Here is a 72,089-nt window from a genome sequence, read left to right on the forward strand (position 1 = left end):
TGTTTGTGTGCCTTTTGTCATTCCATGCAGTGAGTGAGTGAGTTTGATTTTACGCCACTTTTAACAATATTCCAGCAATATCACAGTGGGGGACACCAGAAATGGACTTCACACATTGTACCCATGTTGGGAATCGAACCCGGGTCTTCGGCGTGACTAGCGAACGCTTTAACCACTAGGCTACCCGACCGCCCCTCATTCTCTTGCAGGGAGACTTTGTAACAATAACAAAACAAGTTTTCAGATAATACTGAGGTTTATTTCATCTGATGCGCAGTGACATATGCAGCACACCAATCACTCAAGCAGGAAAAGAACTTGCTGCACAGGCTGCTGCGGCAACAACTCCGACCACAGGGCCATCTCAAACAGGAAGCAACTGCATAAAAGTCTCAAAACCAGAAGCAAACTTACAAGTTATTATTGTCAAAATTCTCAAAACATTTCATTTCAAAGAATTTTGAAATTCCAACAAACAACGTAAATCTGAAATTTGACATTTATTATGCAAACCCTGTACATCAATGACAGACAATATACTTCACATTTGGTTCGAGACTATCTACAGAGCAGGGCATGGAGTGTACTTGAGCATTTGAAAAATAATAAGTGTCCAGACACGCTGACCGATTCACTGTAGCTGCCATACATAACAAAAAGGAAATCCATCCATTTGAATTTTCAAACACACCATCAAACAAATAGATTCACAAACATATCACAACTGCCATCCAGTGATGATACATTTCATATCGTGATTCTCTAAAAATTGGCACACCTCCACAAGCTTGCTCACTCCAATTACCCAAATCCTAAATCTTTGGCAGTTAATTTTAACAAAACATTAAAAAATGTTTAATGTTTATTTTTACAAGAATGCCAAAAATAATTTATATGCAGCATTTTTTTTGTAGATCTCTATATACAAGTGAAAAATCAAAACCGTAACTGTATTTAAAAGGAGAAAATTTAGCACTATGTACAACTCATAAACTGAAAGTCTCATTACCCACATGCCATGAAGCCTGTACCCCCCTCCCCCTAGAGCAACAACAAAGGGGAAACGTCAGTATCACTTCATATCTCATCTATAAAACCTTTCCTGAGGTCAAAATGTTGATCTTTGCCAAACCTTTTGAGAAACAGCACAAATGTCAACTGACGGAACACGAAGTGCTAAGTCCATACATTTCAATCAGATAATAACACAAATCAAGAGATGATTGGCTTTAATTTCTTTACAAACCTGTGGCAGTCCACTTATTATGGATCCTCAGAAGCTGAGCCTTATGCAAGCCTTTATATCTATAAGCAATTTACAAGAAGCTTAGCCTTAGCAGTTTAAACAAAGGTGAAAAAAAAACTGTAAAGACGTAAATAAATTATTTATTAGTTTTATACAAGTAAATATCTCTTGGCAATATATAAAATATTCTAATTTTAACACAACTCATAATTCCTCTTCATATGAAGGAAATAGATTTGACCACGTACAACATTCTGCACATACCATACTGAATCACACTTTTATTTCTCAACATGAAACCATGTATGATAATAATCCAAAGTATTAACACATTGTGTAAGCCTGTCATGAATTTGTTTAAAAACAAAGTATTTTACAACAACTTCTTGTCAATATCCGAAATATGTCAAAAGCGGTCAAAATGTAGCACATATACTTCCTTGATACAATGAAACATTCATACAGATACAATATCAGTGCAAATTGAATGACTGCGTCTAACATCATAAACTCACCAAACTAGGATTTGCTTGTGTTTGTCCCCTTTGGGACACTGCACTACCTGAACGTGTAAATGGAAACATTACACAATATGGCAAGCTTTACAAGATGTGAAGACAATAACTCAGGATTAACAGTCGTTCACACCTGTTTCTGTATTAGTTATTTAACCCTGCATTCAGCAATATTTCAGCTGGCCATTCCGGCGGCATCTTAATAATAGAGTCTGGGCCAGACAATTCAGTGATTGTTTGTTTGTTGTTTAAATAATGTGCTCAGCAATATTCCAGCTGTATGACTGCAGTCAGTAAATAATCGAGTCTGGACTAGACAATCCAGTGATTGACATCATGAGCTTCGATCCTCGCAATTGGAATACAATGACATGCATCAATTAAGTCAGCGAGCCTGACCACCCGATCTCATTAATCATCTCTTACGACAAGCATAGTCGCCTTTTACGGCAAACATGGGTTGCTGAAAACCTATTCTAACCCGGATCTTGCAGTGACTGATAGTGAATGATCAACACCATTGGGTTACAACGATGACAGTATCAATCAAGTCCGCGAGCCTGACCATGTCGCCTCTCACGACAAGCAAGGTTGCTGGGCATGTGTGACTTTAATTTACTTTGCAAGGTTGAAAAGACACATTTGAAAACTGGTGATTGCTTGTGTCTCGTGAGTATTCATATCAACCTATAACTTTACTTGCAGCTTCTTGATTTGGCATCCAAGTGTCTTTAGTAAACACTTTTTGTGTAATATGAGTGAGTGAGTGAGTATGGTTTTACGCCGCTTTTAGCAATATTCCAGCAATATCAAGGCGGGGGAACACCAGAAATGGGCTTCACACATTGTACCCATGTCGGGAATCGAACCCGGGTCTTCGGCGTGACGAGCGAACGCTTTAACCACTAGGCAACCCGACCGCCCCTTGTGTAATATGAAATATGTTGTGTTGTCATGATAGCCTTGTTGACTTAAACATCGTGGAATTTTGAATCATTCACCGGTGAACTTTTACATAATTGACTATTGTCATGACTTCATATATGTTCATATTGTACACCACCTGGTCAATCCAAAATGCAGAATCAAGCTTGTTCTTGATGTTTGTTTTCTGAGGCCACAAATATCATTAGACCTTTCATACGGTTAAGGAGCATTCACACATAAATCATATCCCAAAAATCTATAGCTCATTCACACATCAATCATGTCAATCCTTTTGCAACACAATCAAAAGCAAAAAACAAAATAGAAGTTTGCATCACCTGATCATTTCAATATTATGTGCTTCACTTTCAGTGAACAATCCTGATTTAAACTACTTCAAATTCAATCCGAGGATACACTCAAGCACGCTGAGAAAAAGATCTTTCGAGGATTTTCACACAAAGAAGTCATATTTGTTCAATACAAAACGGATGCATGTTACGCATCTACAAAAGGGTGATAATCAAATTTAATAATTGTAAATACAAAACGGATGCATGTTACGCATCTACAAAAGGGCAATAATCAAATTTAATAATTGTAAACACGATAAGATTTGGAGATTGTTTTTCTCGAAATATTTACACTCTTGTAAAATTGGTCTGAATGATAATGGTGTATGTTAGCATTTTATCATCATTCTCAAGGTCGTATTCATCATTCCCGCACTCCCTTTCATCTTTGTTTAAATCAGAGCCAGTTCCTGGATTCAAAATAGATTTCCACCAAAACGTTTCTTCAAATCCTGATCCCTGCATGATCAAACGGATGTCATAAAGCCCTTCTTATTGCAGGTAATGAACAGTGGATAGAGTTATGTCCCTTTGACTACATGTGGACACATCAAACAGGAGTCCCCACTGAATCGGGGTTTCGGTGCTTCAGGATATGTAAAATGCGTATAAGTCCTCAAATGAAGGAGGTAATCATGGATTACAGAAAAACAAAAGAAAATTCTGAAGAAAATCCAATTACATCCAAACCAAACACGAGACTCTAAGCACACAAAAATAAAAGCACCGTCCAGGGCCCAATTCCACAACGTGATCTTCACTACAGTTGTCTTATGGATCGGGTCCCTATGGTGGTGGTCATCCATGTCTCATACAATAGGGCTACATGTATGCAGGTTATATATATATATAACTTGGTGAAGAAGGAACTATGTCAAGTATGAGAGAGATATACCTTACAGACAGACCAATATTTTCCCCTTTTAGTTACAAATGAATGTGCCTGAATTGTGGTGGAAAAAAAATAAAATAAAATAATAATAATAATATTTGAGCATCTTTTTGATTGTATTTTTGTTAATAATAATAATTCAATAGTTCTTTTAAGAAACATTCTCAACATGATACTATATACTACACAACATTTGCTAAGGATTAAAAGTCATATTCAGTCAAAGGGGTGCTCCTCAGCAAATATTAAGTAGTATACATAATTTTTTTAATATGTTTTTACCCGTTAATACCATGAAAATTCTGTAAAACATAGCAAAACACCTTGGTCTGACCTCAGCGCGAGATGCAACTATCCAAGACACTTTTAGTGTCTTGGTAAGATAGAGATATAAAATGCTAGATGCCAGCAATAGCTTGTTATTCTCCACCCAGTTAGGTCAAACAAACCGTGATAATGTCACAACAGACAACCCTGCTACTGTGAATCAATGGTTGCCGCTTGCAACATACCTGGCTAAAGAACTGGAGAAATCCTGTATTTTATTGGAATCAGGTGCAGGAGGCAAGAGACGTCACTTAGTGACGATGTTATCTGTTGCCTGGCTGAGTGACGTCCCTTGTAGGAGTGCAGGAAATGTGGATGATGTATCAGGGATATGTACACGGTTACTACTGATCAATCACGATTTGTACTAGGAGTTTACTCCTACTTCAGTCCCAAACTTTGATGCTAAGGAGCGAGACACGTAGCTCCAGTATTCCCGCCGGATGGTATCATACTCCTCTGCTAAGGAATTACATAACTGGAAGAGAATGAAAAAACAAGTTAAAGCACAAGCCAAGACAAGAAAAAGAATCATTTAACTGAAATTAAAACTAGTGTGAAAACTAAAAATCAATGTCAGCAATGGTTTTGGTTTGGTTGGCTTGTTGTTTAACGCCGCACTCAGCAATATTCCAGCTATATGACGGCGGTCTGAAAATAATCGAGTCTGGACCAGACAATCCAGTGATTGACAACATGAGCATCGATCCACGTAATTGGGACCGATGACATGCATCAACCAAGTCAGCGAGCCTGACCACCCGATCCCGTTAGTCGCCCCTTACGACAAGCATAGTCACCTTTTACGGCAAGCATGGGTTGCTGAAGACCTATTCTACCCCGGAATCTTCACGGGCCTGGTCATTAGTCTTTGTCAAAAATAAAATATTTATTACAGCAGAAAAGTACCCAGGGCCCCATTAACTTCTAACACAAAACTATCAATGTCACCAAGCTCACAAAATAGACATTTATTTTTGTTTTAATTAAAAACTAAAGGAAGGTAATGTATGTTGTTTAGTGTTGCTGTATAACTGGAACATAGGTTTTTGGACATACGTTTTCGGATGGCCATGTTTATTGCGATTACTTGCGTTATAACAAGGGGTGTCGCGTCACACAGTCATTGTAAATACTCAGATGATGACCTGTCATCAAGTCGTCTTTATAAGTGAGTGAGACGTTTTACAGTTGTTCTTGGGATTAACAAGAAAATTATCTTAAGCGTCCGAAGAATCATAACACGGTGATAATATTTTAGCTGTATGATGGAGACAGGTAAATATAATCCAACCAATCATCCCATTCACTGGGTGTGAAACCAAACCTCGGTACACTAAACAACAACACATTAACAACCAGGTCCCATACACTTACTACCAGTCTCATGACTGGTTGGTTGGTTGGTTTGTTGTTTAACACCACACTCAGCAATATTCCAGCTATATGACGGCAGTCTGTAAATAATCAAGTCTGGACCAGACAATCCAGGGATTAACATCATGAGCATCAATCCACGCAATTGGGATCGATGACATGCATCAACCAAGTCAGCGAGCCTGACCACCTGATCCCATTAGTCGCCTCTGATGAGGAGCAAAGTCGCCTTTTACGGCAAGCAAGGGTTGCTGAAGACCTATTCTACCCCGGATCTTCACAGGTCAGTCTCATAACTCCACTCTAAAGCATGGGGTGCTGTAGCTGTGGTAACTTATCGCTGTGCTGCTCACAATAAACAATATTGATACTGGCTTGTTGCTACACAGATCTAGGGGCTGTGCATCAATTGAAATCCCAAGAAGAATGGACACGATTACCTTCCCAGAACACGTGCCTTAAAAAAGTGCACTATTTTTTTCGATCATGCAACTTTCTATGTACTTATTGGGTTGGAATCATCAACAGTGAATGGATAAAAAATGTGGAGTCCAGTCTCCATATATTGCACATTCTAAGATATAAGGCAAGTGTCTAAGGAAGTGAATCATCTTGCATGCACTTTACTAAAGCATGTTAAGTGTGATGCAGATTTGAATTGGTGATCAATTAGGAAAAACATGGAGGAGCTCTCTGTAGCGACAAGTCAATATCAAAATCGTTTACACAGGCAGCACAGAGATATGGTTGGGGTGGCAGTTGGGGTGGATGTTGGGGTAGGTGTAGTAGTTGGGGTGGGTGTAGGTGTGGTAGTTGGGGTGGATGTTTGGGTGTTAGTTGGGGTGGGTGTTGTCATGGTTGTTGTGGTGGTAGTTGTGGTGGTAGTTGTGCCGGTAGTTGTGGTGGATGTTGTGGTGGATGTTGTGGTGGGTGTAGGTGTGGTAGTTGGGGTGGATGTTTGGGTGTTAGTTGGGGTGGGTGTAGTCATGGTTGTTTGTTGGGGTAGGTGTAGTAGTTGGGGTTGGTGTAGGTGTGGTAGTTGGGGTGGGTGTAGGTGTGGTAGTTGGGGTGGGTGTAGGTGTGGTAGTTGGGGTGGGTGTAGGTGTGGTAGTTGGGGTGGGTGTAGGTGTGGTAGTTGGGGTGGGTGTTGGGGTGGGTGTAGGTGTAGTCGTTGGGGTGGGTGTTGGGGTTGGTGTAGTCGTCCGGGTGGGTGTAGGTGTGGTAGTTGGGGTGGGTGTAGGTGTGGTAGTTGGGGTGGGTGTTGGGGTAGGTGTAGTAGTTGGGGTGGGTGAAGGCGTGGTAGTTGGGGTGGGTGAAGGCGTGGTAGTTGGGGTGTATTGTCACCTCAAGGGCCTTCTGCAGCACAGACTCCTTCTCCTCACAGCCCAGCTCCAACATCTCCTCGTACGTGTCCACCATGCAGGCGATGAGGTAGGGAGAGCGGTACCGGTTGTCGTACAGTTCCGTACAGAACTCCATCAGCCCTGGGTACTTGCTCAACTCCCGGTCCAGGAGAACCCTGCAAGCAGAGGCCGAAATATTACAGCGTGGATGGTTGTGTAGGAGGATAGCAATAGAAATAGAAACTAACAGTTCATTCATGCTTAAAACCTGAACTGTACAGGACCTGGCAAGCTATTAAGTACATTACTGCAACCCCCACCACCCCCCCAAACACACACAACTGCTGACAAGTCACATTCTGTCTTCATTGCTGAGTGAGATACATATTTCAATTGTGTGCTCAGCATTGGACATGTTTATACATGCATGTAATTTGTCATAGTGTACCTGCAAATGCATGTTCCAGTGGTAGAAACTAGTCCACTAGTCCTCAGGATGATAACATATAGCAAAACCCTTAAAAATGGCAAATATCTACTAGTCTTTATGATACCTTAACTATTGGGCACTTTGGCAAGGACTATAGGACTAGTGCCAATTTTTAACGCTGGAGGATACATCCATCGGGAGACATGTTTTATGTTGGTCATCACACGTTTTTTAGTTTACCTGTTGTTTAACATGACACTCATGAATATATATAAGCAATATCACTGCTTTAATTAATCAAGGCTGAACCAGACAATCCAGTAATTGATATTGTGAATACCGATCCAAACTGTCAGGGTAGGTGATACCCCATCAAACAAGTCAGTGATGACCACCGATCTATTTGTTCACCTCTTACGACCAGCATAGATTGCTGGGGATCAATTCTAACTCGGAATCCACATGGGGATGCGAGAGCATGGATGGTGGTGTAATGCTATATCCCTGGTAAGAGGCGTCTTACACTGCATTCATTAATATTAAAGTAACACGTTAATAATCAACCAGCATTGCCAGATTGGCCATAATGCATATCATGAGGCTACAATGTAAGGGGAGATGACAGGGAAAACAGTGAGTGAGTGAGTGAGTGAGTGAGTGAGTGAGTGAGTGAGTGAGTGAGTGAGTGAGTGAGTGAGTGAGTGAGTGAGTGAGTGAGTGAGTGAGTGAGTGAGTGAGTGAGTGAGTGAGTGAGTAGGGTTTAACGCCACTTTTAACAGTATTCCAGTTATATCACAGCGTGTCAGCTTAATGTGGGAGGAAAGCCCGAAGTGATGCAGGTCTTAGACGTTTACCACTTTGGTGAAACCCACGAGCATAGTGCTGACAAACCTAGAAACATAATCGGGGCGAACCGGGATTCAAACCCACAATCATAGGTTTCTGGCGTGCCCAAGGGACGCAACCCTGCACAGCGAATCGCGGTAATCAATGAGAACTGCAAGGTTTTCTTGATAATAACATACAATGATGTGATCATTATTTCTTTAATATGTAAACTAAACAGTTCATATAGTTGGTAGTCGGAAGAAATTTGACCATTAGTTACAAGCCTGAATCGAAGGAAATTCCACATTAAGAATACTCTTGACAGTGATGTTAAAGTACAAGTGGGAGAGTGAGTTTGGTTAAAGCTGCTTTGAACAGTATTTCAGTTATATCATGGCATGATGTGGGTCTTAAAAGTTTACTTCTATGGGGAAATTCACGAGCACAGAGGTGCTGACAAACCTAGAAACACATCCGGGTGAATCTCAGAATCGAAGCCAGGCTGATGCCTAAGGGAGACAATTCTGCACAGCAAATTGCTCAAAAGACGAATGGGTTTGGCCAAAGTTTAACAGAACATACAGTCAAACACCGTTGTGTCAAAGTTGAAGGGACCAATGTAAATACTTCCGAGTTATCTAAGGTTCAACACAACCGAAAATGATGAATAAAGAAGGAATACGTAGGGACCTTTTACTTTGAGACAATTGCAAGTTCGACACATCATAGTTCTACACAACAGTGTTTGACTGTATCTTCAGCAAATGAAAACCTTACAATCACAGCCTAAATAAACTGGGCTATGAAACTCCAGCCAAGTTCGGCAAGGGTGGAAACTGGAAACTTTTATAGTGTCCCTTGCCTCAGGAAGATGGGAGAATTCCTGGAAATGTTCACTTACCCTTTCATGTAATTCCACGCACTTTCGTTGTTTGGAGCTTTCTTGATGAAATCTTGAGTATATCTGAAACAAAAAGTCATGGAATACACATGCTAAAATATACTTATAGCTTATAACTTTTCATAAGAATATTCCTATTTTTCCAAAGAGAATCCTAACATTAGTATGAAATATCTCCATATCCCTATCAGAGGTTGAGCAGTATAAGCACGACAGGTGCTGTACAAATTTAACTCCTCAGGTAACCTTTAATTATTTCTATGCAATTATACAAAGATGTTTTCATTCAATTTCGTTAATGTTTCTTCATACCAAATATTCCTGCACACCCATTGCAAACCTGAGTTATCTCCCTTAGACCATTCTACCCATTATCAGTCCTGTGATTATTTTTCACACATTTGATCTCATTCTTTGTTTTCACACAAAATCAAGTCCAGATGTACATCACACAGTTAATCCTGGCTTCTTAAAAGTATTTTTTGTTAATATATGATAAGAATATTCAGGCTACTTAATGTTAGGCTTACAGTGCATGAATTTTGTCAGCAATATTTCAGCTATATCATGGTGACCAATGGAAATTCAAGTTTTACCAGCCAAACCATCAGAACATGAGCAAAGCTTGATGCTATCAGGATGACTGTCAGATCAGCCAAGTCACAGAGTCTGACTACGCAATCAAATTTAATCGCCTCTCAATCTGTTCTATACCTCTCATCTTCCCGAGGCGAGAGAGTTAACTGACTTTAAAAGTCCAGTTTCCACCCTTGCCGAACTAGGCTGGAATTACTGGGCTCGACCGTAGCGTCACCAGTGTCTGTTACAACTTATGTCCCTTCTAAGCCTCTCCTGTGGACCAATCAGATTCCACCTCTCCTATCACTTTTGTTTGCTTCAAACAAAATGGTGGCGCCCAGTCAGGACGATCTGATAGATAATCAAGATCTATAGTGTCATAAAACGGGTCTTATATCGCGAAACGCATCAAATCACATGGGCACCTTGATTAAAAACATGAAAAGATTTGGAAAATATCTGCTGACAACGAGCTGGCGGTGCACATACTTTGCAATCAACCGAAATCTGGACGACAGTTTACGAACCGGATTTCAATTTCAGTGCACGATTTTGACTGGACTATGCTTAGACTCGTTAGTCCAGCCAAAATGTAACTCCATAATACCAGCCTAGTTCGGCAAGGGTGGAAACTGGACTTTTATAGTCAGTTAACTCTCTTGCCTCGGGAAGATGATACCTCTGGGTATCAACACATTTAAAGCAAGCTGTGCTCCATCTCCACAACACAGCAGCGCCCCTACCCGACTTCCTTCTCTGTGACGGTGTCGGTGAAGCCGGTGGTGTTCTTGATGACGAAGTAGCGCTGGTTCCAGGCGGAGTTGTTGCGGAGGTCGTCCTTCAACAGCTTGTCCACATAGTCCAGCTCCTTGTCCCAGAGGCCAAATTCCTGAATCACCCACTGCCTGAAATACACATCCACATAATGATCACCAAACCACAAAATATCGATGCATGGAACAATAAAAAAACTCCAGTCTGTTGTATCAGCCATCAAAGATGAGGAATATAGTGTGTATAATGTCCTCAATATAAGGCAGAAAAAGTAATCAGTTGTACACATAATGTATAACAGCCAAAAAAACCCGCGAAAACCATACATGTTGATTTATAAGTGACGAATTACTTATATTCAAGGGATAGTAGATTGATTCAGTGCACAGACGAACATACTGGTATGTTGTGTGAACCAATGTTCATGAACGCATCACATGCGACATCATAGATCCATGACTTGAGATGCATCAGTGTTAGAAATTGGCACTAGTCCTGTTGTCCATGCCAAACTGCCCCAATAGTTAATATATTACAAGGACTAGTAGTAATTTGGCATTATTAAGGGTTTTGCAAAATGTTCTTATAAGGACTAGTGGACTGAAAATGGTAGTTTCTACCGGTGTAAAGCACCATTTGTCTTGTGCAGGATTAGCTTGTGTAAAGTTTTGAAATCACATACAGTATATCATGATAAGAATAAAGACACTGTGGTAACACTTAATTGAATTGACCATTCTATTAAACTGGAACAGACTGGTAGCTATTGTCTAGGATAAGTTTCTGGTAAGAATGCTATCTAGTTTTCAAAGTGCAGTCTTTGTTTTACTTCAGCAGTCAGCTGAGGCTTGACTTGAGTCATCAGGACATTAGAAACTTCAAAAATTTCAATTTCAATTTAAGTAAATTTGGCAATGAAAGATTACATAATTGCATTTGTATTTCGTCTTATGCAAGGCTTTTTCTATATGCAGAAGTTAATATTAACATGCATGATTTTGTGTACACCCAGAAATAGCAGTCAGCTGTTGTGTCTACTGGTGATTCAAGTAAATATACCCATAATTATATCTCAAGAGACCCTGGCCGTAATGATCGGAAGAAACTAAATCTGAGATTATTATCGCACCATGAAGAAATATTCACACTTTAAGTTATTTTAGTTGCTTTTAATATATACATATCAAAAATTTAAAAAATAATCTTCAGTCTAGAACCAGTTAGTTTAAGCATATGGAACAGTCTTATGAGTGACAACGTGAGACGAACCAATCAGAAGTCACTTAACTTTAAACTAGCCTGCAGCGTTGCTAATTGGACGGTAAAATAGTGACTTTCAATAATCAAATAACAACAGCTATGACCTATTTTCTGTTAAGTTATTTCATTCATAATATGTAATAATTATCTGGCAACTCAGGTTCACATCAAGGTAATAATAACAATCACCTGAGTGGGGTCGCTGCAGATGACAATCAGTTTGTGGGATCTGCCGATCAGTTCACAAACAATTTCCCGGAAATTAATATACGCGATATTTAATTATTTTTTTTTAAATAACATGATAAAACGGATCAAAAACAAAAAGACAGAAATACTCTAAAATGTTCTTATTACCAAATAGTTTAAAATCACTACTGCTTGCTTACCATGCTATTTCCAGTGTTATATGCAAGGAGTTATGTGTTCATGTTTGATATGCACTACACACATTATACGAGCATGTGTGTCATAAGTGTCAGATTTCTTGTATTTCCTGAGCGAGAGTGAGGGTAATACGTGAGTTCTTACACAAGTTTTGTAAAATCAGTATTACACACAATTTCTTTATTACCCATTATTTCTTAATCCTTTTGAGCTTCCCTTTAGAAAAATGCACTGATAGCTACCACTGTCCTAGAAAACCACAATTTGTCGAATGACATCACCAATTTTCAGCTACGCCATTTCTAGAATGACATCATTCCGACTTACATCACAATAAAATTCAAATGGCATCGACAATGCTGTTCGGATGACTGAAACAATACACTGGTGCGCGAGATATGATATTTGCACTAGTGCACATAAGTCACATATGATTTTTATGAACTCGGTTATTTCTATCCCAATGGGAAATAAATGCCTGTATTTCTTGGAAGTATGTGTTATACACAAGGAATTACAGTACTCCACAATCAGAGTCCATGTTAATGATCTGAGGAATCAAAATGATACCAACAATATCAGTTAAAGAAACCGACTACAGCAGCATTTAGTTCCTGTTTTCGGTTTATAAACGACAAACAACACAAGGAAAACATTGAGGCCACGCCCACAAGGAAAGAGATAGCAAGAGAAGAAGATAACATTTCAAAATTCCATGAATATCAGTATCTTTAGATAATCCTATCCAGTTCTTCCTATCATCGCCTAGTGTCAGTGTCGGCCTGAAGTGGACTTATCAAGAGTGAGTGAGTGAGTGAGTGAGTGAGTGAGTGAGTGAGTGAGTAGGGTTTAACGCTGCTGTTAACAGTATTCTAGTTATGTCACGGCGTGTCAGCTTAATGTGGGAGGAAAGCCCAAAGTTTACCACTTCGGTGAAACCCACGAGCACGGGTATGGTGCTGATAAACCTAGAAACATAATCGGGGCGAACCGGGATTCGAACCCACAATCATAGGTTTCTGGCGTACCCAAGGGGCGCCACTCTGCACAGCGAATTGCGGTGCCTTAGATGACTGGGTCACCCGTGCCCCCCTTAACACCTGTGACTGGTCTACAGTATGGACACAGTTAGTTTTGTGCACAGTAGAACTTTTTATGTCTCATTGTCATTGATCTTCCCTATACCTGCCGCCAAAAGTAACGCGAACCATAGAAACATAAGAAGAGATGTTTCCAATGTGTACCACTTGATGACAAAACTAACAGTCAGTCAAGTGTTACCACGGTGTCTTGATTTTTATCATGATATGCTGTACGTGATTTCCAAACTTGACACGCTAATCCTGCACGCGACAAACGGTGCATCTCGAGTCATGGATCTATGACATCACATGTGAGGCGTTCATGAGCGTCGGTTCACGCAACACGAGTTTGTTTGTTTGTGCATCGACCCAATCTAATCTCTCTTGAATTTGAGCAACTACATATATTACACATTAGAAATAGGACCTAGCCCTTGCCATCATAAGGATCATTAGAAATTTTCCATGTTTAACTTTAAGGGTTTAGCTATATGTTATCATCATAAGGACTAATGGACTAAACATGTTAGTTTCTGTCAGTGATATCAACCAACAAGTATGGTAATGGCTTTTCTTTTGTCTGTGAGTATGTATCATGTATACAGAGTGTGGTTATTGATCTCTCTAGGCTGAAGCAGTCAGACACTGGAACAATGCTTCCCCGAGTTTATGGTTTAACTTGTCTGGAAGTGTCCCCCCTGCTGCCAACATACCTGTGCTGCCAAGCGTGGTAGTTCTTGGCGTCTTCCCTCAAGATCTTCTCCGTGAAGTGAAGTTCCTGACCCGAGTCTCGGGACCACTCAATCAACACCCGGCGGTGGTGCCTAAATTAAATTATTTGAACACTTTAACATACATTCAATACAACTGGGTGAATTATCCATCATATTTATTAATCAAATCTGTAGTAATGTCACGTTTTACAATTTGAAATGAGTCAGGGAGTATGGTTCAGTTGACACCAGAGATGGGCTTCACACATTGTACCCATGTGAGGAACTGAACCCGGGCCTTCAGTGTGATGAGCTAACGCTTTAACCACTAGGCTTCCCCACCGCCTCTACAAGTTGAAAGCTGAAGGATAGGACAAAATTTGTCAGTCAACTAAATTTTTCGTTCACAATGTGATTGTTACGACTGATCGTGAAATGTGAACCATCTTTACAGTGATGATAGTGTCTCGAGTGTAAAAAACACAGGTAACCACCTTCAATGGTGATGTCATTTGATTGTTATGTCATGATAACTGATGACATCACAATGGTCTGCAAAGCACTGGATTCAATATTGATTGGGTAAGATCAAACGTTATCTCCTGTGGAAGTCAGTTGATAAATTGATGATAAATTGTGGTCCTACCATATAAAGTGTCATGTGTAATCATTAATGTGTACATTGCATGCTTCCACATGTTTCTTCAAAGACCAAAACAACTCATCATCCTACAAACACTACATAAATCTGCACACAAGTAAGTATTTTTCCACCAATCCTCACCACACTTGATAGTTCTTGGGGTTGTCTTCGATCACCTCCGACACATATCTCAGCTCGTCCTTCAAGTCTTTGTTGAGCCCCTTCAGAATCACTCGCCGGTAGTGCCTGCAACATCATGCAACATCTGTGAAACATGCAGCCTCACACTATAGAAAACACATTACTGAACCTCAACACTATTTCCCCAGCAACTGATAATAGCAGCACAAGGACCTCTGATGACTTATCCATTCAACAAACACCACCGTGTAATCTTATCTCACCCCTTTTCCTATTCTGTGCTGAATGTTTTTTAATGTTCCTTTTTTTGCTGTACATGCTGTCTACAGCTGTCTGAACATTCAACCGGACACCAATTGTGCTGATTGTGCAGGTTCTCCTCTGTCCTAGAGAGGTGTCCAGCCTGTGTGCAACTGTGTCAGGAAGTAAACATGATGCCAGGCTGTATTTGCATCAACCTTTTGATAGTTTGTTTTTGATTGCTAGTTGTTTAATGCCACACTCAGCAATATTCCAGCAAAATGATAGCGGTCTGTAAAGATGGTATATAACTGAGTCCAGACAATCCAGTGATTCACACGAACATTGATTTATGCAATCAACCAAGTCAGTGTTAGTTGCTGCTTCCTACTATCATGGGTTGCTGAAAACCAATTCCATCCCTGACCTTCACGAGGAGCAATGTCAAGTTGTGGTGTTTGCGATAAAACCATTTCATTGATGTCAAGTTTGACCTTTAAAATCACTTTAACTAAATTTAGTTATATTAAAAAAGACATACTAACATCCAAAACTGCTGTTTCTTTTGCGAGGGAGTTGAGCCTGCTATAAAAAAAACTAAACTGATTGGTTGATGTGAAGAAATTCACCAAAGTAGCCAAAAACTATTTCCTTTGTATCTGAGCGAGGTGCATGGGGTCCAAAATGTTGAACACAAAATGAAAACATGCCACATCCCAATCTCAGCTCCAGCAGCATTTACCCATCCCATCTCAGCTCCAGCAGCCTTTACCCATCCCATCTCAGCTCCAGCAGCATTTACCCATCCCATCTCAGCTCCAGCAGCCTTTACCCATCCCAATCTCAGCTCCAGCAGCATTTACCCATCCCAATCTCAGCTCCAGCAGCATTTACCCATCCCATCTCAGCCTAAGCAGCCTTTACCCATCCCATCTCAGCTCCAGCAGCCTTTACCCATCCCATCTCAGCTCCAGCAGCCTTTACCCACCTATCTCAGCTCCAGCAGTCTTTACCCATCCCATCTCAGCTCCAGCAGCCTTTACCCATCCCATCTCAGCTCAAGCAGCCTTTACTAAACCCAATCTCAGCTCAAGCAGCCTTTACTAAACCCAATCTCAGCTCCAGCAGCCTTTACTAAATCTAATCTCAGCTCCAGCAGCCTTTACTAAACCTAATCTCAGCTTCAGCAGCCTTTGCCCATCCCAGCTCCAGCAGCCTTCACTCATCCAATCTCAGCTCCAGCAGCCTTTACTAAACCCAATCTCAGCTCAAGCAGCCTTTACTCAACCCAATCTCAGCTCCGGCAGCCTTTACTAAATCTAATCTCAGCTCCAGCAGCCTTTACTAAACCTAATCTCAGCTTCATCAGCCTTTGCCCATCCCAGCTCCAGCAGCCTTCACTCATCCCATCTCAGCCTAAGCAGCCTTTACCCATCCAATCTCAGGTCCAGCAGCCTATACCTATCCCAATCTTAGCTCCAGCAGCCTTTACCCATCCCATCTCAGCCCCAGCAGCCTTTACCCATCCCATCTCAGCTCCAGCAGCATTTACCCATCCCATCTCAGCTCCAGCAGCATTTACCCATCCCATCTCAGCCTAAGCAGCCTTTACCCATCCCATCTCAGCTCCAGCAGCATTTACCCATCCCATCTCAGCCTAAGCAGCCTTTACCCGTCCCATCTCAGCCTAAGCAGCCTTTACCCGTCCCATCTCAGCCTAAGCAGCCTTTACCCATCCCATCTCAGCTCCAGCAGCCTTTACCCGTCCCATCTCAGCCTAAGCAGCCTTTACCCATACCATCTCAGCTCCAGCAGCCTTTACCCATCCCATCTCAGCTCCAGCAGCATTTACCCATCCCATCTCAGCCTAAGCAGCCTTTACCCATCCCATCTCAGCTCCAGCAGCCTTTACCCATCCCATCTCAGCTCCAGCAGCCTTTACCCATCCCATCTCAGCCTAAGCAGCCTTTACCCGTCCCATCTCAGCCTAAGCAGCCTTTACCCGTCCCATCTCAGCCTAAGCAGCCTTTACCCATCCCATCTCAGCTCCAGCAGCATTTACCCATCCCATCTCAGCCTAAGCAGCCTTTACCCATCCCAATCTCAGCTCCAGCAGCATTTACCCATCCCATCTCAGCCTAAGCAGCCTTTACCCATCCCAATCTCAGCTCCAGCAGCATTTACCCATCCCATCTCAGCCTAAGCAGCCTTTACCCATCCCATCTCAGCTCAAGCAGCCTTTACTAAACCCAATCTCAGCTCAAGCAGCCTTTACTAAACCCAATCTCAGCTCCAGCAGCCTTTACTAAATCTAATCTCAGCTCCAGCAGCCTTTACTAAACCTAATCTCAGCTTCAGCAGCCTTTGCCCATCTCAGCTCAAGCAGCTTTTACCCATCCCATCTCAGCTCCAGCAGCCTTAACCCATCCTATCTCAGCTCCAGCAGCCTTTACCCATCCCATCTCAGCTCCAGCAGCCTTTACCCATCCCATCTCAGCTCCAGCAGCCTTTACCCATCCCATCTCAGCCTAAGCAGCCTTTACCCATCCCATCTCAGCCTAAGCAGCCTTTACCCATCCCATCTCAGCTCCAGCAGCCTTTACCCATCCCATCTCAGCTCCAGCAGCCTTTACCTATCCCAATCTCAGCTCCAACAGCCTTTACTCATCCCACCTCAGCTCCAGCAGCATTTACCCATCCCATCTCAGCTCCAGCAGTCTTTACCCATCCCATCTCAGCTCCAGCAGCATTTACCCATCCCATCTCAGCCTAAGCAGCCTTTACCCATCCCATCTCAGCCTAAGCAGCCTTTACCCATCCCATCTCAGCTCCAGCAGCCTTTACTCATCCCATCTCAGCTCCAGCAGCCTTTACCCATCCCATCTCAGCTCCAGCAGTCTTTACTCATCCCATCTCAGCTCAAGCAGCCTTTACTAAACCCAATCTCAGCTCCAGCAGCCTTTACCTATCCCAATCTTAGGTCCAGCAGCCTTTACCCATCCCATCTCAGCTCCAGCAGCCTTTATTCATCCCATCTCAGCTCCAGCAGCCTTTACCCGTCCCATCTCAGCTCCAGCAGCCTTTACCATCCCATCTCAGCTCCAGCAGCCTTTACCCATCCCATCTCAGGTCCAGCAGCCTTTACCCATCCCATCTCAGCTCCAGCAGCCTTTACCCATCCCATCTCAGCTCCAGCAACCTTTACCCATCCCATCTCAGCTCCAGCAGCCTTTATCCATCCCATCTCAGCTCCAGCAGCCTTTACCCGTCCCATCTCAGCTCCAGCAGCCTTTACCTATCCCAATCTTAGGTCCAGCAACCTTTACCCGTCCCATCTCAGCTCCAGCAGCCTTTACCCGTCCCATCTCAGCTCCAGCAGCCTTTACCCATCCCATCTCAGCTCCAGCAACCTTTACCCATCCCATCTCAGCTCCAGCAGCCTTTATCCATCCCATCTCAGCTCCAGCAGCCTTTACCCGTCCCATCTCAGCTCCAGCAGCCTTTACCTATCCCAATCTTAGGTCCAGCAGCCTTTACCCATCCCATCTCAGCTCCAGCAGCCTTTACCCGTCCCATCTCAGCTCCAGCAGCCTTTACCCATCCCATCTCAGCTCCAGCAGCCTTTACCCATCCCATCTCAGCTCAAGCAGCTTTTACCCATCCTATCTCAGCCTAAGCAGCCTTTACCCATCCCATCTCAGCCTAAGCAGCCTTTACCCATCCCATCTCAGCTCCAGCAGCCTTTACCCATCCCATCTCAGCTCCAGCAGTCTTTACTCATCCCATCTCAGCTCAAGCAGCCTTTACTAAACCCAATCTCAGCTCCAGCAGCCTTTACTAAATCTAATCTCAGCTCCAGCAGCCTTTACTAAACCTAATCTCAGCTCCAGCAGCCTTTGCCCATCCCAGCTCCAGCAGCCTTCACTCATCCAATCTCAGCTCCAACAGCCTTCACTCATCCCATCTCAGCTCCAGCAGCCTTTACCTATCCCAATCTTAGGTCCAGCAACCTTTATCCATCCCATCTCAGCTCCAGCAGCCTTTATCCATCCCATCTCAGCTCCAGCAGCCTTTACCCATCCCATCTCAGCTCCAGCAGCCTTCACTCATCCCATCTCAGCTCCAGCAGCCTTTACCCATCCCATCTCAGCTCCAGCAGCTTTTACCCATCCCATCTCAGCTCCAGCAGCCTTTACCCATCCCATCTCAGCTCCAGCAGCCTTTACCCATCCCATCTCAGCTCCAGCAGCCTTTATTCATCCCATCTCAGCTCCAGCAGCCTTTACCCGTCCCATCTCAGCTCCAGCAGCCTTTACCCATCCCATCTCAGGTCCAGCAGCCTTTACCTATCCCAATCTTAGGTCCAGCAACCTTTACCCATCCCATCTCAGCTCCAGCAGCCTTTATCCATCCCATCTCAGCTCCAGCAGCCTTTACCCGTCCCATCTCAGCTCCAGCAGCCTTTACCTATCCCAATCTTAGGTCCAGCAACCTTTACCCGTCCCATCTCAGCTCCAGCAGCCTTTACCCGTCCCATCTCAGCTCCAGCAGCCTTTACCCATCCCATCTCAGCTCCAGCAGCCTTTACCCATCCCATCTCAGCTCCAGCAGCCTTTACCCGTCCCATCTCAGCTCCAGCAGCCTTTACCTATCCCAATCTTAGGTCCAGCAACCTTTACCCGTCCCATCTCAACTCCAGCAGCCTTTACCCATCCCATCTCAGCTCCAGCAGCCTTTACCCGTCCCATCTCAGCTCCAGCAGCCTTTACCTATCCCAATCTTAGGTCCAGCAACCTTTACCCGTCCCATCTCAGCTCCAGCAGCCTTTACCCCTCCCATCTCAGCTCCAGCAGCCTTTACCCCTCCCATCTCAGCTCCAGCAGCCTTTACCCATCCCATCTCAGCTCCAGCAACCTTTACCCATCCCATCTCAGCTCAAGCAGCCTTTACCCGTCCCATCTCAGCTCCAGCAGCCTTTACCCGTCCCCTCTCAGCTCCAGCAGCTTTTACCCATCCCATCTCAGCTCCAGGAGCCTTTACCCATCCCCTCTCATCTCAGCCTGAAATCAAGAGACTTGAAACACAAGGGTTCCCTTACAGAATTAGTTACATCTATCCTTATACCATTGTATAGATAACTCTATTTCAGGGACTAAGCGCTAGTCCAGCCAGTAGCAGTACAAGCATAATGGTAGGAAGTCTACACAAGGTAGCATATCAAACATATCGATCGCCTTTTAGCCTGATACAATTTGTTGGCTTTGCACATTGTGGGTCTCTGCTGACGTATACATCTGTTAACAATACCAGCAAATTGCAAGTAGTAGGCTTGTCATTCTAGTAGCTGTTTATGAATAACTAAACTAATTTTTCGCCACATATGAAATGTTACAAAAGTCCTTTCAGTGACTGCAATATATTGCTTGGCTTGAAAACTGAACATTCTGTCATGAAGGTCTACTGATTCATTTATGTCTGATTAACATAATTTAAAAATCTGTTTATTGGAAATTAATGAAAAATGGAATTAATTCCAGGCTTTTTGAAAAGTCAATTTTCATGATGAGAGGTAGAAGTTTATTATTCCTCATACATTGGTAGTTTAATTTTTAAAGTTTTCCTCAAGAGATAGTTGCCATGGTTACAGATACGATAAAAATTCAACGTCATTTTTTAAATGGTTGGATTTCAATGGTTACAGGAAATAAGCAATACCTTTGACCTTGTGGGTTTTTTTTCAAAACATCCAAGCATTCACTATCTGATAATGGAAAATTTAACCCAAAAAATCATATCAAGGAATTTGAATGTGGAGGAATGACAATGACACCTCATCGGTGTAACACTTAAACAGAATACTGTATTTCCTCTTTACTATGTACTGGGTCTCCAATAAACAGCGGCCTCTAATTGAAGCCAGGTCATACGATCTGTCAAAAAAGAAAAGAAGCCAGTGACACCTCATCGGTGTAACACTTAAACAGAATACTGTATTTCCTCTTTACTATGTACCAGGTCTCCAATAAACAGCGGCCTCTAATTGAAGCCAGGTCATACGATCTGTCAAAAAAGAAAAGAAGCCAGGCCGAGAATTTGGGATTTGCTAAGGTAGTAAGTTTCCAGCATTGACCAGAATAGATGCTGTGCCAATGGTTTGCATGAAGTTAATAGACACCCAGGCGTCTAATAGAGGAAATACAGTATACCGTAATCGACGTAATAAGCGCCCCGCTCTAATAAGCACCCACAGCGATATTTGCTAATATATTGGCTAGTGAACAATCCCAATTGGCACCCTTCCGATTAATCAATGTACACAAGACTTATTTTTATGTGTATAATACGCACTCCTGTGTTATATGCACCCTTAATTATGGGCAATCAAATTCTGGAAAAATATATCTGTCGTACATAAACATTTCAGGCTGTCAGCATAAACCACGAAATTTATCTTTGAACTTTTTTTTCACCAAAATAATATTCTAATAAGAGCCCCCTGTTTCTAATTTTGAGAGCGCCCTGGGCGCTTATTACGCCAAATACGGTATAATGTAGGCTACCTAGCCATCGTATGAGGTCTCACAAAAAGGTATTGCCTTTCTAATTCCACTATCTTTGGTTGATTGTTCATGTTTCACAGAGGGGTTTCAATGACAAATACTATATTAGTTACAGATCTGGAATCTATGCCTGTCTGTACTACTTCCCTAAGCACACAAATGGGTAGACTTGCACAAGTCTCTAAGGCAATAATTATTAGTTTAAAATCATAATTTCTAGATTATGTAAATTATAAGAACAACTTGTCCCCAAATGATACTGTAGTCCTTACTGTCCACATATCTAGACTTGCCTATTAGGAGGATAGAATTACTACACATCCATGGACTTATCTTTCAGTACAGCCTTGGAGTAGGGCTAACAAAGGGGGGACAATCTTGTCTCTGCTGCAGATACTGTCAACTCATGGTGGGATGTACACCGATACATTGTTGGATCGCGATATTTCACTTCTCGATACAAGTATCGATCACAGTCACACACTAAGTAAAAAATATTGATTCATACCTTAAATGTTTACTGTAATGGCTGTTATACCAAGCACTAATTAGTAGTGAAAAGTAAATATTTTTATCAATTGTGCCATACTTGATGCTGTTGTTAGTGTGCCAGGTATTTGGCCATCCTGTCTACGAAAAAGATGGCTTTAGCACCACAGATAAGAGCACATACAGGTATCGTGATACGTATCGGATCGTGAAAAAGGTATCATAATACGTATCGGATCACGAACAAGGTATCATAATACGTATCGGATCGTGAAAAAGGTATCATAATACGTATCGGATCGTGAAAAAGGTAACATGCTACATATGGGATCATGAAAAAGGTATCATAATACGTATGGGATCGTGAAAAAGGTATCATAATACGTATCGGATCATGAACAAGGTATCATAATACGTATTGGATCGTGAAAAAGGTATCATAATACGTATCGGATCGTGAACAAGGTATCATAATACGTATCGGATCGTGAACAAGGTATCATAATCATGATAATACGTATCGGATCATGAAAAACGTAACATGATCGGAAGGCACAGTTAGTGTATCATCCCAGCCTTACTGTCAACTTGGCCTTGTTCCATGCATTGTTGTAGCAGTGGGACTATCACAACTCTATAGTCTAACTGACTCTAACATATACAGCGCTAGAAATATTTCGTCCATCTTGTTTCATCACATGGCTAAGCAATATAGGTTGACTACTGCTAACTGTAAAACAACATTCGTCTGCACATTATAAAAAATGGTCTGGTCTGGTCTGGTCTGGTCTGAATACACATTTCAGAGCTACATAGGTACAATCACTCATCAGCCATATCACATGAAGTAGGTGAGCTGTCATTAAACCTGAACTGTACAGGACCTGGCAAGCTATCAAGTACATTGGCACACCCGGCATCTCCCCCCATTCCCATTCCCCAACTGCTGACATATCACATTCTATCTCCACTCTGTATTCATTCCCCATGCTGGGTGAGATACATATTTCTATTGTGTGCTCAGCATTGGACATGTGTATACATGCATGTAATTTGTCATAGTGTACCTGCAAATGCATGTTCCAGAGGTAGAAACTAACATTTTGGGTCCACTAGTTGAATTTCTACTCGTCCTTATGATACCATACCGATTGGGCTGTTTGGGAAGGACTACAGGACTAGTGCCAGTTTCTAACGCTGATGTTCTACAGAGAAGAGTTTGACAGTAAAGGGGTTAACAGCACGCCATACCAAGGACACCTTTTGACATTCAAACACTGGATATAATGAAACAATCTTAATAATGTCAAGTAACAACAGGGCCATTTTTTGCAAAGTAAGAGATATGCTGTTTTATTTGTGAACTGGAAATGATCAATAATGAAAAACAGTAACATTAGTTACCATGGTTACAGAGAAATATTTTAGCAAAACAAGGATATATATGAGGACCCCTACTTGTCGTGAGTGTCCTCTTCGTGCAGTGTCAATCAATGCACAAGACTGTAGCAATGAATGTGTTAACACTGAACCCTGGTAGAAATTATTGAAGAACCAATAGTCTAATAACCATGGTAACTTGAAAAGCATTATCATTAGTTAAAAAAAAGTACGAAAGTACATCCTTTTCTTGTTTAAATATCCGAATTTGCAGAGTTGCAAATATAAGTTTTGTTTGTTGTAATTGACAAGACAACATGAATACTGTATTCATAATCAATCTATGTACATGTACCAATGGTTTATAATTGGGTTTTTTCTTAATTCCACACTCTACCAGCCATGCAAGCATATGTTGCCATGGATACAGATGGCAATAAGAAAATGACTGTTGACGAAAAATAACCATTTATGTGTGAATTTACAATCAATGAATATAATAAACATTGCCATCTGTGGGTCAAATTGATTATTTGATACAAAGTAATTTGAAAATTCGAAAACTCAAGTTCTTTGACAACAAATGAAACTCCTAATTAAGTCAAAATTTGAAAACAGTTCAAATCTTATGTGCATAATGCATTAATTTTATACATGGTGCACATGGTAAATAATTAGCATAATTAGCATACTCAGTTTACATGGCATACCGATAGGCTTATTTTTGCATGGCACAGAACATGGGAAAATAAATGATACAATGTAAAGGATACAAATACTTCACAGTGCATGTGTGCACAAGTGAGTGAGTGAGTTTTACGCCGCTTTTAGCAATATTCCAGCAATATCAAGGCGGGGGACACCAGAAATGGGCTTCACACATTGTACCCATGTCGGGAATCGAACCTGGGTCTTCGGCGTGACAAGCCAAAGCTTTAACCACTAGGCTACCCGGACGCCCCCGTGCGTAAGTGAGCTGTTGGCAGTCGTGGTATATTAGTCATATTACAGCAGTTGGATCTAGTGTCATCTGGCGCTGGTTATCTTTATCTGGGCTCAGATCATGTTACAAGTCCAAGATTTCCAGGGATGCCACTTGGCACTAGCCAACTGTCCGAGTCAGTCAGTCTTATGTTAAGGTATCCTAAGGGCCAGTAGAACTCCAGGCTTTAGGGGAAGTAAAAGTGGCATCCTTTTATGTCATCATTAGTTGAACTCATGCATGTTTGTTGTTTGTTGTTTAACGCAGCACTTAGCAATATTCCAGCTATATGACCGCGGTCTGTGAATAATCGAGCCTAGACCAGTTGTTGTTTTGTTGTTTAACGCCGAACTCAGCAATATTCTAGCTATACGACGGCGGTCTGTAAATAATTGAGTCTGGACCAGACAATCCAGTGATTAATATCATGAGCATCGATCCACGCAATTGGGATCGATGACATGCATCAACCAAGTCAGCGAGCCTGACCACCCAATCCCGTCAGTCGCCTTTTACGACAAGCATAGTCGCCTCTTACAACAAGCATGGGCTGCTGAAGACCTATTCAACCCCAGATCTTCATGGGTCACTTATACATGTTTCAGGTTAAGTTGCATCCCTGTAATCATAGTTACCCAGAGTGAGTGAGTGAGTGAGTGAGTGAGTGAGTGAGCGAGCGAGCGAGGGAATCCTTCAAACCATGTTTATTGAGAAAACACTGTACATAGTACAAACATACCTGGGGTCCTTGAACATTATTGGATGTAGTAAATTAATCTGAGAACCCATTAAATATTCCCTACTAACCTTGCTGAAAGTCAATGACCCCTTGAAAAGTATATATGTTCAAGGACCCCTTGACTTTCACACAGAATTTTGAACCCTGCTCCTAAAAATGATAGATGACAAATAAACTTTCAGTGGTAGAAACATTTTTAGTTCACTAGTCCTTATAATGATAACATATAGCAAAACCCTTTAAAATTGCAAATTTCTACTCGTCCTTTTGATACCTTAACTATTGGGCAGTTTGGCAAGGACTACAGGATTAGAGCCAATTTCTAACGCTGAAATTTGCCCTTTTTAAGGGTTTTGCTAAATGTTATCATTAAAAGGACTGGTGGACTAAAACTGTTAGTTTCTACCCCTGAGAGGTCTTCAGTACCTATGCTTGTCAAAAGAGGCGACTAATGGGATCGTGTGGTCAGGCTCGCTGACTTGGTTGATGCATGTCATTGTATCCCAATTGTGTGGATTAATGTTCATCATGTCAATCACTGGATTGTCTGGTCCAGATTTGATTATTACAGACCACTGTCATATAGATGGAATATTGCTGAGTGCGGCGTTAAACAACAAACAAACAAACACTGCTTCACAGGTATCTGTGCTCTATGTTCCTCCAACAACAATGAACACAGGGTTAGAAATTGGCACTAGTCCTGTAGTCCTTGCCAAACTTCCCAACAGTTAAGGTATCATAAGGACTAGTAGAAATTTGCCATTTTTAAGGGTTTTACTATATGTTTTCATTATAAGGACTAGTGGACCAAAAAGGTTAGTTTCTACCGCTGTGAACATATAGCCACATTGCATTGCAGTCGCTATTTCTAACTGACACATCAGGCGAGAGCCTGGCAAGGGTTAACCAGTGATGACTATATTCTGACCAATTAACACTCAGGTTATATCGTACAAACGGCAATGTTACTTGCTTGACAGTGTGTAACTTGTGCCATAGCCTGGGGGTCTCTCCTCTACACACTTCTTCAATGTCAGTGGTGCACAAAGTTCATGCACAAAGTAGGGTCTTGTTTGACTTCAGTGAGTTGTACACAGCCCAATTTCAAGAAACTGAGAAGTTGACAGATGACAAAGTGGACACAATTTATGGATAACAACTTCTTTATTTACATAGGTCAAAGTTTTGGTATGGATGCTTATATCGAAACACCGCCTTTACAGCAAATAAAGAAGTTGTTATCCCTAAATTGTGTCTACTGACCCAATATATTCAAAGGTTGGTTGGTTGGTTGGTTTATTGTTTAACGCCGCACTCAGCAATATTCCAGCTATATGACGGCAGTCTGTAAATAATCGAGTTTGGACCAGACAATCCAGTGATTGACATCATGAGCATCAATCCACGCAATTGGGATCGATGACATGTATCAACCAAGTCAGCGAGCCTGACCACCCGATCCCGTTAGTCGCCTTTTACGACAAGCATAGTCGCCTTTTACGGCAAGCGTGGGTTGCTGAAGACCTATTCTACCCCGGAATCTTTATTTACTGTAGGGCAAAGTTTCGGTATAGATGCTTATACCAAACGTCGCCTTTACAGCAAATAAAGAAGTTGTTATCCCTAAATTGTGTCTACTTTGTCAAGTCAAAATAGACATTCATCAGTGACGTCACTACATACCACATTGACCCAATATATTCAAAGGTGATAGAGGAACAAAGTGTGTATGACGTGCCAGGTATTGATGATCATAATCGATGTATGGTGGCTTACACTGTTAAGGTCAACCTAATGATTGATTAGACAGGTGTGACGTCATCTAATGCGCTATTGTTCATGTTGTTGATTCTGAGCCAAGAATTCACTGGCCATTCTGAATTCTTAAACAAGTAAAACTGTCATAACTATAGGTCAGCATGTAAAATTGTAGAGAAATTCTTCATCAACCATAACATGGTGTCTCAGAAATCATTTGAATTTGATTAATCCAGAAGTCGAATCAACAGATTCTCAGAATTTCTCAATCAAATCTCTCCTCTTTAAGCCTATGCTTCCTCACTTGGTGTCCTTGGTGGAAAACAAGTTTTGAAACTAGGCATATGTACAGGAAAAAACTTGTTCAGGACATTTGGCAGTTCAAGTGGAATATTTTCATATGTCATCCTACATATCTTGAAAGTTTCCCTTCTCAAGTCGAGGTGGGGGCACCTCAAGCCAGAACTTACTAGTGACCATGCTTACTGCACAAACAAAACATGACTGAAGTCTTATTTATGTTTTCAAATGTCAGAATTTGATTTAACCATAAGAAACAGTTGGTTGGTGGGTTGGTTTGTTGTTTTACGCCGCACTCAAGGCAGATTTTACTAGTGACCATGCTTACTGATTTAGGGCACAAACAAAACATGAATAATGTCTTATTCATGTTTTCAAATGTCAGGACTTGATTTAACCATAAGAAACAGTTGGTTGGTTGGTTGGTTTGTTGTTTTACGCTGCACTCAAGCTATATGACAGTGGTCTGTAAATAATGGAGTCTGGACCAGACAATCCAGTGATTGACATCATGAGCATCGACCCACACAATTGGGATACAATGACAATGTTTTATTGCAATAGACCATTATGTTTTCTAGAAGCAGACCAGCTGGCTAGGGACCACTATCAGCATTTCCACTGGTTTTTGAAACTGCCAGTCCTGGTGGATAGGCAACTCTAAATATTATCAATCCCCTTAATTTCTGTCAGTCGCAACATTCAACAATAAAAACCCAGATTACATGCCTTTAATTTTTTCAACATCATGTTCAATGCAATGACCTCCTCTCTGAAGTAACTTACTTAGATCTACATGTTCAGACAAGTTCAGTCACAATTTTCTCTCTTTTTTGTTGTTGAAAATTGCTAGACTAAGTCGCTACAAATATATACATAACCTCAAAACAAAGCGAAATGTTATTTCCTTGCACTAAAAAACCCTGATGGTAACAGACAAACTGACTTTTCGAAAGATATACTTATAAATGAGTATCGCCGATGTTTTATTCAACAACAAAGATTTATAAGATACTTTATTTGCCGGTCCACAGGGACTGGCAGTTGCATGAATTACCGGTCCAAGCCTAATTTTGCCGTTTTAAACTGTTAATTTCCAGTAAACGCAACACTGTATTATGACTACGAGTGCAACCTGCTTTAGCCTGGTGCAACATTGTTTTCATGTCAACATGCACTAAAGTACTCACGGAAATGGAAAAAAACTGTTTTTTTTTATCTCAGATTTTAAATAAATGCAGTTAATATACAAAATATATAAATATTCAAACAACTCAAATAGTACTAAATTGGGCCTTGGGACAAATACAGCGTATCAAAGGTTTTTATGTCTTTTTACACGTAAAAGTGTGTAAAAATATGAACAAAACAGACTATTGTGAAACTGAGCATAACCAGGTGTTAGTAGATCAAGGTGAATGTCCATGACCTATGACACCTTGACAACAGGTGAAAATAGGAGCTTGAAACCCACGTACATGTGATTTGTCAGTGGCTAGTGATTTGTGAGTGGCATTGTGGGATAGTGAATCATCGTCAAAATATCAGAACGTAAATGTAACATATTCCCTTCTCAAACAACAACTTACATGTCATTATTATTATGTACATAAACATAGCTGTTATTTTAATTGTTGTTTTGATAACTTTTTCCCAGGCTAATTTGCATAATGCCTATAGCCTGTTTCTGCCATGTCAATTTGGACTTAGTTTTATTTTTGAATTTGAAAGTGCCTACAAATTACCTCCTGTAAAGTACATTTTGTATTGAGCACTGAGATAAAACTAGCAAATTCAGACCAGTACTTTTCCAGTTGTTTTGTTATTTCGTATTTACATCTACGTAATGCTTTGTGTCGATTATTAAATCCAGCAAAATAGTTTTTTTTCATTTCCATGAGTACTTTAGGTGCAAGCTATATCTAGTTCCTTAAATCGAGCCCCGAATGTCCATCCTCGCCGACACAACAGTTCGCTCATCAGGAACATGATAATGTCATGGTTGTTATCAAAGACTGCAGCGTTAGAAACTAACAGTTTTCGTCCACTAGTCCTTATAATGATAACATATAGCAAAACCCTTAAAAATGGCAAATTTCTACTAGTCCTTATGATACCTTTACCATTGGGCAGTTTGGCAAGGACTATAGGACTAGTGCCAATTTCTAACCCTGAAGAGTAAAGGTTTAGGTAAGAAAGTGAAACTTACTCAAGCATAAACATGACAAGTATGACAGTTGTTTTGTTTGGACCCTTCAGCTGAAAACAATACTCAAAATAGAATGTGGATTAACACATGACAGCAAGGAAGGACTCGCACAGAATGGCTGATCAGGCAGATTCATTAATAATTTCCCTTTGTGGTTTACTGTCTAATGAAACACCCTTTTCTAGCACATGCTTTAGCCCTGACTTGTTTAGAGTCATGTGGCATGATCAGTGCTATAAAGTCATGAAACTGAATGCTGCATTCACGTTTATTCTACTTATACAACGTACATTTCTGGTGGGGTAGAATAGGTCTTCAGCAATCCATGCTTGCTGTAAAAGGGGACTATGCTTGTCGTAAGAGGCGACTAATAGGATCAGGTGGTCAGACTCGCTGACTTGATTGATGCATGTTATTGCATCCCAATTGCGAGGATCGATGCTCATGACGTCAATCACTGGATTGTCTGGTCCAGATTCAATTATTTACAGACCGCGGTCATATAGCTGGAATGTTGCTGAGTGCAGCGTTAAACAACAAACAAACAAAACTCACATTTATTCTACTTTTACAACAACATACATTTCTGGTGTCCCCTGCAGTGATATTGCGGGAATATTGCTAAAAGCTGTGTAAAACCAAAGGGCTTAGAGTGCTCTGAGCACAAAAACATATTACCCCCATAAATCCATGTTATAATCAGGGCTTGATTTAAGGAACATAATTTAACAGGCACCAGGTGAATTTGACATGAAAACCTAGTTGCATCCAGGTCACATATATCTATCAAAGGTGAAACACAGATGCATGAACTAGTCAAAATAAATAAAATCTCAAATCTCTGATGACTGTGTCATGATCTTACATAAATTAATGGCGTATTACTGTAAAACATGAGGTTCATATGTTCATAATCTTGCAATACTCAGTGTGATGACTCAAGAAAACATGACAAATTACACACTACACAGTGCGTGAGTGAGTGAGTTGGGTATAACACCGCTTTTATCATTATTCCAGTTATATTGGTCGTGTCAGCTTAATGTGGGAGGAAAGCCAGAAGTGATGCAGGTCTCGGACGTTTACCATGGGTACGGTGCTGACAAACCTAGAAAATTAATCGGGGCGAACCGGGATTCAAACCCACAGGTTTCTGGCGTGCCCAAGGGACGCAACTCTGCGCACCACAGAGAGATTAGAGATGATAGCATGTTACAAGTATTGAGGGTATTCAAAGACTGATATGGTGTGGAAAAGTTAGGGCTAGTCAAACAAATTAAAAATGTCTTTACATGCCCTTGGTGCACAGATATAGATTTCAGGTTGCACTTTTCAATAACAGCAGGCCTCAAAGTTTAATTTTTTACCAAGTAGCCATATGTCTACAAGTATTTTTTTCCAGGTAGCCAATGGTAAAATTAAGAAGACAAGCCAATAGTGCAGGTAGCCAAAAGCATTTGAAATTATCTTTTATCAAATAACTATTATATGTACAAGTCATGGCACCAGTCTTGGATTTGTATATTAGTGGAAACTGTACCTGAGCTTTGTTATTTGTGACTTGAACATGTTGAACAATGATGCGATTTGTGTTACTAGATTATATAGGTATATCCTTGCTTATCCAATAAACTATCAACTAAAATAAAATACTAATTACCGGTACATTATGTATTTTGGTTCATTTTTTACTTTAGGAGGAATTATTTGCGAGTACAATTAGTAGCAGATGTGTTTATTTTTGTGTCTACATATGTGTAGCTATAGAATTTAGTCGCCACAAGATATTTTTCAAGGTAGTCATTTGGCTACCTTTCAGTTTCAGGCAGTAGACAAATTGAAATTTAGGTCGCATTGGCGACCGTTTTAGTTGTGACTTTGAGGCCTGAATAGGTTAACTGGTGCACGTTTTATATAGTTAAATCGAGCCCTGATAACCATGATAACAGAATGTTTACCCTACTGTTTTGCATCATTTTTTTTAACATTTTCCCTTTCTAAGTCAAGATTACTGTTATTTTTTTTTCAAAAGTACATTAATACAAACATTATGAATGTATGTTACTATTTGTGTCTTTCTTCATGCATGTTGATACTTTTTTGATAACAAAAAGGGGGGAAAAATGTAAAAACAGGCCAAACTGAATTTCTACACAGAGTTATGGGAATTGAATTGCCACGTCGGCAAGAGGCCACCCTAACTGATAACAGAATGTTTTTATGTAGTGACACTGCGAAATCTCTTTCGGTGAGAAGTCACTAGAATATGGTAATTGAATGCAATATCAGGTAGCTTGATAGCTAGCAATTTTAGTTGCACATTATAAGCATGATCATCAAAACATGCATAATGTATGCAATAAAACCGTGGAATAATCAAGTCCTGCAAAAGTCCATGACACATAGGCTAACATCTATCTTAATGTGAGCGAGTGAGTTGGGTTTAACGCCGCTTTGAACATTATTCAACATTATCACCGATCACAGCCTGTCAGTGTCAGCTTGATGTCTGAGAAAATCCTCAAGTGACTGACTGACTGACTGAGTATGGTTTTATGCCGCTTTTAGCAATATTCCAGCAATATCACGGCAGGGGACAACAGAAATGGGCTTCACACATTGTACCCATGTCGGGAATTGAACCCGGGTCTTCGGCGTGACGAGCGAACGCTATAACCACTAGGCTACCCGACCGCCCAAATCCTCAAGTGATGCACAACTTACATGTTTACCACTTTGGTGAAAATCACGAGCATGGGTATGGTGCTGAAAAATCTAGAAACATAATCAGTGCGATTTGGAATTCAACCATCATAACCGGTTCCAAGGGAAGTTACTCTGCACATCAAATTGCTGTGCCCTTGATGACCACCCCCCATCCATCTAATAGACAGCAGTATCCAACTTTCCAAGGCTCATACCTCCATGCATAGCCAAGCTTGTGTATATGATGGTGATCTGGTAGATAATCGAGTCTGGACCAGACAATCCAGTGATCATGGTGATTGATATTGTGAACAACGATTTATGCCATCTGGGTATGATGACACAGAACAACAAAAATCATAGAGCCTGAGCTCCTGATCCATTGGTTGACTCTTACGACGATATTGATAATAACTGCCTTTTAACAGTCACATCCACACAATAAACTTATACAGAAAATTACCTCACAAGTTTTATTATCAGTAAATACTTTCGTCAGTGTGACAATCATTTAGCAAACTTCATTTTGGCCAGTAACCAAGGCAAGGAGAAATCTAGATACACCCACCTCACAACAATGATTGGACAATGTCATGATTGCATAAATATAGAATACTAAACGAGCTCCCGTGTAATACCAATTTTATGAAACGAGTGAATAGTTGTGGTATCTGACGAGCGAAAGCAAGTCAGATACCACAACTATTCACGAGTTTCATTAAATTGGTTTTACACGGGAGCAAGTTTAGTATTTTATTTATTACTGGCCATTTATAACGTTTTTAGAATTATACTGTTGAGTGTGAATAGGCTTACACCTACACGATCCACGGTATAGTCCAACTGAGTTTAACACAGTAATACTTCAAATACGTCAAAAGTTGAAACGTATGAATTTAATACCATCCAACGGTCCACCTTTAGAATTCAGGCGTCCGTTCCACAAAATTATCGTAGCGTTAAGGTTATCGCAACTCATATACTTTAACTTAGACCAACGACTGTTGTTGCGCTACAGTACGATCGCCTTGTGGAACGGGGCCTTGCACCTCAAAGTTTACAATGACGTCACAATACCCGATGACGTAATTTGTGGAATTTTGTTGCAAGATCCTTCGGCGAAACAATGCCATGTGACATCAGCCTAGCAACAAGGTTGCTGGGGTCATCGAGTGTGCATAAGCTCCTCTCAGTGATCTATCATCTCCACACGCAATGTCGTTGAATAAGCCAAGGGATGTTGAGAGCTTTCAATATTTGTTCGTGAAACGTGTTCCGAGAGTACACAAGCACTCGTTTTGGTATTACACAATGTGTAATACAGCTGTATGTTTATTAAACGGGTGATCTCTTCACGGGCAAGTAATAAATAGCATATGAATCACACAGCCTTTTCAAGGCTTTCAACTGTCATTTTCAAAGCTTTTTTAGTTGTGCTGTTAGCCGTAGTCGGTCAATATTTCATCAATTTTTTAGTCCAGCATACTAAATATTAGTTGTAAGACCTAAAATGCAGTACGAACAATTCAACATCATAAATTTTCCAACAATATTTATTTTCACAACCAACAAATGAAATAAATTATGTCAGTCATGAATTCTTTGGCCCACAAATCTGTCACCGTGGTCACACTTCAACTTTTATCAACAAGTACATGACTACATACATGTACATCATGGTATATGTCACGTTGTACAAATTTATGGCTTTTCAAGCTATTTGGGTTATTTTAAAGGCTTTCTGAGGTTCACACTTAAAATAAAAGCTTTACAAGAGGGACCTTAAAATTCAAGGCCTTTCCAAGCCTGTACAAACTCCGAGTAGAAACTGTTATTTCTGTATTGTCCTAGTAGCCATGCTGAAACTACATTTACTCTTAGTCTTATTCCTGCAAATGTAAACAGCCTCAGAGCTCCAGATAAGCTGCGTATCTGCGTAAAATAGGCATCAGAAATGCAGAAATACGCAGTAAAATAATATCCAAGCGTATCAAATACGCATCAAATACGCAATGAACATTAGAGATACGCTACAAAAATAAAACTTGTGCGTACATTCAAAATATTGTGAAGTAACCCTGCGTATTCGATTGGCAAATCAGCAACTTATTTTGAAATTATAAACGGGCATTCCGTCAACCTTGCCAAACTCCACGATGACAGTTACATCATGATCATTTGCCATCACACTTTCTTGTGGAAGTATCGTGGTATTTTTGAGTCCTATAAAGCTCTCGAACCCACACAACACTAGTTTGCAGGGACTAGATGAATAGTGTTTTTAAATATTTAATTTAAATACCCACATGTGTAAAAACTAGTGGGTAACAGAAATTTGAATACCCAGATAGAATAGCTGATACGCAGTGATTTTAAAATGCATGGGTAAAATACCCACAACACCAAAAGCTTATCTGGAGCTCTGAGCCTACAAATGTCTCTCAGAAACAGACAAAAAGGTGGTAAGTAAGGTGGTCTTTCTTCATTCTTTTTTAAGTATTTAGTATGCAATGTTACCACACTGTCAAGGATTGATATTTGTAGAGATGTTTCTGAACTGTGTAGGTAAAACTAGCTACACTAACGATAATATGTGGAAACTGAATTTTTCCGAATGTAAATTATGTATTCTTGAGATTATTTCTTATCTCTTTTTCCTGAGTGAGTGAATGAGTATGGTTTTACGCCGCTTTTAGCAATATTCCAGCAATGTCACGGCGGGGGACACCAGAAATGGGCTTCACACATTGTACTCATGTCGGGAATCGAACCTGAGTCTTTGGCGTAACAAGCAAACGCTTTAACCACTAGGATACCCGACCGCCCCTCTTTTTCCAGAGATGATAAAAACATTTAGGTCTCAAGTGAAACAATGGGTCGTTCAGGTTACCTAAACACAAGTACTCCCTTTTGAGGACCTAAAACAATGAAGGGACTTTAATGCGGTCCATCTTCAGGATGACAATGTGTGGTAAGTGTTTTAATTGAACATAAAGGATTCTAGTTTGATCTGTTTGTTTGTTGTTTAACGCTGCACTCAGCAATATTCCAGCTATATGCTGGCAGTCTGTAAATATTAAGAGTGTGGACCAGACAATCCAGTGATTTATATCGTGAGCATCGATCCATGCAATTGGGATCGATGTCCTGCATCAACGAAGTCAGCGAGCCTGTCAGTCGCCTCTTACGACAAGCATAGTTTGCTGAAGACCTATTCTAACCCGGATCTTCACGGGTCTAAAGGATTCTAGGGAGTGTCCAGACCATGCAGATTACATTGAACATGTTGAATTAAATTCACAGAACTAACAGACCTTAGCTTCAAATTCATATAATTCCAGGGATCTGAAAACACTTGTCAAACTTGTTATGGTTTAGTCTTTCAAATACCACAATCCATTTTTTTTTATGCCAATATACTTTCAAATCCACCGAAACAGTAACCTTGAAATACCCACACAATCCATGCTCACTGACATTAGTATCACTACTCTTTGCGCACTGATCATGTCCCTCAATGATGTAGATTTTGCGCTATATAAATAGCCGTGTTTTTTATTATAACTCAGTGTCTGACCTTGTAAATGACTGGCAAGGTCAACAGAACAACAGCTCATTTCACACCATATTGTAATCCTATGCAACATGTATACTGTATCAGCCCCAGTGAGTCTCGACGTGTTTAATGACTTGAGTTTGTGAGGAGATATACACTATACCATTGATACCTGTGACCTACTGGCAAGGTGAACTAGGACTGAATAAAATATAGGGTAACAGTTTTATTGTGTCTGATCTAAGCATGCTGACTGATTAAGCAAGTTTATGCAGTAGCAAGCTACTTGCTAAAAGGTTGGGGATTTTGAACAGACTTGGTGGCCAGTTTTGGCGGTCCCTCTTTCAGAAGTGACAGCTTGAGACTGTCCTTTTGCCTTTGTGAAATAAATTCATCACAGATCCACATTCTATGACCACTGCTGCAAATCTGTTGTCCCCGACCAGACTGCTGCTGATCTGTTGTCCCCGACCTGACAGCTGGTGAAATGTTGCCCCCCCCCCCCCCTCCGACTGCTGCTGCAATGTTGTCCCCGACCTGACAGCTGCTGAAATGTTGTCCCCTCCACACGACCGCTGCTGATCTACCATCCAACCTCTGAAATCTGCTGATCTGTTGTCCCCCCTCTGATTGCTGCTGATATGTTGTCCCTCCTTCTGACTGCTGCTGATCTGTTGTCCCCCCCCTCTGACTGCTGCTGATCTGTTGTTCCCCTTCTGCTGCTGATCTGTTGTCCCCTTCTGACAGCTGCTGATATGTTGTCCCCCCTTCTGACAGCTGCTGATCTGTTGTTCCCCCCCCCCCCCACCCCCCACCCCACCCCGATTGCTGCTGATATGTTGTCCCTCCTTCTGACTGCTGCTGATATGTTGTCCCTCCTTCTGACTGCTGCTGATCTGTTGTCCCCCCTCTGACAGCTGCTGATATGTTGTTCCCTCCACTGACTGCTGCTGATCTGTTGTCCCCCCTGACTGCTGCTGATCTGTTGTCCCCCCCTGACTGCTGCTGAGCTGTTGTCCCCAACCTGACTGCTGCTGATATGTTGTTCCCCCTCTGACAGCTGCTGATCTGTTGTCCCCCCTGACTGCTGCTGATCTGTTGTCCCCCCCCACTGACTGCTGCTGATCTCTTGTTCCCGACCTGACTGCTGCTGATCTGTTGTCCCCGACCAGACAGCTGCTGATCTGTTGTCTCCCCTCTGAAAGCAGCTACTTACCAGACGGTGTAGTTTGCTGGGTTGAGTTCCGCCGCATCCTTTGTCAGCTCCAGAGCCCGGTCACTTCTCTCCTCTGCGGCGAGGATGGCACGGAAGTAGTCGTACACATCCCGAACTGAAACCAACATTTACTGTCAGGAAAGATTGCTCATTCATCATACTCAGTGTTCGAAATAAGGGGGACCTGTGTGCTCTAGGTTTGCTCCAAGAGTACAATCTAGGGATCTCTTAATATTGAGCTTTAAGTAATAGGGCAATAACAAGGGCTGTCACACCTAATTTCAACTGACACTAATGGACAAGAAAAAAAAGTCACAGTTGTCTGGCAATATCAAACTCAATTATAACATATGACACACAGTATGCAGGATGGAGTATCAGCGTGACACCGTCAGTGTATATAGCATGATCAGTAGTAACATTTAACTGCACATCTGTCTACTAACATGACTAACGTGACTAAATGACTAACCAACCATGATCAACACTTGATTAGATCAACATTATACATGCACTCATCACTTACTAGTGAAGGTGTCCTATATTAATAACACGCATATATCATGTTGAGAGTGAAACACATGTAGCATGAATGTCTGACTGACACCGAAAGGTGATCATTGGCACACATCCACCAAGTATGACAATATACCATCATTAACCCGGATGCAACTCTAGGATAGCAGGGATTTATCTAGACCTGCCCAGAGGCCGATATGCAGCCTCAAGTCTGCAGGAGATGTCATTAAAGGGGCACTAATATCTGGCTTCTTCTCGGCTGTCTATCACTGCCCACTAGGGCTCACTAGCTGCCGTGAGTCGATTTGCTCGCTAACGCAACTGAGCATGATAAGAAATTAGGATACCGTCTGTAAGGACAGCTAAATAAACTTTGAGGCAATATCTGTTTTACGCATTTTTGAACACTGATTGGTTACCTGTGATCTATGAAGATTTCGAAAAAGGGCGCATGTTAATTAATTTCTTCAGCCTAAACAAACAGAACACTGGAAGCTCATTGGTTGTTGTTATTTGGAAATACCCCCGTAGGTTATAGTTTAATAAATAAAAAAAAAGTATCCCTGCAGTGAAAGATTTTCGGATTTCAGATCGCGTGGATAATACGATTACTTCTCCCTTGTTGTCATCCATGTGTCCTGGCAGAACCCTCCACCGGTGTATTTGTCGTCATTCGCTTGAAGCTCAGTCAATTTTAAACAAGGTAAGACTTTTTCCCAATTTGCCTGCCAGGGGCACTTAGTTTAGAATCCTAGATAAATCCCTGGAAAGAAATTAACCAAGAGAGTCTACCAGCCAAAATAGTGATAACAAATAGCAATAACCCCCAAAATATTGGAAATTCAACGAGCACTTCGGATACACTTAACACTAACAACGCCAGTCCAGGCTAGCGGGCTAGTGCTGATTTCTACCCCTGCTGAACTTAACATATACCGACACCCTTTGAAAACATACATTCAAGTTTTTGTAGTATTTGACAAAATGGCCACCAGAATCAAATTAATTTGTTCCATGTATATCGACAGAGTTAATCAAACGCAACAATGTCGAATCTCATTTGAAGGGTTTTGAGATGGACTTGAAAACAAAAAAACACACCTTGTCTGATCTGCTGATGCTTGATTACCGTATTTGACGTAATAAGTGCCCAGGGCGCTCTCAAAATCAGAAATAGGGGGCTCTTATTATCATATTATTTTGGTGGGGAAAAAACATAGTTGAAAGATAAATTTCGTGGTTTGTGCTGACAGCCTGAAATGTTTATGTACGACAGATATATTTTTCCAGAATTTAATTGCCCATAGATAAGGGTGCATATAACACGTGTGCGTATTATACCGAATAAATAAGTCTTGTGTACATTGATCAGTCGGATGGGATACTAATTGGGCTTATTCACTAGCCAATATATCAGCAAATATCGCCATGTGCGCTTATTACATCGAATACAGTATGTGTTCTCATTGTGTTTCAGTTCATAACATTTACTTATTATAACCTTGTGAGTCTACTAGCCTCAGGAGGCACGGGTGGCCATGTTGTCTAAGGAACCGCGATTCGCTGTTCAGGGTTGCGTCACATCAAGCTGGCACGCCGTGATATAACTGGAATACTGTTAAAAGCAGCGTTAAACCCAACTCACTCACTCACTCTACTAGCCTCAACTTGGCTCTAAACATCATCTTTTGGTACATTCTAGAAGGGCTGGCTAATGATATAGATCATAGAGATCAATGATCGTTAACTTATTATCAATCAATTATCAATAAATATCATGAAATATAGGAAAGGTAACTTTGAGCAAATTTGAAAAAATGTCTGAAATAATCAACATATTTCATGCAACGTGAGTGGTTACACATTAATGCATGGATTACTTTAAGGGAATTTGAGATATAACAAAAACAGTTGCTTTTGAAATTATTACACCTTCGAAAGAAAATACCGGTATTAAAATGACTGAGCAAAGAAGAGTATTCCTGATAGTTAGGCCACACTTTTACATTTTATGTTTCACAGATTTCTTCCAGCTTTTCCACACAAGGTTGTCGAAACAAAAATACCGTATTCGACGTAATAAGCGCCCAGGGCGCTCTCAAAATTAGAAACAGGGGGCTCTTATAAGAATACTATTTTGGTGGAAAAAACAGATTTGAAAGATAAATTTCGTGGTTTATGCTGACAGACTGAAATGTTTATATACGACAGATATATTTTTTCAGAATTTAATTGCCCATAATTAAGGGTGCATATAACACATGAGTGCGTATTATGCGCGAATAAATAAGTCTTGTGTACATTGATCAATCGGAAGGGGTGCTAATTGGGACTGTTCACTAGCCAATATATGAGCAATTATCGCCGGGGGCGCTTATTACGTCGAATACGGTAATAATACATAGGTCAATCATTTATTTATTCATATGAATGTCATTTTGCCATGCAGTTAGCTTCTTAAATCACTGGAATTCATATGTAAGATTATATTTTATATAAAAGGGTTTATATAACTAGCGGGAGTCATAATAAAACTATTTTTATTTTTAATAAATTTCTTTTCCATTTGTTTTTCAGTAGGGGTGGTGGGCCAGTGAAACAAAAAATAAAACGTGTGGCCCTACCTGTATGCATGGAACAGCAGTGCATAAATCAATCAATTTAGCAAATGAGTATTCATGGAACGCTGGTGCATATCAAATTTATCATTAAGAATTCAGATCATCTGTTGCTGATGTTGTGAGGTTTACAAATGCAGCCTTCAGACTTGACCTGGACTGGAGGCCTTAGCCTTCCACAAACATGTCCATCATTGTTGGTATGTTGAAAACTATATGTTGTTATTATGTCGCAGTACAAGCACACAGAGAATTTGTTTCCATACATTTAGTCACACTCTTCACGTGCTTAGTGACTGCACACTTTCAGTGTGTGAAAAACATTTTGAAAGTACAGAAGTATAGACAATGGGGGTTCTGCCGAAACCCACCCTGGACCAGGTCCACCTCCTGACAAGGCTTTTATGGGGGTCTTAAGTTTGATCAATTATGTGATGTCGATACTACTTGTACTGCTCCAAGCCCAAATTTGTCCCTTGACGTCATTTTCAATAGAATTTTGGGTTAATATACGGACTATTTCTTGCCTAGATTATTCAACCAAACAATAACTTGACTCAGGCTTCGGACAAGCGGTTTAAGTCTTTGTCAACATATTGGTCACCACAGCTATGCTATATATAATAGGGGGCACCCAGGACCTAAGACAATGTGTTGACAAACCAATGATCTCAATCAGAGAAAATATGGTATCACAACCAATGATCTTATAATACTCAAAAGAAGTTGAGGGCCATCCGATACTGAAAATCAGTGTCTAACTGTGACGTAGCTGAGGTATGTTATAAGTTTTGGCAACTTTGGAGATATAAATTTCGAAACAATTTTGCGAGGGCACGAGGCCTAGCCAAGCGGGATCAGTAGCCATATCTGTGCTTGTAGACCTTTGCGGCTTGAAACCTTCTCCACAAATTAAAATAGTTGGATTTGGCCGAAATATGTTTGAATTGTTACCTTGTTTCGTTTTGTCGCTGTGTGTACATCTGACTACACTTCTTAACGTTATGACAGACCGACTGTCAACAACGTCTGACCGTGGCTGTGAAGTCTCATAGACTAGGGTTAGAGTAGCTTCCCTTTGACAAAGGGCAGTTACTCTAACGGACAGACCGATGGATTGCCGTGAAAGGCAAATAAAAACAATTGTTGTTTTGCGTATGTTGCTTCGCCACTGTATAAGAAACAGATTTCAGTTGGAACTATATTGGCTACTGTCACTGTCCGACTGACACATCACTTACCCTGTGACGTAATAAATATTAATGCGCGCATTCCAGGAAAACTCGCAATGTTTCGGTAATGTTTGTGAGAGAGGGAAAGCGATTTTGAAGCACAGAATTAAAGAATGACATTATATGATAAAGAGGTTCTCACGCTTGTGTGCAAGGCTCGCTAAATACAATGTTTATTCCTAATGCAGGATATTTACCATCCCCAAACACATACCCCTATGTAACAAGCTCTGTAGCCAGTAAAAGTCGAGTGGCCCTTAACTTCTTCTGAGTAGTATAAGATCATGGCACGCCTAAGAAACCCTGGACTGCACATCGAATTGCTGCGCATTAGAAAAAGCGGCACTTGTGCACTATACACACACAAACCTACAAGTGGAAACATATACTTGGGTACATAAAATAATAAATTATAACCATCCCAAAGCACAATCGTAACAGCTGATGATTCACACAATGTTAATTTGATGGTTTGTTGTTTAACGCCATACTCTATATTCTAGCTATATGACGGCGGTCTGTAAATAATCGAGTCTGGACCAGACAATCCAGTGATTGATATCATGATCATCGATCCACGCAATTGGGATACAATGACATACGGCAAGCATGGGTTGCTGAAGACCTATTCTACCCCGGATCTTCACGGGTCTGCAATGTTAATACTGTACACGTAGCTTCAACTGTCAAAACTTACATCATCATGATTACTGCAAACTGATGCACTGAACATACTATAATATATTCACCAACAAAAGAAATGTGAATACCATGTATGTTAGTGAATATATGAAGAATGACTCATATTCAAGAGATATTAGATTGGTTTTATACACAAACGAACATACTGGCATACTTGTGTGAACCAATGCACATGAATGCATCACATGTGATGTCAGGGATCCATGACTCAAGATGCACCATTTGTTTCGTGCAGGATTAGCATGAAAAGTTTGGAAAGCATGTGCAGCATATTGTGATAAAAATACAAGACACTCTGTGGTAATTCTTGACTGATTGTTAGTTTTGTTATCAAGTGGTACACATTGGAAACCTCTCTTTTTAACGTACCTACTTCTCTATAGGTTTCTATGGTTTGCGTTTCTTTTGGTGGTGAGTATACAAAAGACTTTTAAAAAACAACAACAACAAAACCAATCAAGTTCTTGCATAATCAACACTGATCATGCTGATAATGTTGATGCCTCGATCAAAGCTGAGTATTTTCCATGACATGGAGTTCCTAAGATTTACCGCTGGGGAACAAGTATCCATATCAATGACAAGTTGCGATCAGTGTTCCCCTGGATTTTGAAACTACCAATTCTACTGGACTGGCAGCTCTTATAATTACCAGTTCCACACTAACTTCTGCAAGTCCAAACTTTTAACAAATAAAAAAATGTATGAAAATAAGCCTAGATGTAACTTAATTAGATCTATACATCATTCACACTAACTTCAGTCACAATTTTCTCCTTTTTTTAAATATTTTGAGACAAGGTCACTACAAATGGATATTTAACCTTGAAGCAAAGCAAAATGTTATTTCCTTGCAATATAAATAGACAAGGGAAACCCTGATGGTAACAGACAAGCTGACTTTGTTCGAAAAATGTACTTTTAAGAATATTGCCTATGTTTTGTTCAACAACAAAGATTTATAAGGTATTTTATTTGCTGGCAGTCGTCTGAATTACCTGTCCAAGCCTAATTTTACCTGTAAAAAACTGGTAATTACCGGTAAACGAGAATAATTTGTGATGTTCATGCAGTTTCAGCTTCAGAATAAGGGTCATTCCCCAAGACCCAAAGACATGGTGATGGGATACCGAGATTACCACAATGATAGCTGGGTGCTGACCCGTGAAGATCCAGGATAGAATAGGACTTCAGTAACCCATGCTTCTTGTAAAAGGCAACTAACGGGATCGGGTGGTCAGGTTCGCTGACTTGGTTGATGCATGTCATCATATACCAACTACATAGGTCAATGCTCACGATGTCAAACACTGGATTGTCTGGTCCAGGCTTGATTATTTACGGACCACCGTCATGTAGCGGGAATACTGCTAGGTGAGGCGTTAAACCTCAAACAAATGTAAGAGGTTATCTGGCCCTAAACAGGTATTATGCACATGTACTGTACAGCATGATACAGATATTGATTCTGATACATGTTCTGTCCTTGCACAAATTGCCTTGATCATTTTAAAAAATGTAGTCTTACTTAATCATGTTGATCAACACTTATCAAATGGTCCAATATGTCAATGTATGCTAGATAAATTCTGCTAGCACAAAAACAAAGAATTGTCTCCATTTTGACATCAAGGACAAATATTTTACGAGTCACAATTTAATAACCTTGGTCTGAAACCTCCCAGATCCATGACATAAATATTTGGAACATCACTGTACGATTAATTTAAAGTTAAATATTGCAGTAAATACTACTATAGGTCTAGTCTACATTTGACATGAATTAGTCATATTATTGGCATGATATTAGCCAAATTATCATTAAAAAAACAAAATAAAATAATCCATAAAGAAAATTAACATGTACAAGATGCAAAAAGTTCAGACATACATGATACCATCATTATAGGAACATTTACACCATGCGTGCATAAAATAATGACCCCAACATATTATTATTATGAATGACGAAACTAGGGCACGGATGTAAACATAAACAACCCATCCATCTCCACATCCCAGTCTCACCGCTTCAGAAACAAAACAACCTCACAACAAACATACCAAAACCATTCCATGGCCTCAAACGTGTGTCAAGGTACATTTTCCGTCAAATACTAAAAATATTTCGATCCAAATTCCGAGAACTCTTCGCGCCAAATATAGAAAAGAGGCATGGCCGTCTTTTCGACCGGGTAAGCGCGGTGACATTGACTACCCTACTCACATTTGTCCGAATAGGCGATCTGGACCACTGGGTGTGGCCCGTCGTCCTGGGGGACAGGCTGTATGTCTTTCCATTCCTGACGGTCCTTGTAGGGGACCCAGGTTTCGGTATAAACCCCTTCACAGTCGGAGCTACCGTCAGACATGTTGCTTGTTGCCAACCACAGCCGAAAGAGGGCGCTTGCGCACGCAAATGTTTATAATAATTTCCTACCGACATTTTCTATGGGGAGTATCGCTCTACTGAACATATTGTATGAATGACAGTTGTCATAACAGGTTACAACAAGATTCGTTGCGTGTGTGGCCAATTGTTGAGGTGCAATCACGTCAACACTCGAAGTTACTCTTATCTCTTACTCAATATGACGTTGAACCAGCATGGCCCACTTAAGACAACGACTGTTTATATTATTAGTATTGCAGACTTATACTAAGCAGCAGAGACCATATAATAGTCTATTATATGGTCTCTGTAAGCAGCCAGTAAAAGTATTCAGTGTTATGTACCAACACCGGTTAAGCAGGGAGTATATGTTTTATACCACCCGGCAAAGGCATTTATAAGCTCTTTATTATGCATAGGTTCTAAATAACAACACCAAATCCATTAAGAAGCACGCACGTGTGTAATAATGTTTTCAGGCGCTAGGTTGTAAGCATTGTTGGCGTTATGCACATACTATTGTTGACGTAATAAATGACGTCATTTGTAATGACGCCACAGTAGTAAGACCTTCATCATTTACGACTCTACCTATGTTCACTGTAGCTTCAAGAGCTTGCATCTTTGCCCCAAGAGCCCGGGTTCGATTCCCAATAATAACATAGCATGGCGTGACATGGAATGGCATGGCATGGCATGGCTGAAGAATGAACATGGTACAGAATATATATAGTTGGTGGATGATTAACAGTAACAACAATTGCATACATGAGGGAGAATAACATGAGCAGGTTAAGTACTGACAACAGGACCCGTGAAGATCCGGGGTAGAAAAGGTCTTCAGCAACCCATGCGTGCCGTAATAGGCGACGACTATGCTTGTCGTAAGAGGCGACTAACGGGATCGGGTGGTCAGGCTCGCTGACTTGGTTGATGCATCTCATCGTATCCCAATTGCGTGGATCGATGCTCATGATATCAATCACTGGTCCAGACTCGATTATTTACAGACCGCCGACATATTGCTGGAATATTGCTGAGTGTGGCGTTAAACAAACAAACATTGCGCGAATCATCAGCTGTCACAATTGTGCTTTGGGTTGGTTAGAATTTCTCACCCTCCCGGGCTGAAATATGTGTAATCCCAACGTGTCCCCCCAATCCCGAGCCCACTACACCCAATCCTCGCCCTACCACTCTCCATCCATTGGGTGGTCAGGCTCGCTGACTTGGTTGATGCATGTCATCGTATCTCAATTGCGTTGATCGATGCTCATGGTGTCAATCACTGGATTGTCTGACCCAGACTCGATAAATTACAGACCGCCGTCTTATAGTTGGAACATTGCTGAGTGCGACGTTAAACAACAAACACACAAACTGACAACACGATAGGCAAAGAACACAAAATGAGGACGTCACGCCGAAGACCCGGGTTCGATTTCCGACATGGGTACAATATGTGAAGCCCATTTCTGGTTTCCCCCGCCGTAATATTGCTGGAATACTGCTAAAAGCGGCGTAAAACCATACTCACTCACTCACTCACTTATGACGAGGAAGCCAATAAGACAGGAGTGAGTGAGTTGGGTTTAACGCCGCTTTTAACAGTATTCCAGTCATATCACGGCGCGTCAGCTTAATGTGGGAGGAAAGCCCGAAGTGATGCAGGTCTCAGACGTTTACCACTTCGGTGAAACCCACGAGCACGGGTATGGTGCTGACAAACCTAGAAACATAATCGTGGCGAACCGGGATTCGAACCCACAATCATAGGTTTCTGGCGTGCCCAAGGGATGCAACTCTGCACAGCGAATCGCGGCGCCCTTAGACGACTGGGCCACCCGTGCCCCCGCACACATAGAGAAGTGAGTGACTTAGTGTATCAGTGATTTGGGTTTATCCCAAGTTCAACAATATGTTAATAGGAGAAGCTTGAATACAGAAATCCCCCCCCCCCCCCCCCCAAATAAGACAGGAAGCCAATTAAACAGGATAAATCATACATAGGTGGGGTGATTATTGCTTTATGAGTTCATAGCAGGCGAATGGGATGAAATAGCCTTGAACTCTGTTGATTGATGGCTTGTGGCGACGAATGTGGACTGCTTCTGTTGGTTTTCTTTTAGTGAAGTCATGGAGGTCGTTGGGGAGGATCTGGACGTTTTCCCAGTTGATGTTGTGAATTGGGGCAGTTGCTTATATGGTCTGAGATGGCTGATTTACTGTCTGATTTGATTGTTGAAGTTTTGTGCTCTTTGATTCTGGTGTTGTTTGGGCGGGATGTTTCACCTACGTTGGATTGTTTACAGTTACAGTTATTTATCATCCAAAACTGGCCTCCACAGGAGATATCGCTTGGATTAGATCAAGCGATATCTACACTATAGATATTGCTGCAATGAAATTACATCACAATGCTTTGCAGACCATTGTCGTCACTGGTTACCATGACGTCACAATCAAATGACATCACTAATGGCTCTGCTACTGAAGCTGTTTTTACACTGAAGCGATGCTGTCTACAAATTGAAAAAGTTGGAAGAATGATGTTGGATGATAAATAAAATCTCACCCTTGTGTCTTTTGATATCAAATATATCCACAATCGTTGATAAAAGTGGCAAAAATCCTCGGCAAGCCTCGGAATTGTTCCACTTTTATCAACTCGTGTTGATATATTTGATATAAAAAGACACTCGGGTGAGATTCTCTATATAAACTACACCTTTAGGTTCATGGCGTTTGCTTGTGTTTCTGCCTTTGGCTCTTAATAGGGTATTGACAGAGATGGATCTGGCGAAGTGGCTTTCAATATTTCAGGAGACAGCTGATAATGTAGGAATTCTTTTCCTATCAATGGGAGGGCGATCCGGAAGTGCGACTTATACAACACGAAAAGCTATATGTTTGTGTAAGAACTGTTTGAATTCACGTTTCATAACGACATGCATTGAAAACAGTAGAGAGACAGTGTGTAATCAGATATATTTAGGTCCTACCATGTTATCGCTATCGAGCAAGCAGTCTTCATTTTTTATATTAAATTGCAAAAGAATGTCTCGCGTCATTCACCAACAATCGAACAAACAGTTTAACAAAAACACGTGAAACTAGATATTTCAAAGGTACGCTTCAAAATTAAAATGCAAATAATTCGTGGATAATGCGTTTGTCACCAAATAAAAAGCCAATCAAAACATTGTATGGTCAATAACATAACTATCATCATAAAGCCGTCTTTATATTACATTGTTTAAGGGATCACCTACCCAAAATTTCACATTTATTGATAAATTTAAAATGAACAAATAGCCGTATCTGACATATCTTAGAAATAACAATTATCGTCATGGGAAGGGAGGTAACTCTTCGACTTGTTCAGACAAAATATGGTCGCACGTTTCTTCCATATAACTCTTTTTATTTGATTTCTGACCGTATCATTTTAAAAGATCAAATGAACGATACATAGTTTACAGGAAAATCGACCAAATGGCGAAAAAACAGTTAAACAAACAATCAAACAACAGGCCTTATGTCAGAATGTAGTCAGACAGGTGGCTTATGCCAGCTGTTAAACCAGCATACATTTGTTAGGTCAGATGGATCTTTATATATATTCAAGGGTGTGTGTGTGTGTGTGTGTGTGTGTGTGTGTGTGTTAGGACTGAAGGTCACAAATGGATGATTTTATATTCAGCACTTTCAAATATTCAACCAAAGCAGTCAAATATGTTGTTTACACAGGACAAACTAATATAAGATAGTCTTTAAAAAGTAATCCTTTACTTTACATCAACTGGGATAACGTCAATCAAAGTAGGTAATAACATGTTGCATATATGTTAATTTTAGTCTTAAATTATTTGATATGATATTTAATAAATGGTATTTTGTGTCATTAAATGACTAAGGACAATTTTGTTAAAAGGTTTTCTTCGACGTTAAAATTTTCGGGGTGGGGTAACATTTGAATCCGTATCTCCGACGCTAGACTAACACTTAGTCAATGAAAACATTTCCTTAAAAAAATTAATTTTGTTCCTTCAAAAAGACCCTTTTCTCTTCTGCTGTTTCCTGTGGAATCAAGGAAACTAGACGTGGTTTAGTTTGATCTAGACTTGCCTAGGCTCTCAGTAAAAAAAACCCAAATATCTATGTATATATAAATTCCACAGATTACTTAGTCACTAGCCATCCTATTTTAATTGATTGAGCAATACTCCAGTTAAATTTTGATACATTGGGGGCTGGAGGTGGGGGTCTTCTTGTTTCATAAAAGTAAAAAATGATGGAAACACCCAGCTTCATATTCGAATTTTCACTGAATCACAAAGAAATGCAACAGAACAAAAGTTAAGCCATATCCAGATCGCCGAGCGTTTTGTTTTGTTTGTTTTGATATCAACAATGACTATCTTATAACCATTGTTTTATAATTATGTATTTGTCTCTTCATGTGTGCATTTCATACCCTCTGGAGAGTTACCACACTTTGCAACGTTACAACGTCGCTAGGGGCCATCAGTTGTGCCCAGCCGGACCGCTGCGTTACATTAGATAAGCTTGTGGGTAGGTGGAGTGGTAGGGGGTGCTGGCCACCTGACTACAACGATAAATGTGCATAACAGGTGCGTCGTGGGTCAGCATGTGTTTAGCTTGCTGCTCAGATCTATTACGTCACGTCGATAATCCGTGTTCGATTCCCCACATGGTGGATTCTGTTCTCGGCGATACCTGTCGCGATGTTTTGATTGTGGAATGTGGGTAAATCCATCATGAAATATGACCCCTCCCAACATCCTTACCCTTTACCACAAGCGTCTTATATAAACACGGGGCACATGCAATTACCTATGTTTAGTTGGTGGTAGTTGAAATCATGTGTTTCAAATCTAAATGATACTAGTAACATATTTGTCTATACTACACTCATTGGATGATTTTGGACTCTAATTTGTGCAGTTTATTGATGGTTTAACACCATCTAAATTTTTAATCATTAATAATATTCATCACCCTTACAAAGCAGTTTATGTTTTATGAATACGTCAGCACGAGTATGGTGCTGACAAACTTGCAGTCTTAGTCAGGCCAAAGGGACGCTCTCTCTCTCTCTCTCTCTCTCTCTCTCTCTCTCTCTCTCTCTCTCTCTCTCTCTCTCTGACAATTTATGAAGTCAAATTCTGGTTTCTCCTGCCTTGACAGTGCGTCAAACTGTACTCAAACTGTACCCCCTCACAAAGCTATCTGTGTCCCACCCACGCTCTATACAATTGCATGATCATCCTGTGATATGTTTTGGGTAGCTTCGTTCCATTAGAGGGGGCACGGGTGGCCATTCGTCTAAGTCGCTGCAATTCGCTGTGCAGAGTTGCGTCCCCTTTGTCACGCTAAAAAACGATAATCGTTGGTTAGAATCCCGGTTAGAATCTAGGTTTAACAGCATCATGCCGAGCTGGTGAACGTCTGAGACCTGCACCACTTCATGCTTTCCACTCACATTAAGCTGACACGCCGTGACATAACTAGAATACTGCTAAAAGCGGCGTTAAACCCAACTAACTCACTCACTCTGTGACATATGTTTTTTTCCCTTGCTAGGTAAAGTTGACACAACTTCAAACACTTAGTTGGGAAGTAAAAGATTACAATTGTCTATCCCAAGCTCTAATACAAACCAATGATAATATAGTGGAATCTATGAAATGTTATTCTTTGCTGAAGTATATATGTAGCCTTGTCCAAACCACGGTGTTTCAGATATTACAACATCATCTATGTCATTTTACTTGAACTCAAGATCCACGCCCCCCTCCCCCTCACTACTGCATGATCCCCACGCACAGAAGTTCCACATTGTGTGACTCTCTTTTTCTTTATTGATTTCGGAAGTGACAATCCCTTGGGGATTCAGAGTTAGATAAGCTCAGTCGTAAAATGTGATTTAATGGATCGGGTGTCCAGGCTCGGTGACTTGATTCATTGCGTGTGATCGTACCCCGTCTGCTTAGGACGTGGCTCGTAATATCAATCACTGGATTGTCTAGTCCATATGAAATATGGCGTTTAACAACAAAGAAAAAATCCAACTTTTAATAATGACAAATACACTGCAACATACATTTCGTCAGTTATCTCCCTTGCCTCGGTTTTTGCCTTTTGCCTTTTGTTTTTGTTTGTTTGTTTGTTTGTTGTTTAATGCCGCACTCAGCAATATTCCAGTTATATGACGGCGGTCTGTAAATAATAGAGTCTGGACTAGACAATCCAGGGATTGACATAATGAGCATCGATCCATGCAATTGGGATACGATGACGTGCACCAACCAAATCACCGAGCCTGACCACCTGGTCCTGTTAGTCGCCTCTTACTACAAGCGTAGTCGCTTTTTACGGCAAGCATGAGTTGGTGAAGACCTATTCTACCCCGGATCTTCACGGGTGCGGGAAGATGTAGTCATCTTGAAGTTTGATATAGATTATGTGTTTCCTTTCTCTATTGGCAGATTATTTCACCACCTCATGGCTGATGGAAGGAAAGTTTAGTATGGATGCTGTAGTCGAGGAGGCAGAAACATAAATTATCAGATGCAACAACGGGCGTAGAATTTCCTTGAGTTAAAACAATTTTCCCCCTTCATTTTCCATATTTCTGCCATTGTCTCCCACCAAGTCTCACACAATAATTAAAAACATTAGGCGATGTGTTTTTTGGAGAGCCTAGGCCGTTACAATTCAGTTGTTTCTAAATGTAATTGTTTCTCATTCACTGTCGCTATATTTGACACTTTCGTAGAAAATCGATTTGTTGTTATTCCATGCAGAAATGTTTCCCATCTGGCAACAAGGCAAAATAATGACAGATGGTCATTGATGGAGTTAATATCACTTCTTGCCGTTTGTTATTCTCTCGAAAATGTTTCGTTATAAACTGTAATTTCTCATTTAACTCATCAATCGAGACTGTTAGTTACTTGACTAGCGTGTATTGAGCGGAGATACGGAGATACGAGAGGCGTTGCCACGAGTGAAAATATCTCCTTTTCCCCCCGTCACGAGATGAGAGAATCATGAGACACGTGAGTGAAATTATCTCTAAATGTATGTTTCCTGAAAATCACGTGTAGCCGAGACTTCACAATGTAGATGACGTCAGAATCACGGTGACATCACAGTCCCGTCACGTGACAATGACGTAATAACAATCACTCCGGACAGTCATTCCTCTTCGATAAAGCGACAAAGATGGGTTGGCTTCCTCGTCTCGCCACCGCAGCCGCGACCGGATCCACGACCTTTCTGAAGTTGTGCCGTTCAGGAGACATCAAGACCATCACGGACGTTGATAGCCACACACTGCGTTTGTCCGTAGGTTCAAGGTATGGTTTAGCGGTTGTGTTCTTAAGAGTGTGATCGCAATATATCATTCATCCGCTATTTTCACGTGAAACAGCATCTTCTCGTGTTCAAGAAGGGCACCAACTGGGCGAATATAGTGTTGAGTGAGTGCTGAAACCTCAACATCAACACAAAACTCAGAGGGGTACACAAAGTACGTGATCTACTTTGTGTGCTAGCGATTAGTTGGCCCACTCTGAGAGTGTGGGTTCGAATCCCAATGGGACACAACCCAAAAAGTACCAGAATTTGTACTTTACTAAGGAAGTGTTATCCCAAATACAACAGTTGTTACATTTGATCACTTTCTAATATTCATATGAAATTTAAGCCTTTAAGAAAATATATCACAGTTATAGGACAGAAGGGATGATACAACTGGGTTATTACTGGTCCAGCTACATATAGTACTGGCCCCTGGATAACGGGAAAGATGCTACCGCGGATACTGAGCACACGTTGTCATGACTACAGAAAGAAATTGTCAACTGTGAGGCGGTCTGGATTTAGCAAGAATGTTCGAGTTATGAAACCCAACCCTTTTATATAAACATCCTTGGTGAAACGACCATTTCGCGTTTGATCGATATAAGTAATCGATTCCTCTTATTTCAGGTCGACAATGGACATTTCTACTGCATTCGGGACATTGGCAAGAAACGCAAAAGGAGGTGATATATTACGTTTCATCAAGACACGAACATATAAGGCAAACATATAATGCAAACTAGAAATAAATATAGAAATAAGTAAACACATGCATAATTATGCATTCGTTCTATTCAGATACAAAGGGCGCAATGTAGAATGACCTTAAAATTCGTTACTTCCAGAGCTGAAGGATGCCATGGTACAGAAGTTGTTGGTGTGTGCCGGTGTTGCTGCTGTCGGGGGCATCTCCTATCTGGCCTGGAGGAAGTGTGGCAAGTCTATCACCAGGTGGCTCTTGCAGAACAAGGGCGATATTCAGGAGAATCACGGGCAGGGGAATCTCATTGATGAAGCAGAGAACCAGAATGGCGATATCTATCATCATGATGTTCGCGATGAAGACAGTGAATACTCTGATGATGATGATGATGATGATGACGACGACGATGGTGATGGTGATGGTGAAGATGATGATGATGATGAAGATGATGATGATGATGATGGCGATGATGATGATGATGATGATGATGATGATGAAGTGTCTGATGAAGAAAGGGACAATGACTACCCTGACCTTGAGACCTATGTGTACGGTTCCTGGGGGAGGGGGGACGCCGCCACGATGTTTTCTGACGAGGAGATTGACGTCCCAGCTGTGCCGGCGTCCGAGAGAAGAGTGCAGCGATCTCGCATGAGGCTCGTCCGTGTCGGGAGAATGCGAGACTACCAAGACTAAGTCTCAGAGGTTCCGGAAGTAGGGTATAGATGTGCCAGGAAGAGTGTGGACAAGGCGTGGTTGGCTGGAAATGGGCATGTACGTGTTTGTGCCCACCTAGACATGATTTGCTTTGGAAGTGGATGTGGATGGGTATTTTGATTTTGATTTTGTAGCACGTGGATGTGGGTGTGGGTGGGTGTGGCCCATGGATGTGGGTGTGGCTGTGTGTGTGGCACATGGATGTTGGTATGGGTGTGGCTCATGGATGTGGATGAGGGTGTGGTTAAGGATGATGATGTGGATTTTATTTTGTTGTGGATGTTAGATGTGACTTCACCACTGAGGTGTGGAATATATGGTATAGAGACAATATATATGTTGAGGATGGACAGTGTATAAGGTATAGCGGTCAATGTGTACAGTCACGTGTCACGTCCAGTGAATGGACGAAGGCAGGGGTCGAAATGGAGTGATGGTATACACCTGAAAATATAGCAAACACTACGGGTCTATTTGAGGCATAGGTCAAATCTCGCACAGAGATATATGCATCTCTGTTCAATAACCACCATTGCCACTGTTTTTGAGGAGGGGGGGGAGCAGATATTGCTGACCTCTGGCCTCAAGGACAAAGGCACAGACTGGAAGCAAGGCGGAGAGAACCGTCTACCTGTCTGCGAGTCACTCAACTGATGAGTCGACTCTGAGTCTTTCTGGATTTCGGGATCACGAATAGATAGTTTTGATTGTGTATTTCAAAGATGAAATGTTTGTTGCGTTCTTTGTGTTAAATTGAAATAAATACACACAAATAAAACCAGATCATATTTTCTTGTTAATGTGCAGCTTTGGGCATAATCTACTGTTCAGTTCAAACATTGATTAGCCTAAAACTCATAGTATTAGACATTTAGAGACATTAAATCCTCAAGTAAAGTCTGTTACCTCCCCTAAGGGAAAGAAATATTCCTCGTTTGTATGTAAAGACTTAATATCGTCACATTCATCAAGGTGATTTTAAATCGCATCTTGTTGGGATTTGGGGTGGTGGGGTAGCCAAGCGGGTTAAGTGTTCGCTTATTACTCCCGAAGACCCGGATTCGGTTCCCATTAAGAGTACGATGTGTTTTATTGGTTTCGGTCCAACTCACACTTGTGCGAAATGAGTTGAGGCCTTTCGACATCACCGACTGTGAGTGGTGAAAGGGAGGTAATTCAATATGGGATATTTTATACCTCTTCTCATATTACGTGAGGTTGGTGAAGTGAGGTGAAATGGAGTTTAACGTCGCGTCCAAGATTATTGCACTTATATGTGCGTGTGTGTGGCTGCTAGTACTAGTCCGGACTGATGCCGGTTTATAGTGCTAGCCCACTGAGATACCATACCGCAGTTTAACCGCAGTTTAACATGAATACCCCACTCAGACACTCGGTCTCATATAATGTCGCTCAAAACTCGTCTTCGGTTGCCCCTCCACCCTCTTTCCCTGTATGTCGAAATAAAAAAAACCAAAACAAATAATTTTGAGACACAAATATGTTCAAAACAAGGTTATTTTGTCTCTTGTTTAACGTCGTACTCAGCAATAACCCGGCTACATGTATATATGTCTGTCAATTACTAAAAACAACATTGACACGTGTAATCAGTTCAGGATAGATGAAAACACATTTTTAATTTACTAAATCAAGTTAGTTTGCCCTTAACAAAATGTGGATAAGATGATCGGATTTGATCCACAGTGAGAAATGGCGGTCGAATAACAACAACACACCAACGACAACAGCAGCAGCAACATCAATAACAGCAACAAAAACAATACTACATTACTGATCCGATGGGGTAATACTAGACTAATATCTAGTCTCTGAAATGAACATATCGTACATAAAAAAACAGTTGTTCAGTTATCTTAATAAAAATATAATAAAAAGGAGCCCAGTGACTCTCTTCATTTTCAGATACTGCAGTGATCTAGACTTGCCAAACATTATAGACTTGCATGGGCTGTATTTGATATATATTTGTATCAGGGTCTGTAAGACAGACTAGGGTAATACAGTAAACTACGGTTATAACGAACACGCTTATAACGAACTGACGGATATAACGAACTTACTTTTTTGGTCCCGACTATTTGGTGTAGTTATGCTGTATATATGCTTATAACGAACTACGGTTATAACGAACTAAAATGAGTACTCCCTTTGAGTTCGTTATAACCGTACTGTATATTAAACATTACCTGTGCCCCACGCTGATCATTAGATAGTGATACTGATTGTACGACTAATTATATGTCACCCCGACGTCTAGTGTGCCTGGATCTTCCTTGATTTCTCTCGGGTCGCCGTCTAGCTGATCATATAAGGAAACATGTGGATCAAGGTTTATTTTTACTGATAATCAACATATCACTTTGTAAGCTTTCTCGATAGTCAAAAGGCTAACATTGAAGCGCACATAAAATACCCTACATCACCCGCAAAGCTGCGTCATTTCGCCCCTTGCATAGAGTGAGTTTGATTTTTACCAGTGGTCCTGTTACATCACGGTGTTGCTTAATGTTGGAGGAAAGCCGGAAGTGATGCAGGTTTCAGACGTTTACCACTTTGGTGAAATCTACGAGCATGGGTATCGTGTTGACAGACTTAGAAACATAATCCGGGTGAATTGGGAGATGAATATTTCGTTTTGTAAGCTTTGCGTGATGTTGTTCTGAAAATTCATTTCAACACGACACCGTTAGGCTCATTCAACAACACTTTTTAACCAATTAGATCAGAGAACATACTACTTTTATGTTACAATCGCGATTCGAACCCACGAGCATAGGTTTCTGGCGTTCTAAGGGACTTTGCAGCGCCTTAGATGACTGGGCTACACGTGAATGTCCCTTTCATAGAATGGGAAGATGCGATTGAGTATATACTATATAAACAATCCTACTCTTCATGTTTTCATTCGAAGTTAACAAAATTATAATCATAAGAACATAGGGTGAGCGATGTTGGTTTATATCTTCACAAATCATTCACTAAATTACAGGGACCTTGCTGCAGTCGATTCCGGACCTGATACACAGTGTTGATGGCATGGTTGATTGGGTGTCTTCGTGAATCGTTGTTCATAATACTAATCACGGGTTTGTCTGGGACAGATTCAGTCAATTACAGACCCTCGCCCTCGGGGTACGATGACATAAAATCAGCCAACCACACATGGTAAGCACCCGGTCCCCATTTCCGTCTCTGTGTTGTTTTAAGCCGCACATTGTTCCATCCATGTGACGGCAGTCTGTAACTGATTGAATCTGTGCCAGACAAACCCGTGATTAGTATTATGAACAAAGATTCACGAAGACACACAATCAACCACAAGTCACCGAGCCTGACCGCCGATCCAGTGGAGCGCTTTGACTCGTTCAGTCCCGAAATCATGTATGGGATTGTGATAAAAAAAACAAAAAACAATAAAAACTTGAGATATTACATGCAAAAGATGCAAGCACCGCCTGTACAGTTAAACCCTTGTATGGCAAACTCTAGCGGGTCTTTATTTTTTTTAAAAATTAGACGCGGGTCAATTATCAGTTCCAGCAAGTTCCAGGCGTTAATAAGAATTTCTTTGTTGTATGATGTAAAACACACACGCACGCACGCACGCACGCTCGCACGCACGCACGCACGCACACAGACACACACAAATAAAAAGACCCCAAAACATAAAACCCCAGCAGCGTGAAGAACGATTGGGATAACGCACTTTCTACTCACGGTAGACGAACATTTAGTCTATGAAATCTTATATTACACAATACGCTCCTCGACTCTAAAAGTAGGCACCTAATGTTCCCGATGCTGTGAAATAGAGATAGCTGGCTAGACTTGCTTTGTATACAAATCTAGATTGTGTTTTTCATAAACTTAATATATTCCACAGTCATGGTGCAGGACTCGCGGTTTCTCAATTCTTAGAAGCATTCGTAAAATGACCGTGTACCGGAGCATCTTCATTTGTGTCCCCAAAATGCAGACAATAAAGATTGGTTGGTTGGTTGGTTGTTTAACGCCGCACTCAGCAATATTCCAGCTATATGACGGCGGTCTGTAAATAATCGAGTCAGGACCAGACAATCCAGTGATTGACATCATGAGCATCGATCCACGCAATTGCATGGGATCGATGACATGCATCAACCAAGTCAGCGAGCCTGACCACCCGATCCCGTTAGTCGCCTTTTACGACAAGCATAGTCGCCTTTTACGGCAAGCCTGGGTTGCTGAAGACCTATCCTACCCCGGTCGCAGACAATAAAGAAGCCAGTGTAAAATTTAAATACAATGAACAATAAAGAAGCCAGTGTAAGATTTAAATACAATGAACAACCAGAAGATTAATTTAAATGAGTAAGTGCCTTACAACCTATTTGCAACGTTTAAAGTGATTCAAACACTCCTGAATAACATTATAGAAGTGTCACTATAACAGCGAAAACGTCCTAACGGTCACTGTGGAGTTTCCGGATCGCTTGACCCTCCCAAATAGGAGATAGATAGGCTTGATACCATGCCGTCTTAGAAGATTGTGTTAAATCGTTACTGGTTGATTATGTTATTAACCATGGTTTATCTGTGCCAAACTGGAGTTGTAATATTGTCATTGGCTAAATCAACATTCTTACGCAGGCCCTGCAATGTATTTGAAATGAAAGGAGTGGGTATAGTTTTACGCCGGTGTAAGCGATATTGCTGCAATATCACGGCGGGGGCACCAGAAATGGGCTTAACACATCGCACACATCAAACCATGGCTTTCAGGCGGACGAACGGACGAGCGGACGAGCGGACGCTTTATCAAATGGACTAGAAGACTCTACCCCACCGAAATACAAGGATCCTAAAAAACCGAGGAGCTAATGTAACTATACCCCTCAGTATATTTGACCACATATATGATTTTCAATTGAAAATGTCTTCAGTTAACGATATCATATCCAAAAATTTAAGTCAGCTCTTTCCGCACTCAAAGAATATTACATGGCTTTATTTGGAAAAAATATACTTTGATTTAAAACGTTTGAAAATAAAAATAAATAAATGCATAATAGACAACTACTTATGGGTATCTGAGACAATTTTATCCATGAAAATAAATAAGTTTACAATATATAAACATTGTGGGGGTCATGTGGTTGCAACTTCATTTCTTATCCAAGTCTTCAGCGAACCAATTTAGTTTCGCACAAAGTTACCCAGCCACAGATTACTTTTTTACAAACTGTTGCAGGAATGAGTGATGGTTAAATAGACACAATCAATTTTAACAACAGTTCTTTCAATTTTCAATTACATAAAAAATAGGTATATATTTTTTGCGCCCCGTTTAGGTATTATTTTATAACTATGTAATTGCGACAAAAAATTACCAGCTTCGAAAAAACAACATCCTCCTAAATTTTACCTAAAAGGTGTTACTATTGGCTTGGAATTGTTTTGTATTGGAATATGTGGTAGAATGCTATTGAAAGAATTTGAGATCGCAGTTCAAGATATGTTTTTTTTTGCTTTCAACGTCACAAGAGCGTTACCTGAACTATATAGCTCGAAATACTTCTTTCGCCGTTTGTAACTTTTTGTAAAGATTGACGTTTTTTAGTGCGTTTTGTGTTTCCAGCGTGATGGGAAAAATAACTGAAATCAATGGCAAATATATTTTTAGTCACTGATACACAACAAATAATATGTCTTTCCGACGCGAAAAAGTGTGTACATTTTACCACCCAGAATAGTATTTTGATCCTTTTCTTTAGAAATATGGTAAATGTAAGTTGTCAGTGTAAGAGAATAACCATCCTTGATTTTCTGCCGAAACAGATTCCACTTGGTGTAAAGGGGATAGAGCTGTGAAAATTATATGAATGGACCACTGAACATCAGTGATGACACCAGGTGTTCGCGAAAAGGGTAAGCATGACCTGCCCTACCGGTAGAACCCGCAATTCGTACACATTGCATAAAAAAGTAAATATGTATTGCCTGGCAGCAGTACTGGTGCCATGTGACGTCAGTCTGTAAACAAACCAGACAATCAAGTGAGCATAACCAAATGCTTATGTGGCGATATAGACACCCCCCACCCCCCCGCCCCCAACCCACCCCCACCCCACCCCCCTCTCCTCCTCACTCACACATCCAATTGGGATTCGTCATATCCCCTCCACTCACATGCCTCCTAATAAACTCGAAGCTATTACATGCCTCTTAATAAACTCGAAGCTACGAGCGAATCTTCCAATGTTCCAAACCTTGATATACGTTTTGATGTGTAAAACAATTCAGTATCCAACTATTCAAAAGTGCGACCAGGAAGACTTTTTTTCAATTTAATGGATATAAGTCTGCTTCCTGGTCTGTTTTTTCCCCAGCGAACTTACTTTGGTATAAATGAATGTTGTCGGGGATTTGTCCCTGATTTGATTTCACTAGCACTGGGCCCACTTGCACAAAGCGGTCTTAGTGCTAAGATGATCTTAACTCCCATACTTTAACATAGGCTTACAATAGTCTTAGCGCTAAGATCATTTTGTGCAAGTGGGCACTGGTGTCTTTTTGTCAGAATTTCCAGACGAGGTTTTGCGATATCTAGCCGAAATATATAAAATCAGGCCACATTCAGCTATATGTAATCTACACAACGACCACCCCAATGGGGCCCCGGGTAAGAATATATCCCCAGCACCTCATGATCGGATGGCCAGGCTCTGTGACTTGGCTCCATGTGCATCCTCGTTCCTCGATGACTAATGCTTTCTTGTCACTGGTTTTCCTCACCGAGACTCGATTATTTGCAGACAGTGAAACAGCAACGGTTGATTGCGGCGTAAAACATCATACTAGCCGATGTAGCTGAGAGCAGTAGACAAAGTCATCTGAATGCTACGAAAACTTTGTTCAAGGAAACGACGAGTGGAGCCATTCCTAGAATACTATGAGTAAAACGTTGTTCAAGGACAAGACGGGTGGAGCCATTCCTAGAGTATTATAAGTAAGACGTTTTCAATGACAATTCGGCTGGTGCCATTTGTAGGGTACTATGAGTAAAACGTTGTTCAAGGACAAGACGGGTGGAGCCATTCCTAGAGTATTATAAGTAAGACGTTTTCAATGACAATTCGGGTGGTGCCATTTGTAGGGTACTATGAGTAAAACGTTGTTCAAGGACAAGACGGGTGGAGCCATTCCTAGAGTATTATAAGTAAGACGTTTTCAATGACAATTCGGTTGGTGCCATTTGTAGGGTACTATGAGTAAAACGTTGTTCAAGGACAAGACGGGTGGAGCCATTCCTAGAGTATTATAAGTAAGACGTTTTCAATGACAATTCGGCTGGTGCCATTTGTAGGGTACTATGAGTAAAACGTTGTTCAAGGACAAGACGGGTGGAGCCATTCCTAGAGTATTATAAGTAAGACGTTTTCAATGACAATTCGGGTGGTGCCATTTGTAGGGTACTATGAGTAAAACGTTGTTCAAGGACAAGACGGGTGGAGCCATTCCTAGAGTATTATAAGTAAGACGTTTTCAATGACAATTCGGCTGGTGCCATTTGTAGGGTACTATGAGTAAAACGTTGTTCAAGGACAAGACGGGTGGAGCCATTCCTAGAGTATTATAAGTAAGACGTTTTCAATGACAATTCGGGTGGTGCCATTTGTAGGGTACTATGAGTAAAACGTTGTTCAAGGACAAGACGGGTGGAGCCATTCCTAGAGTATTATAAGTAAGACGTTTTCAATGACAATTCGGGTGGTGCCATTTGTAGGGTACTATGAGTAAAACGTTGTTCAAGGACAAGACGGGTGGAGCCATTCCTAGAGTATTATAAGTAAGACGTTTTCAATGACAATTCGGCTGGTGCCATTTGTAGGGTACTATGAGTAAAACGTTGTTCAAGGACAAGATGGGTGGAGCCATTCCTAGAGTATTATAAGTAAGACGTTTTCAATGACAATTCGGCTGGTGCCATTTGTAGGGTACTTTGAGTAAAACGTTGTTCAAGGACAAGGTGGGAGAGCCATTCCTTGAGTGCTATTAATGAAACGTTGTGCAGAGCCAGTCCAAGGATACATTGAGTAAAACGTTTTTCAAGGACAAGTCGTATGAAACCATTCCTAGAGTACTATCAGTAAGAAGTTGCAAGACCTCATTTGAGAGTATACATCACACCAACAAAAGTAATTGTTCAGATAGTATCAGAGGAACATGTTTTTGGTGTTACATGGCAATATAATGTATTTTTAAACAATGATTATAACTGTAACAGAGTTTCTGTTGAGATTCAGTAGAAGTTTGTTGCATTGTATTTGGACAATGATTAGTTGTCAGGAATGTAGTACTATTTAATGTAAGCAGTGATGAGGAAGTTATATGTAGATGCTCGAAATATTTGTAAACTTCGGGAATAGCATGGATTGATGTCAAGCCTTATAGAAACATGTGGACTATTCTGTGATGTTCTTGTGACACTGGACTGGTCAAGCATTATGTGGAAAGCGCTGGAAGCTATATAAATGAAGCGGACGCGTGGCTGTCTCATCTCACATTTCATCTGACATTACATCAAGACCAGCTTTTGTGTGAAGATCACTTATCACCCCGGATTCCCAGCCTAGGCCTAACTCGGAAGTTTGACCTCTGTCGCGGATAGGTGAATATTATTATCACTGAACGTTTTGATATCACCACTGCCATCATAATTTGTATTTAATACTGCCATTGAATATTGTACTACCACTCTATTGCATACTGCCATTGTAATTGCTGTGCAGTAATTTATTTTGATTTGTAAACCTATTTAATTGTGTAATACAATTGTTGACTGTATACCATTTGTTTATGTTTTTTTGTTGGTTTCACACTAAACTCTTTACGTACAGATTTCTGGGTAAACATACTGTTTCAATTTGGGAATCGACACGTGACACTGGGACAGGGCCGAAGAATTAAGGGAGATTTCATACCATACTGAAACAAACGGTGCTGCTATGGTTTATATGAAACATATTGATCAAGAAAACTGTGTTTTTCGGAAATGGCACGTAACCAGATTATAAGAATATACATTAACGTTCGTTATTGGAGCAGATATGTCTTCACTGGGCTGCCACAAAAAATGAATATTAATTCGAATGTCCTGATGATAGTCAAATATTATAAAATATTAAAATTTCTCATAAAAATAGATTTAATTTCAGGATTTCTCCCCGATGCTGTCTGTATCGCATACCCCATTCTTATGCAAAAACAATACTCGAGTTTGCAAAATTACACGTGTATGAATGCATAAAGACGTATTGCAATCATTGTGTGGTAAAGGCCATGGCTCTCTGAAACCCAATGAAGAGTGAGTGCGTGAACCATGGCGAGTAGACAAACAGGTAGGTATCGCTTTTTATTGACTGGTTTTAACATCAGAGTAAAGGACAATGGGAAACACAACAGTTTTCAGTGCAACCGGCGATGTGTGTTATAACATTGCGGATAATTTACTTACCACGTATGTTCAGATTCCAGAAGACAATGTATGTGAGGTGATCAAGGGACTTCAGAAAAAGTGGTGAACCATGAAATACGCACGTGTGTATTATTTTGGAAAATGTTCTCATGACTCAAATTACAGAAAATACATATTTGCACTACCACCATGGAAGGTGCAAATTTACATACTGTATGTTTGCATATGCATGGATTTGCGTTCTCACAACAAGTTTACATACGTGAGCAGAGTTTACATACAAACACAAAATGAGTTCGCTATATCCGTTATTTCGTTAAAAGCGTGATCGTTATAGCCATTACATATATATGATAAAATATACAACAAATGGCCGGGACCAAAATCCAATTCGATACAAGCGTGTTCGTTGTAAAGATTTTACTGTATGTAAACATGTACATCAGTAAGAGATTATACACGTTACCCAGAAGTGTAAGAAGATAGAGTGTCATAACTTTCCGATAGTTTCACATGTGCATTTTATCAATTTTCAAGGCTGATTGGGGCAATATAACGTTAAAGTGCTTCATGTGTTGAGACTAATACATGACGCAAAGACGAATGCAGATAGATATGTATATACGTCTTTGCATGACGTAATCACAGATTGATAACGTTACGTCAACTGAACATGACCTCCGTAAATAATGTTGACATTTCATAGGTATGACTTCATGTTTTTTCTCAAAATGATGTATTAGAATGTGATTATGTATATATTATCAGGTTATTTTAATTTTATTTTCTATTTCAATTCCTAAGACTTAGTTCCAGTTCAACCACTCAATCCACCCTGCTACACTATTACAGTAACAAAGTCAACTTTCCGCTCTCTTGCTAAATTGTGTCTCTGTGTTTCTATTGTCGTTATCTAAAGCTAGTTAATGTATGTATTGTAAAAGGGCCAGAGGCCTTAGTACAAATAAAGGGCTTCTTCTTCCAATTAGCACTAATCAAACTAGGTCATCTTGTGGAATTCTCATATTTGTTGATAAGTTATAAATATTATGATTTATTTGTATGTGTAGGTATATTGTACATCTGAGCTTTGTACTTATTTCCACAGGGCCTTTCATCAATCTTTATAGGTAATGCCATCGGTTTCTAAACTGCCATCTTTAGAACTTCAACCTGCGTTGTGCTTCCTTCATCAAACCACTCCGGTCACAATGTCAGCGAATAATATGTATAACAACCTATGAAGAATAAATGGAATAACTCTCACTGCGCTCTTCCATGATTCCTGGAAGTTCTATCGCCAAAGACTTCAGCTTACGCTATTCAATCACAGGGGACGGATAATCCGTAGTCTCTCGTAGCGCCTTGGTTATTCTCTAATTACTGTCCCATACACACTGTATTGATCAGTTCATTACCCGGGAGTAGGCAGCCAGGGTTCAAAAAGTTCTTTGGCTTTTTTTAGAAACTGGAGAGGAACGAGTTTTTTTTCCCTGGGAGGTAATTGTGTAGCCAGGACTTGTCATGTGAGTCTCGCCATAAATCACAACAACAAAACATATCAACAAGAGAAGCTGGGATTCCGATGAAAACTAACCAATGTGTTGTGACCCCAGGCCCTGAAAATAACTTCATTTTCCCCCGTGTGGTCAGACTCGCTGATATGATTGATGCATGTCAGAGTATACCAATTGCGCAGATCGATGCGGATGAAGTGATTCCCTGCATTGTCTGGTTCAGCTATATATTTACAGACCGCCGTAATTTAGCTGGAATATTGCTGACTTCAGCGTTAAAAAACCAACCAACCAACAAGGTTTAATGTTCTACAACTGAGACCGGAGCATATTGATATTAGTTTTACGCTGATCCTTCTGTGTAAGAATTACACAAACTACAATGCACACACGAGTTCCATCCGGGCAGTTGGACAGTATTAGCACCATTGCAGGCAACGACATCACAAATATATAGCTGCCATACGTTTCAGTTATTTTAAGTTGTTCTAAGTCCTTGTATTTTCCGTTCTGGGCGCTCCAGGTAATACGTTTACATTGAACCAAGCTAATACAGCTATAAAATGGCAATGGACCATTTAAATTGAACAGCTTTAAGATTAACCTATCTCCTCCAGTTGATTTAGGACTAATCGGTCACGTAACTGCTGAACGGGTTAAAAAAATCATTTGATGCCTTGTCTGCCTGAATGCGAAGCGTCAAGAATCTTCCTAAATCACTGTTTGGATTATTCAGCCTGGAAGTGAGTTAATCGGTCACGTTACAGCTTGGTCGCTGCGCAATCACAAAGTAGCGCGAGTAATTGCCTTCCTTAAACGATCGACGATTAATTGAAATTTATTTCCTCTGCTAATAAAGGGTCTTAAAATAACAAATAAGCCGTATCGTTTACATATACGCCGTAAGCAGTGCTCACTAAACGAATAGGGACAGATGGGGAAATGGCATCAGAAACGCCCTCTAGCGAGCGCTTGGGCCGAGGCCATATGCTAGTATACGCCGATTGAGAACGTTATTCTACCCACACAATTCCCTTTGTTCGTGCTTCGGACTGTCTGTTGCGTTAAATTAAAGCGAAGAGGATTTTTACAAATCCCCAATTAGATGACGAAATCTATTCAGGCGGGACGACAGAAGTTGACCAATGGGCGTGTCTGTTTGTCTGCGCGTGCGCAATCGATCTGCCCGTACCTACCCGAGTTCATATCGGTGGGCAACCTCGTTTCGCCGGAGCTCATTATTCAAAATAAATAGCAAGATAATTACAAAGTCCATGACAGACCATTTTCGCTCTTCTAACCGCTTTTTATTCTTGCGCATCTCATTAGGATATCGACAATCCCCGTGTAATTTGATTACGAGATCGCACGCGTTGTGCCTTTGAGGGAAATTGACACGCCGTTGAAGAGGAATAATGATCTCTAATTGAGTCTAGTTAGCTATTTGGAAGGTCAAAGGCCGTTAATTTTTGCAGGAATTGTTCGTCATAACCGTGATTGCAATGAAAACCAGCTCGCCAGTTCACAAAGATGTGACACCCAGAGGCAAGGATTTCTTCTTACTCCAATGGTTAAAATATTTTACATTCCATTTTGTGAAAAATATGCTAAACTGTTACTTCTTTAAAATAAAAGACCAAAAATATGCGCCACATTGCACTTGATTATAGAATAGAATGCATGGCTACAAGAATATTCGCGATAGCAAATATTGTCATAAACATGAACGAGAATAAAAAAACATCTCCCGTTAGTCCTTGAACTCACATTACAATATGTAAAATAGCTATGTCAGCTATATAAAAATGTAACATGCATTTATTTGTATTGTTTCCATTGTTAAAAATGCACGTTTCGTGCGTGCATGGATATAGGCGTACAATAACTATACATAGAAAACAGGTTTAACTGGAAGAGTAGCAATATGTGTCTGTTTCCAAGGGCGAACTTGTTCACATTATATTCAAAATAAGGCAGTAAAGCCTTCCATGGATGAATATGTTTCTACATAGAAGGTAATGCAGTTTTTCCCGTCACATATCATGGTCTTAGCTTGTACACTGTATGTATAGTGTATTTATATATACATGTATTCTATAGTCGTCAGTGTTAAATGAAAACCATAGTTGGTGTATTTTCCATATATAAATTATATTTTATTAAAATAATATTTACAAACACTTGTTGACATGTGCCAATTCTATGGATAATAATAGGTCAACATCGTCTTAAACATCGTCTTAATGGTGTAGTTTTTCGCATTAATCCCCGCCCTCAGTATAATATTTAATTTTCTTGAATATTAGCACACAGTCATAACGGGTGATTATGTGAAACTATATCGTTGCTTCTTCACCCCATAACACGATATTCAGCCATGGATTTTTGTTGTTGCTGTTGTTTAAGGCCGGATCAATTCCCGCCCTCAGTATAATATTTAATTTTCTTGAATATTAGCACACAGCCATAACGGGTGATTATGTGAAACTACAACGTTGCTTCTTCACCCCATAACACGATATTCAGCCATGGATTTTTTTGGTTGTTTGCATTGTTGTTTAAGGCCGCACTCAGCAAATATTCCAGCTATATGACGGCGGTGACAGGCCATCCATGGATACGTATGGAATGGCAGGTTAAATGTACTTGATCATTATCATTATCATTATTATTTCACTGATGTATTTAATGGATAAATTATCATAGTAATGCTAAAATAATTAAACATGAAACTATCAGAAAAGTTGATTGTAAATTTGAACCCTAATATCATTTTCAACACGTAAGAACGTTATCTTGGAATATTACACTACACGATATTGTCACATATCAACAGAAAAATATAACTTGCTTTCCTGATACGAAAGCACATTGCAGATTGATCAGAATTTACTCACGACAGTCGGGTTGTCGGAACCACACACACTATCTACCATGTTGCCCGCATTGCCCAGTAGCCGACGCTTATCGATAAAGCAAGTGAAATACACCAGTGAAATGATTATGATCATCAAGTATGTGTAACCTTGTATTCCATCTTTATCTGTGGCTGAATAGTGTGCTATGGTGTGAGGTAGCAACTGTATAGTTTCACATTATCATCCGTAGTGACCATATGCTTATGACATTCTCGAAAATTAATATTTATATATTAGTGTCTGGATCGGCGACTTGACAATGGACAGCATTGTAGATAATATGTAAGCAGACTTATATTAAGAAAGGGCGACGAAATATTTACACAATATATTAGAAGTACTTTTTGTTTATCTCAATAACTTTTTTCCTAAAATATATGGGAAAGTTTTCCAACAAGTAAAAATAACTCATTTTATTTTCAAAAAGCAAAACCACTGTATCATACTCGGGTTATATTTTCTCCTACCAGGGAATAGGTGTATGTTTTATTAATTCTGTACAATATTTTAAATGATAACAGAAAATAGAACATGGTTTGATATTTACAATTATTCATCAGAAATACAATAATTGGGGAGAGCATACAGAATTGTTGATTCAGACGAATATTAGCATAATATAATATTTAGAATTAAGACAATCGTTACTAGTGTATATACTTATAGAGACATAAGGCATCTTAGCCAATCCTTATTGCCGTACATAAATAACAAATATATTCATATAAGATATAGTTCTATTTAAAGGCAGTGTCATATTTGTTGTACCGATAAACTAGTACATTATATTAAAAATTCGTAATTATTGACACGCATTTCAAAATCCGTATATTACCTATTGGCATGTTCCATTTATGAACGTTACAATGATTAAATATTTTTATGCTTCTGTTATAAAAATAAAATAGTATTGGATTCCCGTTCCCCACTCCCCTCTACATAATGTGTTCATATATTTTCTACTTGTGCTAGTCGCTATATGGCTGAAATAATGCCGATCCTACTTTAAATTTTAACTCAATCACTTTGCTTGTGTGCTAAAGCAGTGTTCAAGCGTGCGCACTACAAAACTGTTCGATGCGCCATATAAGTGTTCACGAGTACACTTGATCACAATGAGTTATACTCTTAATTTCCAACGTTAATTTTTGGGTACCGCCTGTACTACGATCATGATTTTGACAAATAAATTTCATTTGTAGACTTGCATATCTATTTCTAAATATTAAAATCAAATATATTGTATAACGCTTTATTCGTCGCTAAAACATCGACAACACACTGTTGTGGTATTATTCATGATCGTCTTTCAAGTGATATTTACGAGTCAGACCGATACGATTTACCAATTTTTTTTTTTTCAGATGTAACATAATTAACTGTAACTATTTAAAAAAATTAGGTTAAGATTTTCATTCATGAATAAAGTCGCCACCCTGAAATCAACAACCTGAATGAATCTGCTTAGCAATCGATTCAACAGGCAAACACATTGACACGTCAACTTAACATGACACGTGACCTATGTCGATTTCGTCAAGCACACGTTTTGTCTGTAAGACATGGAAGTATTTTTTTAAATGTGCCAAAACCACGAGATCTAATTAGGTGTGAATTACTACGTGGGGTAAATGGCAGAGGACGTGAACCGAAATGACATTCTACCAGTGACACGTCATATTCTGTCACGAAACTACAGAACAAGACTTGTATTTTGATCATGTTCGTATCGTCTGTCACTCTGAGAGGCAGAACTATTTCAACAACACCAAGCACGCTGCGCGCGCATGCTTTTTTCTCGGAATGACTGCGCATGTACATTATTAATGCCCCGAGAAACAGAATCACGACTTTGTTAAACACAAACTATTCCCCAAAGAACAGCTTTGAAATCTAAAAAATAATTTCACATGATCACATATCACAGCAGAGGATTTCTTTTCGAAAACTACATCAAACAGATATTGCAGATTCATATAATTAATTGCACCAATTTATAATAATTAACCTGCTTTGATATTTGTTTGGCAGGCATTTATAGATATTAACGACTTAATCAAGTGTAAATAAATCGTGATATGTAATACGTTAAGGTGATGTATGTAATTGATTAAGGTAATATTGAATTTTATGGACATATTTGTAATACTTGGGTGCAGATTTTGACACAGATCACTTCAATCTGTGACGTGTACAGATGGTAGGTTAAACTCTGCAGTATATAATAAGTATTACTTTTCATTGGTTGTGAACCTCTAATTTTGTTTAAAAAACAGCTAATTTGAAAAGGACGTGTTCAAAAGATAGAAAGTAATTCTATGTTACTAATGCCTAGGGACGCCGACACCCTAAAATGTTCGTAGAATTTAATTTCGTAATGCACAAGTCCATGTACAAACAAGAATTTATTTAGATACTCGACAACTCGAAATCTGTAAAAAAAAATCAATTATGAAAACATTCACAAATATATACAACGTTTTGAGGTCTTTTCATTTGATCTACATAGTTAAATATAATTGCAGTAACGGGGGATGGCAATTTTGTTTTAACATATATATTTTTATGAACAAACATCAAACAAATTTAACAACACGTAAAAAATAAACACTTTTTGCTTTTGAAAATCACATGAACTGCATAAACCATACTATATAGGCTAACTAAATCCACATTAACTGAATGAAGTTTGAATGTTAATTTCCATTACCATGAAACTATAGATAAAAACATACATTTCGTTTTATCAATAACACATTTTAAAGGTTTGTTTCGAATTATTGTATGCCACTTTTTAACGATTATGTTCACTTTGAGAAGTCTTTTTTTCAAAGAACTTTTTTATTACTCTACGTCCTGTAAAAAAGGCTGGAAACCGCAAACACGCGCACGTGCAAATTGACGTTGCATTGTTTATATATGCATTTTGAGTGAGAATTGCATAAATTACAACGGGGCGTGTGTGTGAGTGTGGTTCTGGTTCACACGCGCACACACACACAAATGCCAAAGGATGGGCAACAGATAGTTAATTTCTAAAGACTTAGATAATTTATATGTATTGGAATTCGTTTCATACATCTAAAGAACAATTTCTATTACTAAGAATAACATATGAGACATATACATATATTTTCAGCCACAAACCACCCAGCGCGTTATATACGTCGACAATAGTTTTACACATTTTGCAAAATGAATTCCAGTTTTCCTTCATTGACACATTTATGAAATGCGATTTAACATTATTAAATAACTAAAGTAATTTCTGCATGCATACTCACCATGCCTCAGTGCTTATGGCTATGCATACATTGGCTGTTTGTAACCATTTATACATGAAAATAAGGGGTTCATTTTCACCAGTGTGTAATGCATAAAGAAATTAATTGAGTGTTGTCATATAGATTTACTTAAGCTATGTTTTATTTCAGATGTTTTAGACAGTGCACAAACTTTCGTTTCAAAATGTTTAACTGATTTTATGTCAAATTATAACCGGCTTATTTTCAGTTTGGTAACAACATATGTAAAGCTTTAACAAGATCTTTTTGTTTTAGGCGCAGACATTGAAAATTGTATTGTCAATGTCAAAATGTCTTTGTTAAATATAGTTGAGCCTTTAAAACCAACAAATCAAAATTATCTGATCGGAATAACATTGAAATAACAAGACAAGGCGCATTCTACCGTCTACCGTAATCCCCACACAGAAATAGTTCCACAATTAAAATACTCCAAGACGGCCAATTCAAAGTGACCCGGCATAACACTCACAATTCTTAAGCCACGAGACTATGCACGTGCAGACAGCGATTCTTATCAAGTGGTCATCCATTTGTTTCAAGACCAATAGCGGCTTGTCCAAACACACCAAGAATTCTAACGATCCCAAAATACCGCTTGACCCCGTGATGTATTTCACTGCGAAGTCCGCATGGGTCATTAGCGGTATGGTTAGATCGATAACCAACTTGTTTGATATGGCCGCTCTGTGTTGTTTTCATAACTATCAACATAATAACAGCTCGGCACTCAAACGGAACGGAACCCTTATTCCGGTGACCGTGGCTTCAAGAGTTCTAGCCGTACATTCTAATAAAGCATCTCTTTGAGTGGTTCGGCACCAGGAACCTTACCATCGACTTATGCCAAATTTATAGCCACATACCACCGTGCGTTATATAATTTAATAGCCGACTCTAAACAGACACCTTTCAGACATACAGCAGATCGTACTTGTATTACCACTCTGAAATTAAAAGGTTTTAGGCGAAACGCGTTAGATTCTGGAGCCCGCTACACGACATTACCGACCTGACGTTTTTTTCGGAGATATTTAGTGTTGATGGATATGATTGGAGTCGGTTTGGTGTAGGCAGTTAAGCCAGTCACATGGTTATGTTTAGACGTATTACTGGATAAAGAGATTTTATTGCGGGTTTTTAAACTGTATGAAATTATTCATAAGGTCAAATACACACGTATATTTATTTTGATGTTCTTATGTGTTGCTATTAACGGGCGTTTGATTATTTGAGTTCCCATTAAAGTCGTGGCAAAGGGAATGTTTACTCTCAGAACTTTATTCAACCCAAGACTATGTACATAGCAATTTGAAATTAACATAGAAAAGGGTTTTTGATGGCGAATATTTTAAGCGTGTCATAACTTTTCTTCTGAGAAAAAAGAAGCAAGTTTCTTTAAAACACATATCTTTATAAGATTGGTAAATAAAATCATTTTACATACAAGAACGTTTTTTTTTTACCAAAACGTGCAATCATGTATGAATTCCTCGTCACATAGAAATAAACAATTATAGTCACCTAGGTCATTACGATCACATAAAGTACGGAACCGTTTATCGATAGGCTTATTATTATATCTCCCAAGCCTACGCTTAATAGGTGATGACGTGGAGGGATCATACGCTATATGACTTTTGAGGTTAAAGGGGTAAATATTGTTAAGCAATATTTACAAGTGGCGGTTAAACAGTTAGAATTAATATACATTATTTTTATTTTCTCTAAAGACGG

The 72,089-nt window shown here is 40.1% G+C and overlaps 1 protein-coding gene across 1 annotated transcript; it reads right to left on the reverse strand.

The window, feature by feature from the left end:
• Positions 1-237: 237 nt before the first annotated feature.
• Positions 238-44,336, reverse strand: LOC124143389 (protein farnesyltransferase/geranylgeranyltransferase type-1 subunit alpha-like). The gene is made up of 8 exons (XM_046512353.2): positions 44,155-44,336; positions 36,857-36,971; positions 14,719-14,823; positions 13,935-14,045; positions 10,462-10,623; positions 9,140-9,202; positions 6,982-7,156; positions 238-4,738 (listed from the first exon to the last, which is right to left on the reverse strand). The coding sequence occupies exons 1-8, from the start codon at positions 44,297-44,299 to the stop codon at positions 4,628-4,630; spliced, it is 987 nt and encodes a 328-aa protein (XP_046368309.1). The 5' UTR covers positions 44,300-44,336; the 3' UTR covers positions 238-4,627.
• Between the last annotated feature and the right edge of the window lie 27,753 nt (positions 44,337-72,089).

The sequence above is a fragment of the Haliotis rufescens genome, unplaced genomic scaffold (assembly GCF_023055435.1).
Source record: "Haliotis rufescens isolate VD_foot unplaced genomic scaffold, xgHalRufe1.0.p SCAF_12, whole genome shotgun sequence".
NCBI classification, from domain to species: domain Eukaryota; kingdom Metazoa; phylum Mollusca; class Gastropoda; order Lepetellida; family Haliotidae; genus Haliotis; species Haliotis rufescens.

Excerpts from the sequence above, each read along its gene's own strand:
- LOC124143389 (XM_046512353.2), bottom strand. The coding sequence starts at position 44,299 with ATGTCTGACGGTAGCTCCGACTGTGAAGGGGTTTATACCGAAACCTGG. Across the intron at positions 10,624-13,934 it reads TACCACGCTTGGCAGCACAG|GCAGTGGGTGATTCAGGAAT; the intron begins GTATGTTGGCAG and ends TGTGTATTTCAG. Across the intron at positions 7,157-9,139 it reads GCGTGGAATTACATGAAAGG|GGTTCTCCTGGACCGGGAGT; the intron begins GTAAGTGAACAT and ends CTCTGCTTGCAG.